This window comes from Pelobates fuscus, chromosome 6, assembly GCF_036172605.1.
Source record: "Pelobates fuscus isolate aPelFus1 chromosome 6, aPelFus1.pri, whole genome shotgun sequence".
In the NCBI taxonomy this organism is placed as follows: domain Eukaryota; kingdom Metazoa; phylum Chordata; class Amphibia; order Anura; family Pelobatidae; genus Pelobates; species Pelobates fuscus.
Genome location: NC_086322.1, coordinates 297579733 through 297651821, shown reverse-complemented (window position 1 = coordinate 297651821; position 72089 = coordinate 297579733). Strand labels below are relative to the sequence as shown.

General features: G+C 45.5%; 1 protein-coding gene across 1 annotated transcript; it reads left to right on the top strand.

Annotated features, from left to right (window-relative positions):
- Positions 1–12616: 12616 nt before the first annotated feature.
- On the top strand, positions 12617–51842 carry SLC17A9 (solute carrier family 17 member 9). The gene is made up of 14 exons (XM_063459582.1): positions 12617–12687; positions 13713–13880; positions 14894–15091; positions 30242–30381; positions 31143–31242; positions 33946–34076; positions 34850–34946; positions 35097–35193; positions 36811–36898; positions 37241–37275; positions 37437–37552; positions 40662–40717; positions 40810–40839; positions 50850–51842. The coding sequence occupies exons 2-14, from the start codon at positions 13762–13764 to the stop codon at positions 51005–51007; spliced, it is 1365 nt and encodes a 454-aa protein (XP_063315652.1). The 5' UTR covers positions 12617–12687; positions 13713–13761; the 3' UTR covers positions 51008–51842.
- Positions 51843–72089: the final 20247 nt, after the last annotated feature.

The following is a 72089-nucleotide window of genomic DNA, read 5'->3' as shown; positions in this document are numbered from 1 at the left end:
AAACTTCGCATTCATTTAGTGGGAGGAGAACATTCATCTTTTGGGGAGGGGGTTACATTTGTCTTGTTTAATGTGTGTTTTTGGTTTTTTTTTTTTTCAAATTTGTATTTTATTATTTTTCATGAGCAAAAATGATTCCGGATACAGAATAAAGAATAGGAGGTTGAGGTATTTATACAAAATTTCTATCCATATACTGGTAGACACAGTACAGCATGTTAAAATTATATATGGAGCATTCTATTTAACACATCTATGACGTTCATGACAATACATCAAACATTTTCTTTTGAAACTGAGATTTGTCACATCTGTGATTTTGAGTCACCAATGTGAGGCAGTCATTGGGTGTCTCTGTCTACCTTCTATTCCTATATGCGTATGGATGGTATGAACCATGTTGGGGTACCAGAGTCTGTGATGATGGGGGATGTTAACTCGAGTAGGGGAGAACCGTGGGTTGGGTAGGGAGGGTGGGGGGGAGGTGCGTGGTTGTTACCTATGCTCGTTAGAAAGAGCTTTGTCCCAGTGTTAACTTACATCGTGAGGGTAGAGTGGTATCAGGGAGCTGTCTAGTCAGTGTTCATGTGCTGTCCTTCAGTGGTTGTCTCTTCGCTGACTTCCCTTCAATCATTTTTCCCCATGTCTCCCAAGTGGTGTCAAATTTTTGAACGTGAATCGAGGATGTAATTGGTAATCTTTCATACAAACGGAATTGCTCTATCTTGTCCTCTAACTGGGCTAGGGAGGGACAGACTCAGGATTTCCAGTTGAGTGCCAAGAGGTTTCTAGATGCCAGTAGGACTAGTGCCAGAATTTGTTTGTGGCCTGGATCTATCCCTGCTGGGAATAACAACAGTAGGCAAATAGATGCCGTCAGGGTGAATTGTGGGATGCCTAGGTTGTCTAAGATAGACCTTGCAGTGGTCCAGAGAGGCTGAATATCCCTACAGGACCACCATAGGTGCAGTAGTGAGCCTGTGGCTGAGTGGCATCTCCAACATATCGGGTCTGTCATGGGGAACAGATGTTGTAGTCTTTGTGGGGTCGTGCACCACCTGTACAGGAGTTTTCTGTGGGCTTCCACATGGGAGAAGCACCGCGTCCATTTGGACAACCCGTTCAGAGCTTTAAGCCACTCCTCGTCTGACAGTGTTATCCCACAATCCTTTTCCCATTGGGTTTTATGTAGGGACGGTTTGTTTGGTATGAGTTCTTGCCAAGCTGTATAACACATGGAAAGGGTTTTGGGTTTAGTAGGGGCCGACCAGCATCTGTCTAGTAGCAGGCGTGGGGTGGGCAAGGGTGGATCTCGGGAGTCCTGAGGAGGTGTCGCGTGTGCTTGTAGCACACTTTTAATTTGTAAGTAAGAGAAGGTGGCTCGATTTGGAAGTCGCCACTGCGTCTGTAGGATTGGGAAGGTTGTCACCTCTTTGTTTGTCATTAGTTGGGATATTTTTGTGAGCCCTGCATCGCGCCAGTCTTGTAGCGGTATGTTTGGCACTACCGTTCTGAGGGCAGTGATAGGTGATTTGGGGTGAAAGTAGGTGTTGTGCCCTATTGCTTTCATGAATTCGTCCCATATCGTTATTGTAAGCTGGGTAGTTGGGAAGAGGTTCTGCCGCCTCTGTCGCAGAGTTTTGGGGGTCCACAAATAGTCAAGTAGGGATTGATTGCTAAACTGTTCCCTTTCCATGTCTACCCATTGTATCGTGTTGGGTGGTGTATGTAAGAGGACACCTGAGGATAAAATTGCAGCCTTGTAGTACTGGTTGATATTTGGTAGCCCAACCCCTCCTAAGCGAGTGGCTGTCTGTAGCAGTGATATGGACACTCTGGGTTTTTTGCCTCCCCAAATGAACGCACTACATAGTTTTTGTAATGTTTTGCAGTAACTGGGCTGAACTCTGAGGGGGAGCATCCGAATGATATAGAGGATGCGGGGTAAAATCATCATTTTGTAGGCGTTGATTTTCCCCAGCCAAGAAATCATGGTGCGTTTCCATTTGTTCATTTCTGTCTTACAGAGTGCCAGCAGTGGGGTGTAGTTCGATGTTATTGTGGTCGGGATGGAGGGTGCTACCTTAATCCCTAGGTACGTGATGGATGCATGCCTCCAGTCAAATTTGTATGTGGAGCGAAGGGTATCAGTTAGGGTGTTCGGTAGGTTGATAGGTAGGGCTTGTGTTTTGTCTTGGTTCAATTTATAGTAGGAGACTTTTCCGAATTGGTTTATGAGAGTCAGCATATGAGGTAGAGAGCGAATGGGGTCTGTCAGTGCTATAAAGATGTCGTCTGCGAAGAGAGCCAAACTATATGTCTTGCTTCCTATAGGGATGCCTCGTATGTCGGGGTGTAGTCTAAGTTTACATGCCAGGGGTTCTAGGGCCAGGATGTATAGCAGGGGGGATAGGGGGCAACCCTGTCGTGTTCCATTTGTGATATGGAAGGGGCTGGACAGGAAACCTCCGTGGGAGACTCTGGCTGCCGGTTTGTGGTACAGCGCCATGATACTCCTAATAGTAGAGGTAGGGAAGTTAAACTTGTGCAGAGTCTTGACCATGTATGCAAAGTTTATCGGTCAAAGGCCTTTTCCGCGTCAAGGGCAAGAAAGAGGCCTTTCGAGTTTCTTGAGTCTAGTGAGGAAAGCATATTTAGGATTTTCCTGGTGTTGTCAGAGCCTTGGCGGCCTTTTATGAACCCGGATTGGTCATTGTGCACTAATTTGTGGAGTAATGGGGCTAGCCGGTTGCTGATAAGCTTGGCATATATTTTGGCATCTCCGTTAAGCAGGGAGATAGGCCTAAAGTTCTTGCACTGTGTGGGGGGTTTGCCGGGTTTGGGAAGGGTGGATATGTGGGCCAGCAGCAGCTCGTCAGGCAGGGCACCAACGGATGCACAGTGGTTAAGGAGCGTTAGGAGATGTGGTGCAAGAATGGTTGAGAATTTCTGGTAGTAAGCGTTTGAGAAGCCATCTGGGCCGGGGGATTTGTGAGCAGGGAGTTGTGAGATTACAGTTGCGAGCTCGTCTGTGGAGAATGGTTGTTGCAGTATATCTAGGTCTCCGTCTTTTAGCGTCGGTAGGTCGAGGCCTTGTAGAAAGCCGTCGATGTCGCTAGGGGTCGGTAGATACATATTGGGGTCGTTTTTGAGGTTATATAGCTCACTATAATAATTTGCAAAGAGATCAACAATATTTTGTGGGTTTAGTATCTTGTTCCCTTGCTTATCTATTAGGAAGGCAATTCTGGAGGCGACACTTCTCTCCTTTAGTTGTGAAGCCAATTTGGCACCAGCTCTATTCCCATTGGCAAAAAAGTTATGCTTTGCCTTGCGCAATAGGTGTGATGTTTTGGCCATTTCTATGTTACGTAATTGGTTTCGGAGGTCTGACAGTTTTTTATAGGTGGTCGTGCTTGGGTCGCGTTTATTGGAGTGTGTCAGTGTGGCGATTTCCGTTACTAGGGAGTTATAGCGTGCTAGCCTTAGTTTCTTAGCTCTACTGGCATGCTTTATAAAGCAACCCCGTATGACCGCTTTATGTGCCAGCCATACTTGTTCTATTGAGGTAGTATGTGTAGTGTTTTCAGCAAAATAGTGTTGGAGATCAGCGGTGATCTGCGACACTATGGATGGATCGGCTAGAAGGGACTTGTTGAGTCTCCATGTGCCAGTCCCTTTGTTGGGAAATGCTTCTTTAATACTGAGGGTAATCGGGGCATGGTCGGACCAAGTTATCGTACCAATAGTGGCTTCTGCTATGTTAGGCATTGAGGTAGCTGCAATTAGAAAGCGATCTATGCGGGAGTAGCTGTTGTGTGCAGCTGTGTGGCAGGTGTAGTCCACCTCTGTGGGGTGGAGGATGCGCCATGGATCTATCATACGGTGCGAAGCTAGTGTATTGCAAATACGGGGTTTGCTGCATTTTTTTAGCTCCTAAGGATTTAGAGTCGTAGTGGAGATCGTATATGGGACAGCAGATCGGTATACGCACATGGGAAGGGGTGGGGGTAACTGGGTGAAAACTATATACAGTGTTCCGTGTGTCACCGCGGGGTGACATCAAGGTACTTGAAGTAACGGACATTTACGGCTACTAGGGAGCCTTGGGGGTGGCCCGTTAAGGGCAGGGTGTCGAGATCTACAACACGGAAGATCTACAACAGTACAAATGTATAACATAGCGAGTCCGGGTGGCATTACCCCCGGTCGCGGCATTAACAATGAATTGTATTGTATAACCGACATTGTTAAATCAAAATATAGAGAATTAAGCAAATGATACAAAATCATAAAACCTGTGCTTCTAGTCCATGCGGTTGACACCAATTTTGATTTGAACCAACAGTCCTTTCAGGTCGGGGAGGTTCCGCGGTTAGAGGGTGTGTGGGAAGTCTTCATTGGGTGTTCCCAGCCTTTGGTTAGCGATTTAGGTGCAGCGGTGGTCTGCAGGGGCCTCTTAGGGCTGTCGGTTTGTAGTGGAATGTCACATTCCTGGAGGATTCTCTTTCCCTCTTCTGGGTTGAGTATTGGTTTATCCACGCCATTCCGCTTGATCAAAAGCTTCGTGGGGAAGCCCCATTTGTAGGGGACGTTCGCTGCCCGCAGCGCTGCAGTAATGGGCGCGAAAGTGCGGCGCGCTACCATGGTGGTCGATGAGAGGTCTGTGAATAGCTTAACATCACTGTAGGGCGCCGGCCAGTGGCTCGTGGTTCTGGCTGCCTGCATAATGCGGTCCTTGACAGGGTAGAAGTGGACCCTGGTAATGGTGTCTCGTGGCGTGTCAGGTGGGAGATGTCTGGGCTTAGGGAGACGGTGCGTCCTGTCCAGGAGCAGTTCTGATTCTGTTAGTGAAGGGATAAGTACTCTAAAGAGATCTTGTACGTATTTGGTTAAACTTGTCTGTGTCACAGATTCTGGGATACCTCTAATGCGTACATTATTCCTCCGACTTCTGTCTTCCTGGTCAGCAACTTTCTCTTCCAGTGTCTTGATCTTTTGTGACAAGGAGGTATAGGCTGCTGCCATGGAGTTATGCGCGTCTGTTAGTTCCTCTGTGCGCTCTTCCAGGCGTGCAGTCCTCTCCCCTATGCTGTTGATGTCAGATCTGATGTCTGCTGCTATTTGGTGTAAGTCCGTTTTAAAGGAGGTTTTTAATTCATGCATGATCGCCCTGATGGATGAGTTTGTCGCTGGGCTGTCTGGTCTGTACCTGTAGTCACCAGTATCAGAGTAATTGGTTTTTTTCCTCCATTAAAAATTATTTTCTTAGTTTGGATGATACTTGCTTGAGGGTTTTTTTTTTTTGTGTTTTGTTTCTGGGTAATGTGTCCAGGTTTTTTATTTTTTGTTTTATTTTATCACATTGTGTAAGACCTATGTTGCCTTATTTTTCTTCTCTTCATTCGAGCAGTCAGTTTAATTAGCTTTCAGGGCTGACACTCTTGTATCTCACAACTAGCTGACCTCAGCCAACAATCACGTTAGAGCAGTTAAATACCCATTACTGATCTGACACTGAGCACAGCGAGAGCCATGAGGTCAAGTAGTCCTTACATTTATACAACACTGCATTGTGAAATTATTACAGTAAAAGAAAACGCGTTAACACTGTCATTGTTAACCCCTTAATGACACAACTTCTGGAAAAAAGGGAATCATGACGGAATATATCCGTCTGTCCTTAAGGGGTTAAAGGACACTTCTGTCGCCAGACATTGTTCTACGTCTGAATATGTAGCTCTTACAAGTGGCTTACTGATAGTTTGGCACACAACACCATTCTATAGAGCAGTGGTTTTCAAACCAGTCCAGGATATAGGGATTACCCAGTTGTGTCTAAGGTATTTTTAAGAAAAGAAAAAACACTTTGACACAACTTGGTAATCCCTAAATACTGTACTGGCAGGTGTGCATTGAGGACCGGTTTGGAAACCACAGCTATAGAGGCATAAAGTGATATATGGGAGGTTATTTTTTTGCTGGGAAAGTAAAGCATGTGGAAGTAGAGCATGAACATATTGTCTTCCTTCACATTAGGTTTCACGAGATACACTTCACGTATTATGGCTTTATCAACAAGGAATCGCAAACTGAAATAAATGAAAATTATGCACAAATTGCACTGCTTCCCTTTCAGATTACAACTTGTCCAATCATCTCATTCTGGTCTTTGCAGACTGATCATAGATGGAAAAGCAAGCCTTGCTTTATTTACTATATAAATCCATAGACAGAAGCAGGGCTCGCCCTGTTTATACACTATATAAATCCATAGATAGATAGAAGCAGGGCTCGCTCTGTTTATACACTATATAAATCCATAGATAGATAGAAGCAGAGCCCGCTTTGTTTATACACTATATAAATCCATAGACAGAAGCAGGGCTCGCTCTGTTTATACACTATATAAATCCATAGATAGATAGAAGCAGGGCTCGCTCTGTTTATACACTATATAAATCCATAGATAGATAGAAGCAAGGCTCGCTCTGTTTATACACTATATAAATCCATAGATTTATAGAAGCAGGACTCGCTCTGTTTATACACTATATAAATCCATAGATAGATAGAAGCAGGACTCGCTCTGTTTATACACTATATAAATCCATAGATAGATAGAAGCCGGGCTCGCTCTGTTTATACACTATATAAATCCATAGATAGACAGAAGCAGGGCTCGCTCTGTGTATACACTATATAAATCCATAGATAGAGAGAAGCAGGGCTCGCTCTGTGTATACACTATATAAATCCATAGATAGATAGAAGCAGGGCTCGCTCTGTTTATACACTATATAAATCCATAGATAGATAGAAGCAGGGCTTCCTCTGTTTATACACTATATAAATCCATAGATAGAGAGAAGCAGGGCTCGCTCTGTTTATACACTATATAAATCCATAGATAGATAGAAGCAGGACTCGCTCTGTTTATACACTATATAAATCCATAGATAGAGAGAAGCAGGGCTCGCTCTGTTTATACACTATATAAATCCATAGATAGAGAGAAGCAGGGCTCGCTCTGTTTATACACTATATAAATCCATAGATAGATAGAAGCAGGGCTTCCTCTGTTTATACACTATATAAATCCATAGATAGAGAGAAGCAGGGCTCGCTCTGTGTATACACTATATAAATCCATAGATAGAAGCAGGGCTTGCTCTGTTTATACACTATATAAATCCATGGATAGATAGAAGCAGGGCTCGGTCTGTTTATACACTATATAAATCCATAGATAGAGAGAAGCAGGGCTCGCTCTGTGTATACACTATATAAATCCATAGATAGATAGAAGCAGGGCTCGCTCTGTGTATACACTATATAAATCCATAGATAGATAGAAGCAGGGCTCGCTCTGTATATACACTATATAAATCCATAGATAGATAGAAGCAGGGCTCGCTCTGTTTATACACTATATAAATCCATAGATAGATAGAAGCAGGGCTTCCTCTGTTTATACACTATATAAATCCATAGATAGATAGAAGAAGGGCTCGCTCTGTTTATACACTATATAAATCCATAGATAGATAGAAGCAGGGCTCGCTCTGTTTATACACTATATAAATCCATAGATAGAAGCAGGGCTCGCTCTGTTTATACACTATATAAATCCATAGATAGAAGCAGGGCTCGCTCTGTTTATACACTATATAAATCCATAGATATAGAGAAGCAGGGCTCGCTCTGTTTATACACTATATAAATCCATAGATAGAGAGAAGCAGGGCTCGCTCTGTGTTTACACTATATAAATCCATAGATAGAGAGAAGCAGGACGTTATAGTCATTTTGTTTTGCAATTTCTATATAATGCACTAAATATAATTAATTAAAAACATTTACAATTTTAATTTTCCTGAAAAATGTTTCTGACCTATTTGAGTCCCATTGATGTGCTGGCTCTGCGTTCCATGTAGAATTGTTTGAATAGTTTTATTAATTGGTTGTGAACAGTTGTGTCTGACTCCTGTAACCGGTTGAGTTCTCCTTGTTTAATCGTGGAGCTGATGAAATGCTCAGTATCCCTAAATTAACACCTCTGCATACATCCTGGTTTCAGATGTGCCCGGTCAGGAACAACTTGCAGGTCCGGTTTGTGAAAAGCCCGTGGGCTATTGACGGAGCAATCGTCACAATGCCCTTGATTGGTGCTATTATTATGGGGCTTTATAGAACTGTATTGCTTGGCAACGCCTGCACGCCTTTTCAATTTTGGAATAACAGTTTGTTTTCCAAGACATGGGCTCTGAACCCCCACCATTCATGGAAAGGTTAGTATTGTTTGAAGAAGAATAGAACGAAGATAATGTTACATATAATGATACTGTGTGTATATGGGTACATATAATGATACTGTGTGTATATGGGTACATATAATGATACTGTGTGTATATGGGTACATATAATGATACTGTGTGTATATGGGTATATATAATGATACTGTGTGTATATGGGTACATATAATGATACTGTGTGTATATGGGTACATATAATGATACTGTGTGTATATGGGTACATATAATGATACTGTGTGTATATGGGTATATATAATTATACTGTGTGTATATGGGTACATATAATGATACTGTGTGTATATGGGTACATATAATGATACTGTGTGTATATGGGTATATATAATGATACTGTGTGTATATGGGTACATATAATGATACTGTGTGTATATGGGTATATATAATGATACTGTGTGTATATGGGTATATATAATGATACTGTGTGTATATGGGTACATATAATGATACTGTGTGTATATGGGTACATATAATGATACTGTGTGTATATGGGTACATATAATGATACTGTGTGTATATGGGTATATATAATTATACTGTGTGTATATGGGTACATATAATGATACTGTGTGTATATGGTTACATATAATGATACTGTGTGTATATGGGTATATATAATGATACAGTGTGTATATGGGTACATATAATGATACTGTGTGTATATGGGTATATATAATTATACTGTGTGTATATGGGTACATATAATGATACTGTGTGTATATGGGTACATATAATGATACTGTGTGTATATGGGTATATATAATGATACTGTGTGTATATGGGTACATATAATGATACTGTGTGTATATGGGTACATATAATGATACTGTGTGTATATGGGTATATATAATGATACTGTGTGTATACTGTGTGTATATGGGTATATATAATGATACTGTGTGTATATGGGTATATATAATGATACTGTGTGTATATGGGTATATATAATGATACTGTGTGTATATGGGTACATATAATTATACTGTGTGTATATGGGTATATATAATGATACTGTGTGTATATGGGTACATATAATGATACTGTGTGTATATGGGTACATATAATGATACTGTGTGTATACGGGTATATATAATGATACTGTGTGTATACTGTGTGTATATGGGTATATATAATGATACTGTGTGTATATGGGTATATATAATGATACTGTGTGTATATGGGTATATATAATGATACTGTGTGTATATGGGTACATATAATTATACTGTGTGTATATGGGTATATATAATTATACTGTGTGTATATGGGTATATATAATGATACTGTGTGTATATGGATACATATAATGATACTGTGTGTATATGGGTATATATAATGATACTGTGTGTATATGGGTACATATAATTATACTGTGTGTATATGGGTATATATAATGATACTGTGTGTATATGGGTACATATAATGATACTGTGTGTATATGGGTATATATAATGATACTGTGTGTATATGGGTACATATAATGATACTGTGTGTATATGGGTACTTCTAATGATACTGTGTGTATATGGGTATATATAATGATAATGTGTGTATATGGGTACATATAATGATACTGTGTGTATATGGGTACATATAATTATACTGTGTGTATATGGGTACATATAATTATACTGTGTGTATATGGGTACATATAATGATACTGTGTGTATATGGGTATATATAATTATACTGTGTGTATATGGGTACATATAATTATACTGTGTGTATATGGGTATTATTACCCCAGGCAGGGTATTGGCCCATTATTAACCCAGGCAGGGAATTCACTCATTATTACCCCTGGCAGGGAATTCGCTCATTATTACCCCAGGCAGGGAATTCGCTCATTATTACCCTTGGCAGGGTCAGTGTCTACCCATTATTACCCCTGGCAGGGTCAGTGTCTACCCATTATTACCCCTGGCAGGGTCAAGGTCGGGCCATTTTTACCTCAGGCACGGTATTAGTCCATTATTACCCCAGGCAGGGTATTAGCCCATTATTAACCCAGGCAGGGAATTCACTCATTATTACCCCAGGCAGGGAATTCGCTCATTATTACCCCAGGCAGGGAATTCGCTCATTATTACCCTTGGCAGGGTCAGTGTCTACCCATTATTACCCCTGGCAGGGTCAGTGTCTACCCATTATTACCCCTGGCAGGGTCAAGGTCGGGCCATTTTTACCTCAGGCATGGTATTAGTCCATTATTACCCCAGGCAGGGAATTCACTCATTATTACCCCAGGCAGGGTATTAGCCCAGTATTAACCCAGGCAGGGAATTCGCTCATTATTACCCCAGGCAGGGTCAGTGTCTACCCATTATTATCCCAGGCAGGGTCAGTGTCTACCCATTATCACCCCTGGCAGGGTCAGTGTCTACCCATTATTACCCCAGGCAGGGTCAGTGTCTACCCATTATTACCCCAGGCAGGGTCAGTGTCTACCCATTATTACCCCAGGCAAGGTCAAGGTAGGGCCATTTTTACCTCAGGCATGGTATTAGCCCATTATTAGCACAGGCAGGGTATCGGCCCTTTATTAACCCTTGCAGGGTCCGTTTTAGCCCATTATTACCCCAGGCAGGGTATTCGCCCATTATTACCCCAGGCCGGGTATTAGTCCATTATTAAACCAGGCAGAAAATTTGCCTATTACCCCAGGCTGAGTATTGACTCATTATTACCCCAGGCAGGGAATTAGCCCATTATTACCCCAGGCAGGGTATTTGCTCATTATTACCCAGGCAGGGTATTTGCTCATTATTACTCAGGCAGAGTATTAGCCAATTACCTCAGGCAGGGTATTAGCCCATTATTAACTCAGGCAGGATATTCGCCCATTTTTACCCCAGACAGGATATTTGCCCATTATTACCCAAGCAGGATATTAGCCCATTACCCTAGGCAGGGAATTGGCTAATTACCCCAGGCAGAGTACTGGCTCATTATAGGCAAGTTAATCCCACTGTAAAGCGCTACGGAATTTGTTGGCGCTATATAAATAATAACATCATAATAACATCATCATAATAATAATTACCCCAGTCAGTGTCAGACTATTATTAACTCTTGCAGGGTCAGCCTCCTTATTACCCCAGGCAGGATACCAACCCATTATTAACCATTGCAGGGTCAGAGTCACCCCATTATTATCCCTTGCAGGGTCAGTGCCAGCCCATTATTAACCCGTGCAGGGTCAGTGTCACCCCATTATTAACCCGTGCAGGGTCAGTGAGCCCATTATTAACCATTGCAGGGTCAGAGTCACCCCATTATTAACCCTTGCAGGGTCAGTGCCAGCCCATTATTAACCCTTGCAGGGTCAGTGCCACCCCATTATTAACCCGTGCAGGGTCAGTGCCAGCCCATTATTAACCCTTGCAGGGTCAGTGCCAGCCCATTATTAACCCGTGCAGGGTCAGTGCCAGCCCATTATTAACCCTTGCAGGGTCAGTGCCAGCCCATTATTAACCCTTGCAGAGTCAGTGTCAGCCCATTATTAACCCTTCCAGGGTCAGTGCCAGCCCATTATTAACCCTTGCAGGGTCAGCCCATTATTAACCTTTGCAGGGTCAGTGTCAGCCCATTATTAACCCTTGTAGGGTCAGTGCCAGCCCATTAATAACCCTTGCAGGGTCAGTGCCAGCCCATTATTAACCCTTGCAGGGTCAGTGCCACCCCATTAATAACCCTTGCAGGGTCAGTGCCAGCCCATTATTAACCCTTGCAGGGTCAGTGCCACCCCATTAATAACCCTTGCAGGGTCAGAGTCACCCCATTATTAACCCGTGCAGGGTCAGTGCCAGCCCATTATTAACCCTTGCAGGGTCAGTGCCACCCCATTAATAACCCTTGCAGGGTCAGATTCACCCCATTATTAACCCGTGCAGGGTCAGTGCCAGCCCATTATTAACCCTTGCAGGGTCAGTGCCAGCCCATTATTAACCCTTGCAGAGTCAGTGTCAGCCCATTATTAACCCTTCCAGGGTCAGTGCCAGCCCATTATTAACCCTTGCAGAGTCAGCCCATTATTAACCCTTCCAGGGTCAGTGCCAGCCCATTATTAACCCTTGCAGGGTCAGCCCATTATTAACCTTTGCAGGGTCAGTGTCAGCCCATTATTAACCCTTGTAGGGTCTCTGAGCTTACTATTAACCCTTGCAGGTTCAGCCCATTACTAACCCTTGCAGGGTATGTGAGCTCATTATTAACCCTTGCAGGTTGAGGCAGGAAGAGGAAATTCCAGTGAGTGACACGTGGAGAGGTTTGTCTGTAATGTAAAAAGCTCCCTCCCTGCCTGGCTCACTCACAGTATGACACTGAGTGAGAGCGGGGACACCGAGCTACTGACCGGGTGAGTGATACTGAGGAGGCAGTCTGAGAGTGGGGGCGACTGTCTGAGAGTGGTGGGACTGGTGGAGAGACACTGTCTGAAACAAGAGGGACTGGCGTTAGAGAGTCTGCCTGAGAGTTGGGGAGACTGACGAGACAGAATCCCTCTGAGAATTGTGGGTCTGGGGGGGAGAGAGTTGCTCTGACAACTGGGGGGAGAGAGTCAGTCTTGTAGTGGGAAGGCTGGGGGGGGGGATGAGTCTGTCTGAGAATGGGGATCTTGGGGGGGGGGGGAGAGATAATGTCAGAGAGTGGGGAGGACTGGGGGGAGAGAGTCCCTCTTAGAGTTGTGGGTCTAGTGGGAGAGAGCCTGAGAGTTGTGGGTCTAGTGGGAGAGAGTCTGAGAGTTCGGGGGGCTGGGGGAGAGCGTCTGAGAGTTCGGGGGGCTGGGGGAGGGCGTCTGAGAGTTCGGGGGGCTGGGGGAGAGCGTCTGAGAGTTCGGGGGCTGGGGGAGAGCGTCTGAGAGTTCGGGGGGCTGGGGGAGAGCGTCTGAGAGTTCGGGGGGCTGGGGGAGAGCGTCTGAGAGTTCGGGGGGCTGGGGGAGAGCGTCTGAGAGTTGGGGGTGGCGGGGGTAGAGAGTCTGAGAGTTGGGGGGGGGGCGGGGGTAGAGAGTCTGAGAGTTGGGGGGGGCGGGGGTAGAGAGTCTGAGAGTTGGGGGGGCTGGGGGAGAGAGTCTGAGAGTTGGGGGGCTGGGGGAGAGCGTCTGAGAGCTGGGGGGGGGGGCGGGGGGAGGGAGTCTGAGAGTTGGGGGGCTAGGGGAGAGCGTCTGAGAGTTGGGGGGGCCGGGGGAGAGAGAGTCTGAGAGTTGGGGGGGCCGGGGGAGAGAGCGTCTGAGAGTTGGGGGGGGCGGGGGGGGGGAGAGCGTCTGAGAGTTGGGGGGGCTGGGGGAGAGAGTCTGAGAGTTGGGAGGGTGTAGGGGGAGAGAGTCTCTTTGAGCGAGTTAGTGCTGGAGGAAAGGAGAGATGCACTAAACAAACTGTGTGGCAGGATGGTGCCAGGGTCCAGGCTGTGGTAGCCCCCTCCTCTGACAAGGTTGATGGCCTCTAAAGGCGGTAAAGATGGGTACTACAGGAATGACCTGGAGAAATCCTCACTCAAGTCCCCCCAGTCTGTGGATCGTGTAAAGAGAAATAGTGGAGACCCCTACTGGTCCAGGTTTGTAAAAGACACTAATTGTAAATCTTTCTGATCCACAGAGCTTGCACACATTTTCATTCCACAGATGATGGGCATTAGGATGGGTGATACCTGCTTATGCTATTTATTTCCATCTAAAATATACCGACTGGTACTAGGTTGGCATTCCCAATCTCCCAATTTTGGTTCGAGTAACCCTTCAATAATATAATTGTTTATAATCGGGTGCCCAGTGGCTAATCGACACATGATTCTGATCCGTGTCTCACCGTATACTAGCTGAGCACCATGGGAAATGCAGTAAAGCAGGTGACAGGTTAACCATCACTGGTTGTATTAAATACATTAATAATCAGGTCTATTGCGGTATATCCTACATTATTTGGGTGTCATTACTCGCCTGCACCACTTTCCATAGACTTGCGCAGAACAAATTGAAGTGCACGAATTTCTGAATCAATGGAAAACGGAAGAAACAAGTACGAGCTGAAATGAATCGAAACAAATTGTTTTGGATCTGTTTGTTTTGATAATTACCATATTAGGGACTTGCCTACCAAACAACCGAGAGCAAAATTAAGAAGAGTGCTTTCTTTGTGAACAATGTTTGTACTCGTCCACTTTATCCCTCTGTCTGGGGTTTTCCTCTTTCTTGCCCCTCTCTCCTGTCATTGCCCCAGGGCTGGTCCTTTCTGTATGAGAATCGGTGAGATTCCTGCCATGGTTCTGCTTTGAACTTTATCCCTTTGACCTGACTAACTTATAGTGCTAGGAAAGCAAAGTTGTGCCCCTCTTCCTTGCCCTATCCCTCCCCACTCTCCCCTCCATGGTGCTGAGGGGGATAAAACACCTTTATCACTTACTGATTCCAGTGTAAATGTCACTAGGCGCTGGTTCCTGGATTAGTGAGTAAGATTTCCTGTGTAATACTGGGTTTGAACTGATTATTGAAATAGGGCAGTAATGTTCGTAGTTCAGCCCTGGAGGCATGATCCGGGTTACCCTGTATAATGGGTGTTTTCTCTCCCCAGGATGGAGTCCCGGATGTGGACGGGGACTCTGCTGGTGGGGACATGTCTCCTGTACTGTGCCCGTTCAACCATGCCCATCTGTGCTGCCACCATGAGCGAGTCCTTCGGCTGGAGCAAGCAGCAATCTGGGATCATACTGAGCAGCTTCTTCTGGGGGTACTGCATGACGCAAGTTCTGGGAGGACATCTTAGTGATAAGTGAGTATCTGTCCGCCATGTTCATCGGAAATTCAGAAGATTTATCATTTGTGTCTCATTGGAAGGTTACAAGTGGCTGACTGTGAGAACTCGTATTATTTCATTTTTAGCTGTTTGTATGACAGAGGGGGCACAACAATAAGCTCTGTCTGTGTGTGTATATATTCCTAAACTAGTTAATCTTTTCTTCATGAATAACATAGAAACATAGAATGTGACGGCAGATAAGAACCATTCAACCCATCTCGTCTGCCCAATTTTCTAAATATTTTCATTAGTCCCTGGCCTTATCTTATAGTTAGGATAGCCTTATGCCTATCCCACGCATGCTTAAACTCCCTCACTGTGTTAACCTCTACCACTTCAGCTGGAAGGCTATTCCATGCATCCACTACCCTCTCAGTAAAGTAATACTTCCTGTTATTATTTTTAAACCTTTGTCCCTCTAATTTAACCCCTTAAATCCGGAGGACGTACTATTACGCCCTGCAGGAACCGGCTCTAAACGCCGGCGGGCGTAATAGTACGTCCTCGCCATAATGGCCGCCCACGTGGCCGGCGCTAATCGCCCGCTGCAGATCGCGGTCGGGGGGGATGCCTGGCCCCCCAGGCAACCCCCCCTGTGGCCGGTGACCGCGATCTGCAGTCTCTGATCGCAGTGACAGGCTGTCACTGCGACCAGTATTAAGCATGTGTCAGCCGATTTCAAATCGGCTGACACATGCGGCCGGCGGCTTTCCCCTTCTGCAGATCGCGGTCGGGGGACTTACCTGGCCCCCCAGGCAGTCCCCCTGGGGTCAGTGACCGCGATCTGCTAGGTCTGAGATCGCAGTGACAGGCTGTCACTGCGATCTCAGAGCGCTCTGATCGCAGTGACAGCCTGTCACTGCGATCAGTGTTACATGTGTCAGCCTATTGGCTGACACATGTAACTGGCACAGTGATCCCCCTGCAGATTGGAAGGGGGGAGTGCTTGTACCACCCAGGCACTCCCCCCTGTGGTCAATTACCCAATCTGCAGGAGGTGATCACAGTGACAGGCAGTCACTGTGATCACTGATCCTGTGTGTCAGCCAGTGATGTGACATCACTGGCTGACACTGTCTCTGCCCCCTGTCCTGTAAAAAAAATAAAATATTAGTTAAAAAAATAAATAAAAAAGATGACAGTTACAAATAAAATATACTTAGATCATATATATTATATATATATGATCTAAGTATATATATATATATATACACATACACACACATTTACACATACACGACGTGTATTTAAATATTAATATATATATATATATTAATATCAAATTACACGTAGACTGATACTGATTAAATATATATATAATTATTGTTATATATATATTTATAAATAATATAAAAAAAATAAATATGTAAATACGTAAAAAAATAAAATAAAATAAATAATTAAAAATAAAATATTAAAAAATATATAGATGTGTTTTATTTCGTTCTAACTGTATTGTGATATTAATATATATATATTTATATCAAAATACACGTAGAACGAAATAATATATATATCTATATACATAAATATATACGTATATATCACTATATATATACCTATATATAAATAAAAATATTAAAAAAAAAATATATATATATATACGTATATATACACATATGTATATATATACATATATTAATTCTACACATATATTTATGTAATAATTTTACATAATTAGGTATCCTAATTAATTACAATTAGCGGGACCTGCCTGACCACCCATGCCGAAAGTATAGGGAATTTAATTTGCTAGCACTATATTTAACCCTATAACTTTCCAAGACACCATAAAACCTGTACATGGGGGGTACTGTTTTACTCGGGAGACTTCGCTGAACACAAATATTAGTGTTTCAAAACAGTAAAATGTATTACAACCATGATATCGCCAGTAAAAGTGACGTTTTTTGCATTTTTCACGCACAAACAGCACTTACAGGGACGATATTATTGCTGCAATACTTTTTACTGTTTTGAAACACAAATATTTGTGTTCAGCGAAGTCTCCTGAGTACAACAGTACCCCTCATGTACAGGTTTTATGGTGTTTTCAAAAATTACAGCGTCAAATATAATGCTTGTGTTTAATTTTTTTCACATTAAAATTCGCCAGATTGCTTACGTTGCCTTTATGACCCTATGGTAGCCCAAGAATGAAAATTACCCCTATGATGGCATACCATTTGCAATAGTAGACAACCAAAGGTATTGCAAATGGGGTATGTCCAGTCTTTTTTAGTAGCCACTTAGTCACAAACACTGGCCAAAATTGGCGTTTTTTGCATTTTTCACACACAAACAAATACGAACGCTAACTTTGGCCAGTGTTTGTGACCAAATGGCTACTAAAAAAGACTGGACATCGCTTATTTGCAATACCTTGGGTCGTCTACTATTGCAAATGGTATGCCATTATGGGTGTAAATTTATTTCCTGGGCTACTATACAGTCTCAAAGGCAACGTAACCAATCTGGCGAATTTCAATTTCAAATGTAACACGCTATATTTGACCCTGTAACTTCCCAAAACACCATAAAACCTGTACATAGGGGGTACTGTTTTACACGTGAGACTTTGCTGAATACAAATATGTGTATTTTATTGCAGTAAAAGCAAACAGTATTATGACATTAACAGTTAAAATGTCATGTAGAACGAAAAAAATAAAAAAAAATCTTATTTTCTCCCATTTTTTTCATATTAAATTATGTTTCATAGCTAAATATTTGATATTAAATGAAAGCCCTGTTTCCCCTGAATAAAATGATATATAATAAGGGGGGGTGCATTTAATATGAAAGAGGTGAATTACGGTTGGACAGACATATAGCGCAAATGCCAGGTTTTGTTTACGTTTTGTTTCGTTCACAACTTGTACATTTGGCTGCGGTGTTAAGGGGTTAAGACTATGTCCTCTTGTTGTGGTAGTTTTTCTTCTTTTAAATATAGTCTCCTCCTTTACTGTGTTGATTCCCTTTATGTATTTAAATGTTTCTATCATATCCCCCCTGTCTCGTCTTTCCTCCAAGCTATACAGGTTAAGATCCTTTAACCTTTCCTGGTAAGTTTTATCCTGCAATCCATGAACCAGTTTAGTAGCCCTTCTCTGAACTCTTTCTAAGGTATCAATATCCTTCTGGAGATACAGTCTCCAGTACTGCGTACAATACTCCAAGTGAGGTCTCACCAGTGTTCTGTACAATGGCATGAGCACTTCCCTCTTTCTACTGCTAATACCTCTCCCTATACAACCAAGCATTCTGCTAGCATTTCCTGCTGCTCTATTACATTGGCTGCCTACCTTTTTTTTTTTTTTTTAATTCTTTATTTTTGGTGCAGATTTGCATGTAACGTACATACATATTTTTTTGTTTCGGTCTACAACATGAGTAAACAACAAAGGTAACATCATATGTTTGTGGCTTATGTCTGGTGAGTGTGCTGCACATTTTTAGAAGTGTGTCGGACTGTCGGGTTGTAGTGAGTTGGTCAATGTATGGATTAATAAACCCCCTCTATGCGTGGTGCCGCGGAGTTTGTGTGCCAGTGAATTTTGCGGTGTCTAGGCCGCTCGCGTGTTGTATAGAAGGGAGAGGTGTTGGTGTCTCTGTGGTGTCGGCCCCACTAGGTGGCGGATCCGTGGTTCCAGGTGACATCCCGGCTTCGTCTCCAGTGAGTGGGCTATCTCTATGAGGTAGCACTGGTGTTGTAAGTCCTATCGTGTGGCCCTTATCTGTGTGTTTGGTCCCTTGTCCCCTTGTTTTTTCTCCTTGGCACGTCGAAACTATGGGGGGGGGGGGGGAGAGTTCCTGAGCATAGTGTGAGCGCTGTGTGTGTCTTTTGGGTGTTCCAGCAAAGCAGATTGACTGTGCGTTGGTGTGTGTAAAAGTAGGCAAATTAAGCGGAACTTGTAGTGTTACAATTGCAAAACTTTGTGGTTAAGAAAGTCACGTATTGGGGGGGCGGGGCCTGACCGCGGAACTGTGAAGACGCTTATCTCAGCAGCTCCCGCTAAACTTGGCACCTAAAGCTGAATTTCACTGCCACACCGGCACACAATCGTGATTATAAGGCCACCATTCAAGAGTGGATATCGGAGTGAGGAGAACGATACCTCTCAAGCGAAGAACCGAGCTAAACTCACGGTGAGGCCTACAAGCATGGCAGGCGCAGGGGAGACGGCCGCTCCCCAGCTGCAACACCACGCCGGGTATCTGGCGGCGGGCTCTCGCTTCCCCCCCTCTGGACCGGCGGGGGTCATCTCGGTCCACCAGCTAATGGTAAGCACTCACCTCTGGGACACTTATAAGAGCAACTCCGACCAAGCGACCCCACGAGGCCAAGCCAAGATGGCTGCCGGCAGTGCCGCGAATCCACCGGCACAGACAGCCGAAGAATGGACAGTGGCCTTCCAGGCTAAATTTGAGGCGGTATGCCAGAAATTTTGGGAGAGATTGGGAGAGAGGAACCCATCACCTGCCCGGAAACTAGCTACATTGGCAAAGCGACAACACACACCCTCTCACACGCGGCTGAAGCACCCGATTATGGCAAATACACCACGGGAGCAATTAACCGGCAACATGACAAAGCGGAGGGAGAGACAGAGGGGCATTAACCGCCCGAAGCAGACAAGCAGAGCCAAAGCAATGGCGGCAACGCCACCTAAGAGGACAGCACCCCGAGACACTGCCTCCCTGCACATGCAGCGCAAACGGAGGATCATCCGCCGTAAACGGATACCTCCACGACCCTCTAATTACCCAAGGCGAGGGAAGGACCGAATGACACAGCATGGCGCTACTACAGCTAAGCCAGTGAAAAGGGGGAACAGCTACCGAGCCAGGGTGCACAGATCAGCCACAACCCTCTGCCTATCTACTCCATGCGCCAAACAAAAGCAGCAGCCCAAAGGATTTCTCGGTGAGATGCTGATGCTGACACTTACCTCTCAGGACACTGCCCCAGTCCCTGCCTCGAAGGAATATTGCACACAATACCAACGGATTGGCATTGCAGGCATAGGTTGAACCCAGACAGCAAAGCAGACTTTCCCACACTGTAATACTACAGTGTCGGGGACGGCTCCTGTATCACTACTTGTTAAGTTTACACTGTTAACTGTTTAGAACAATTGCCTTTTAACCTACGTCTTAAACCTGCTTTGAGACATTTACTTTGATTTGTTTCAATTGTAAAAGTTTGCAATGTGATGTGGTATGTGTTCTAAGCTCTCTGCCTATTCTAACTAAGCTATCTGGGCATACAAATATGCCTGGCGTTCTGCTGCCCCCTGGTGGATAACCTTAATTGAGCTTACAGTAATCTAATATCGATAATGAACCTAATCTAAGTTTGACCGTCAAAATACAGCTAACTATTTTGTATTTCACATGTATACCTAACACCATTGACGTTTTAGCCCTGTTGAACGACAGTTATCTTGCTACATTTTATTTACCTTCACGCTAACGACACAACTGTTTTAACCAAGCTTGTTATAATTATAAAAATGTGCAGTCTCTCATGCCACTGTTATACCAATGTATATCTTACAAGACGCTGTTGTGGCGTTTGTTGATTCCTTGTACTCACCTGCACAGCAAAAATAAAGAATAAAAAAAAAAAAAAAAAAAAAAAGAAAGTCACGTATTGCCGAAGGAAGGGAAGGACCCGGCCTGCTGTGCGAGCTACCGCCCCATCTCCCTTTTAAATGCAGACCTAAAGCTTTATGCTAAAGTCATGGCACTGCGCCTTGCCCAGGCATTGCCCGAGCTGGTCCACCCAGACCAGGTGGGTTTTGTGCCGGGCAGGGAAGCCCGAGACAACACTATCCGGGCCCTTAACATCATTCACTCGGCCAGGGAGGAGGTCTGGTCCTCCTCTCCACAGACGCGGAAAAGGCCTTTGACCGAGTGGACTGGGCCTATCTCGAGGCAACGCTGCAACACATGGGATTCGGACCCAATATCAGAACCTGGATAGCTGCATTATATACGACCCCAACAGCCAGAATCCGAGTTAACGGTGCCCTCTCTGCCTCGTTTCCCATACGAAATGGCACACGGCAGGGATGCCCCCTGTCCCCCCTTCTGTTCGCCCTCTCCCTGGAACCATTCCTGGAGGCGGTCAGAGCGGATGGGGGTATAACGGGGCATAAGATGGGGGGAGTGGAACACCGGGTCGCAGCATATGCTGACGACATGCTTTTCTTTCTGCAGCAACCCCTGATCTCCATCCCGAACCTCCTGAGCCTCTTCCGTGAGTTCGGGAGGGTCTCGAACCTGAGACTCAACACGGAGAAATCGGAGGCAATCAATATCTCAGTCCCCACCGGCGAAGAAACACACTTACGCTCCCAATTCGGATTCAAATGGTGTGACACTAAGCTGAAATACCTTGGTATCTGGCTAACCAAAGAACTTGCACACCTATATCAGGCAAACTTTGCTCCCATCCTGGCCTCCCTACAGGCCGATATGCAACGTTGGACGGACCTCTACATCTCGTGGTTTGGTCGCATAAACGCGATTAAAATGAACATCCTACCTCGCTTACTCTATCTTTTCCAGACGATCCCAATCTCCCTGCCACGGGAATTCTTCCGCTCTATCTCTGCAGCGATACGGGGATTCGTGTGGAGAAGAGGGGCTCCAAGGATAAGTAAACACCAACTGGAACAGCCTAAACAGCGTGGGGAGGGTAGGGCTCCCCTCGATACTGGGGTACTACCGAGCTGCCCACCTGCTGAGGGTCACCGACTGGCACGCTCACACGACGGAAAAGCTCTGGGTGGGAGCCGAGGTGACCCAGGTAGGGGGGAAAATCCCCTCGCAACTGTGGAGGACGGGAACCCCGTTCAGTGCCCTCAAGACGGGTAACCCCCTGATCGATGCAACCCTGAAGACTTGGTGCGCCCTGAGATACCCACAACAGCTGACCACCCACACCAGCCCGCTAACACCCCTTACTTACAACCCAGACATTGGGGGAGGTCTAACACCGGCGGACCTGAAAAAATTCACTCAGTCGAACTGGGTCTACATGCGCCAATGGTGCGGCAGTGACACCCTCAAAGCCCTGACAGACCTGCTCCCGGACACTACCCCGACGATCCTTGATCGGTTCCGATACCTACAGGTCAAATCATACCACTCCACATCAGCAGCCAAGCGACAATTCCATCGGGATCTCACACCCTTTGAGAAATACTGCACGGCCGGTCGTCACCTAGAACGGGGAATCTCTACGCTATACGCAATGCTTATGGAAGGAGACAACAGACCACCGCCGAAATTCATCGCCAGATGGGAGAGAGAGACCGGGGAAACCCTGACCGCCCAAGAATGGGATCAAATAATTCAGCTCACTCATAAAAGCTCAATTAGCTTAAAGTACCAGGAGATGAGCTACAAACTGCTGACAACCTGGTACAGGACCCCGGATGTGCTGCACCGCATGAAACCGGACATCGAGGAGACCTGCTGGCGATGTGGAGAAGAGAGAGGCACTATGCTTCATATTTGGTGGTCATGCTCAGCCATCACCCCCTTTTGGGAGATGGTTAACACCAACATCCGGGAAATATCGGACCCGGAGCTCCCGCTCCAACCACTCCCCATGTTGCTACACCACACGACCATGTCACTCAAAACGTACAAGAAATCCCTGACAAAACACCTGCTGACAGCGGCAAAGTCCCTGATACCCACTCTATGGAAAAAGGCCACCGCCCCCACCTTCCAACAATGGGTGGATAGGGTGGGAGAAATACGCAACATGGAAGCAATGACGGCCTCCCTCCAAGGCCGCACAGAGAAATGCAACCTGACGTGGACCCCCTGGCTTCTGTTCATAACTGCAGACAGGACAACCCCCTGAGACCTCAGCACATACCTTAGCCCTCATCCGCCCCGCACCCCCACACTCCCCCACCCATCTCTTTCTCAACTATTCCCTCCCCCCCTCGCTTCACCCCCTACTCTCCCCCCCCCCCTCCCCTTCCCCCCTCGGAACCGAGACAGACACGACTGAACCATACCCAGAACTGGACTGGAACACGCATAGCGTGATGGATTATACACAGACAAAGAAACAACCGGTAGACGGAACCCCACGCGGACGGGATGAGACACCGCCAGCCCCCAAGTCGCTGTACGATACTCCATAGCTCATGACCAGACTCACAGCAGGCGCCGCGATAGACCTGTGTACACGGGTACCACCGAACAGTCACGCCACACATAGGCAACATCCAGACATGATAGACACACTTAAAAATGCGACTAGACGATCCCAACAGCAGTACCTAGGACTGAGGGAACGGCACACATAGCGACCGAGCAGCAGTGAATGGACAAGACTTAGCGGCCCAGGTAGCACACCTGTACCCGAAACGGAAGTGCACGAGGCGGGCTGGGCCGGAACAGGCCCCACCCCACGCACGACTGTAGCTTACAGCCCGCCCGCCCGACCCACCTACGCCCTCACACCTGCCACATACACCTTAGCTGATAAATGCACCAGGACCACAATCAAATAATAAATGAATAATTGCACAACTAATATGAGTTACTACGACATGCCGATACAAACACGGAATACTACATTGGTCCTCCAACCTCAGACAACCTCATGTAACCAACAAAAACCTACTGTGTAACTTCAAACGCACATGTATCTGTCAAGCATAGCTATTGCGTGTTCTGTAACCCTTTTGTAACCCCCATCCTATACCCTTTTTCTTTACTGTACCCCCCACTTGATCTAAAAAATGAAAAACCGTTAAATAAAGAATGTCAAAAAAAAAAAAAATGGGATGGCCAGGAGTATTATTATTTGGTTCAGGTCTTCGGCCTCCTGCTTCTTCCGGAGTCGTGTGAAGACGTGTCCGAGTCAGTGTCCATTCGGGGTTGCGTATCTAGCGGCTCGTGTGTAGGGTTAGGCTGCAAGTCCAGCGCTGCCAAGAGTGCGGGAGCATCTGCAGGGTCAGTGGCCTTGTAGAATTTTCCGTTTTTGGTGACCCATAGTATTTGCGGTGTTTGCGGTGAGGGGTTGCATGGCTTTTCGCCACTGTAGTGTGGCTCTACTAAGGTCTTGGAAGAAGGACATTTTACAGTTCTCAAAGTGATACGGCGTCTTTCCTTTTATCGCCGCTAGCAGGCTTAACTTGTTGGACATCGTTTGATAATAATCCTGAGGTTATGTCACGTGGTGCAGTTTCAGGGGCCCTAGGGGATTTGTCTATTCTGTATGCCCCATCAAAGGAGAAGTACTTGGCTTCTCTTGCTGGCAGTAGCGATGTTGTCAGTCTTCTCATGAAGTGTGGCAATTCTGCCAGGGGTATGAACTCTGCTACTCCCCTCACCTTTATGTTCTTTCTCCTGCCCCTGTCGTCTAGTATGTGCACTTGTTTATTGGTTTCAGCTTGTTTTCTGCAATTGCTGTACCTTATTACTGAGTGCTTTAAGGCCTTTTTGTAGATCCATTACATTTCTTTCTGCAGTCTGTGTGCGCGTTTTGACGGCCTGTACCTCCGTTTTAAGAACCGCCAGATCCGCCTCCCACATTGTCCTGAGGTTGTTTTGGAGGTCGGTGAGCATATTTTGAAGTTCCCTTTTTGTTGCTGGAGCTTCTGTCTCCTGTGGGTGTAGTGTCCCTGTGGTTTCCGGTATCGGGCTCTGGAGTGGGGTCCCGCCGTCAGCCTTTGAGAGTGAAGGCTCTCGGGTGAGTAAGGCCTCCCGTGCCGCCGGTGCCATCGTGGGCGCCGTTTGTTGCAGCATCAGGCCTATGTCGTGCTGGGTCCTGGTGGTAGTCGCAAAGTTTTTTTGGTTTCTCTTGCCCATATCACCTGTCGGCAGAGGGAAGAAGTCTGTTTCGTCCCAGTCCAGTAGGCCTCCGTAGGCTGCTGAGGTGGGTCTGGTAGCGCGGCAGGCCTTGGAGCCTCGGGTCTGGTATTTTTTGCCCGGGGTGTATAAAAAAGGCATCGGAGGAGTCAGGGCGGCTTGCTGCAGTGATATCTGCCCTCCTTTCAGTTGGTTTTGCCAAGATGCCGGAGATATTGGGTGGATTAAATTTTCAACGCTCGGAGCTGTGAAAATGGCGTCTATTCGGATGCTCTGCTAGGCTCCGCCCCCCGTCTGCCTACCTTTAAGTCATCAGAAATAATAACCCCTAAATCCCTTTCCTTAGATGTTGAGGTTAGGACTCTATCGAATATTCTGTACTCTGCCTTTGGGTTTTTACGTCCAAGATGAATTATCTTGCACTTATCCACATTAAATGTCAGTTGCCACAACTCTGACCATTTTTCTAGTTTACCTAAATCATTTGCCATTTGACTTATCCCTCCTGGAACATCAACCCTGTTGCATATCTTAGTATCATCAGCAAAAAGACATACCTTACCATCAGTTCCTTCTGCAATATCACTAATAAAAATATTAAAGAGAATGGGTCCAAGTACAGATCCCTGAGGTACCCCACTGGTGACAAGCCCATGCTTCGAATATACTCCATTGTCTACAACCCTCTGTTGCCTGTCACTCAGTCACTGCCTAACCCAGGCTTCCCCAAACTCCGTCCCTCCAGATATTACTGAACTAAAACTCCCATGATTCTCAGCCTATCTATTTCATTCATTGAATCATGGGAGTTGCAGTTCAGCAACATCTGAAGGGACGGAGTTTGGGGAAGCCTGGCCTTACCCATTCAACAATATTGGAATCCAAACTAAAAGATTGTAGTTTATTGATAAGCCTTATATGTGCAACAGTGTCAAAAGCCTTACTGAAATCTAGGTAAGCAATGTCTACTGCACCACCCTGATCTATTATTTCAGTTACCCAATCAAAAAAATCAATAAGATTAGTTTGGCATGATCTCCCTGAAGTAAACCCATGTTGTCTCTGATCTTGAAATCCATGTGTTTTTAGATGTTCAACAATCCTATCCTTTAACATGGTTTCCATCACTTTCCCCACTACTGAAGTAAGGCTTACTGGCCTATAGTTGCCCAACTCCTCCTTTCTACCTTTCCTGTGAATGGGAATAATTGCTTGTATTTTTGCAGTGCACGGCTTAACAAACAGGCTTATGCTGCCACAACAGCAGACGCAAGTGAAGGAAAGTGTACAGAGTAAACATTATTGTGGCACATTTTTAATTAGTAAAGTCAAACTGTCTAGAACATTGGCTTAAACTAGGCGGGTAAATACGAGAGGTACGTTAGACATAGTGATTAATAACTAGTGAGAGACAATATGATACAACTAAGGCTTATTTGTGGAAACAGAACAAGTACGATGTGCTATGTGTGCAAGTCATGGCGTGATATGGAAGTGGCTGTTCCTCTGCCCTCACCCCTGTAAGTTATGGAAGTGACTGTTCCTCTGCCCTCACCCCTGTAATGCGTGGCATTGGCTGTTCCTCTGCCCTCACCCCTGTAATGCGTGGCATTGGTTGTTCCTCTGCCCTCGCCCCTGTAATATATTGTTATGCTATTTGGTAGAGTATGATTTCTAATATTCAGATAACAAGATGAATGCTGGTAGACTTGCCTGGACATTACGTAACACTTAGCTTCACTTAATAAAGGTCAAACTAGCCTTTTTTTTTATTGACCCTGAGAAGGTAACATAAGAAATCCTTATCTACAGTTTCATTCGTGAGATATATTTGTAGAGACTTAGAACGTGGCTGATGATTTAATAAATCTCCAGTTGGACTTTACAATCTGAGATCCCCAAACTCACAGAACTTCGAAAGGGAAGGAACAATGCATTGTGTGCATGTAAACATTCAGGTTAATGTTTGCTAGCTAGCAATCCGGCCAGAGTCTGAGGTCTCACAGAAAACTTCCATATTAAAATCATTAGATACAAACCATGCATGATTTACTTATGTTGCCTAAAATATGTGATTGCTACAGTAATGTGTAAACTATATCCTTGATTGATAAAGGGGTAAAAGGAATTTCTATACACTGAACAAAATTATAAACACAACACTTGTTTTTGCCCCCATTGTTCATGAGCTGAACTCAAAGACCTATTTCTCTCAAATATTGTTCACAAATCTGTCTAAATCTGTGTTAGTGAGCACTTCTCCTTTACCGAGATAATCCATTCACCTCACAGGTGTGGCATATCAAGATGCTTTTTAGACAGCATGATTATTGCACAGGTGTGCCTTAGGCTGCCCACAATAAAAGGCCACTCTAAAATGTGCAGTTATATCACACAGCACAATGCCACAGATGTCACAAGTTTTGAGGGAGCATGCAATTGGCATGCTGACTGCATGAATGTCAACCAGAGCTGTTGCCCGTGAATTGAATGTTCATTTCTCTACCATAAGCTGTCTCCAAAGGCGTTTCAGAGAATTTTGCAGTGCATCCAACCGGCCTAACAACCGCAGACCACGTGTAATCACACCAGCCCAGGACCTCCACATCCAGCATCTTCACCTCCAAGATCGTCTGAGACCAGCCACCCGGACAACTGCTGCAAAAATCGGTTTGCTTAACCAAAGAATTTCTGCACAAACTGTTAGAGTCCGTCTCAGGGAAGCTCATCGGGGTCTCGACCTGATTGCAGTTCATCGTCGTAACCGACTTGAGTGGGCAAATGCTCACATTCGATGGCATCTGGCACTTTGGATAGGTGTTCTCTTCACGGATGAATCCCGGTTTTCACGGTACAGGGCAGATGGCAGACAGTGTGTATGGCGTTGTGTGGGTGAGCGGTTTGCTGATGTCAGTGTTGTGGATCGAGTGGCCTGTGGTGGCGGTGAGTTTATGGTATGGGCAGGCGTATGTTATGGACAATGAACACAGGTGCATTTTATTGATGGCATTTTGAATGCACAGAGATACCGTGACGAGATCCTGATGCCCATTGTTGTGCTATTCAACCACGGCCATCATCTCATATTGCAGCATGATAATGCACGGCCCCATGTTACAAGGATCTGTACAAAATTCCTGGCAGCTGAAAACATCCCAGTTCTTGCATGTCCAGCATACTCACCGGACATGTCACCTCCCCCCAATTCCCCCTCAATACAGTAAAACTGCACATTTTAGAGTGGCCTTTTATTGTGGCCAGCCTAAGACACACCTGTGCAATAATCATGCTGTCTAATCAGTATCTTGATATGCCACACCTGTGAGGTGGATGGATTATCTCGGCAAAGGAGAAGTGCTCACTATCACAGATTTAGACAGATTTGTGAACAATATTTGAGAGAAATAGGCCTTTTGTGTACATAGAAAAAGTCTTAGATCTTTGAGTTCAGCTCATGAAAAATGGGGGCAAAACAAAAGTGTTGCGTTTATAATTTTGTTCTATGTGTGTGTATGTGTATACACACACACACTAATGTTGTTTGATTTTGGTATAGATGAATATATTTATTAATTATTTATACAGGTTAGATGAATAAATTATATATACATATTATATCAAGTTATATATAAAAACCAAACCTGGCTTTGGTTAAAGAATACACGTAATCAAAGACAATATTTTTAAAATAATTTTAACTGACACCAGTATAGGTGAATTAAAGGTTAATTCATTTATTCAACCAGGTAATCTATGAACTGTTTGAGGTCTTCATACCTGGGGAAAAAGTGCCATCTATTGGTCAGAGTCCCCAGGGGCCAAATGAATCATTATATAGTAAGATTCGCCAATAACCAATCAAAAGCCAGATTTTAAACCCAGGTACAGCTCATTTACAAACAATGGGCAGGAACTGGTAAGGGAGAAATAATGGTTAAATAGGTAGAAAAATTCACATTAAAACGTTGATCATTTTAATGTGAAACAATAAAGAAGTGAAGATTTTAACTACAAGTCCGTGAGTGCAGCTACATTTGTTGCTTTTTACTTAGATACGTTGAGCCCTGGCTGGCACCCGGCATTTATTGAAGTGTTACAGCTTGAGTGCAGGGATACCCTCTGTTTTATATATGTATACGGGTTTAGAACTGCTGGCTGAGTCTATATTGGGTGGCCAATGCTCTTTGGGCCACCCCATATACATGTGCCTTCAAGGGTTAGGTCGCGCAACCAGACCCCTGTGTTGCTGCAGCCAGACCTGGGAGGAAGTAAAAACTTGCAACTACTTCCTCCCAGCTCGCACACAGAGCACGCCGCGCGGAGAGGGCGGGGCAGGCAGAGCGGACTGTAAGAGCAGCAGGACCCCAACTCCCACCGACACAGCCAGCCAAAAGTTAGGCTATATGTGTTTTTGCGTATCTGTGTTTGTGTGTGTACCTGTATGTCTGTGAGTCTGTATGTGTCAGTGTATCTGCGTGTGTGTGTGTGTGTGTGTATCTCAGGGCTCAACAAATCCCAAGCTCCAGGTAGCCATGGCAACTAGGAATTTTGTCCTGGCGCCTGGAATATGTCGGCCCAGAGCGGCAAGGGAGAATGCAGGTGGCCGACCATGGGAAAACTGAGGCGGCTGGCCGGCCGACCGAAAGACCGACCATGGGGGAGCTGAGGAAAAACAGAGGTGGCCGACCAGCCATGGGAGAGCAGAGGCTGGTCTTGAGGCAGAGCAGAGATGGGCCGGCGGCTTGTAGATGAAGAGGTGTAATGTTGATCCTTAGGCTTGCCAAGTAAATTGATTGACTTGTTGCTTTGTAATGCAATAAGGTATAGCAAATTGATTATAATTGTGCTGTTTTGTTAAGTGGTTATATCACAGCTTAAAACAAAGAACTACAGGGTCCGTGAAGGCTGTGTGTGTGTGTGAATATCACCAGGTATTATTGTATCTATATTCCATACATATAAAACCTTAAATTACCCAACAGCATGGAAGTGGCTGCTCCTCTCCCCTCACCCCTTCTGATGCACATGCAGGTGACTGTGTTGAAATGCCCTGTAGCATATGTGAGTTCGGTCGTTCTTTCACGGTTTCATACGTGCGCGATTGGCGATATTGAGTGGTAAACTACTTAACGTGGCATTTGTGGAATACTGCGACTGTCCCCTGTATGGAATGTTAATTACAGAATTTAAACCTTTTTTCCCGTGACAAACCATAAAGTGTCATTCCCTTCTTTAGTAAATACAGTGTAACTCCATTCCTACTTTCATTCTTAGGCTTGGAGGAGAGAGAGTCATCCTTCTATCAGCTGTGACATGGGGGCTCATTACGACAATCACCCCGCTCGCTGTCTACGTGACATCACATCCCCTCGTCCTCATCAGCTTTCTACGCTTCCTCATGGGACTTTTTCAAGGTAGGTACTCCGTGCCGGGTGTAGAACCGTTTATCAGTCATCCAATCATTGGTCTCCCAATGTGTTGTACAGTGAGAACTGCATTTTAAATGTTATTACATAATGTTTTATAATATATCAAATAAACCAACTATAAATATTTTAATACACATATAAAAGACATGAAAATTTATTAAAAATAGGTACCATATAGTGTAATACATAAAACAAAAATAGAATAAAGTGCAATGCAAAGTCCTGGACAAAAATATCTAAATCTGGCAACTGGATTGAATTAAAATATTAGACACCAAACAGGCTAATTAATATTCATACATTATATGTGTATCAGAGTATATATAGCGCAACCCCATTATTCCCAGTTGCTTTATTTGATTTATATTTGAGTGAATCACACTTACTATTAGCTTTTATTTACCAAGTGTGTGTGTGTGTATATATAATTATTTTGATTTTCTATATTTTCTATAATATACTTATCACGTATACTGTATAGCTGCCCGCACCATCTATCATGCTTGATTACTGTATGCCCTAGCGCTTAGAGCGCAGCTTAGCTTGTGGATATATATGACTAGCGTTACATGTGCCACAAGTCCGTGTCTAATGGTGAACTGTGCGTGTGTGCTTCGTAAGTGAGCATGCGTGGTTAAACCTCATATGAGTGTTAATAGCTAGTAAGTGTGATAAGTATCTCTGGCTAGTGAGGTGGTGAGTGTAGTGTGGTTGGTGAGTACTTACTCTCTTTGTCTCCTCACTAGGTGTTCATTTCCCCGCTCTGGCCAGTCTCTTCTCGCAGCGCGTGCGTGAAAGTGAGCGTGCCTTCACCTGCAGTGTAGTAGGATGCGGCTCTCAGTTTGGGTAGGTAGCTGGAGTGACTTGGGGAATGTTATGCTGGGATGGAGATAAAAGGCTGAAGGTGGGAATCAGGAAGGTAATGTTGCTTTGGAGATAATGAGGAGAGGTAATGGTGGGCATGGGCTGGCTGGTGGGGTCTGGTTGGGTGTAGACTGGAGGCCTGGCTGGGGGTAGGCTGGCAGCCTGGCTGATGGGGTCTGGCTGGGGGTGGTCTGGAGGCCTGGCTGGTGGGGCGGTGCCTTCTGGCTGGGGAAGAGTAGGTGGAAGCCTGCTGGGAAAGGGATGCTGGACTTTTGGGATATAGTGCTTAACTGAGAGAGGCGAAGTCTGGTTGGGTGGTGAGGCCTGTTATGGACTGAAGCTGGTGGGGTTGGTGGCAGGTAGGTGATGCCATGCCAAGGGAGAGATTTGTACGAAATAGTACTAGGATAATTCTTTGAGGAATGTGGAAAAATAAAAGACCCAGCCAAGTGTATGCAAAATAAACTATAAAAATATTTTAATATTAGTTGATAAATTAGGCTCCTGTTTTTCAATTGATATCACTGTCCCCCCCCCACCCTCTCTAGTTCATTACAAAGGGTCACTGTTAGTCCAGTCGTACAGGACTGGTGATATCAAATTATATTTAGTGCTAGTCCAGTCATACAGGAACGGTGACATCATATATTTATCCCTAGATCCCTAGTCCAGTCGTAGAGGTCCGGTGACATCAGATTATATTTACCGCTAGTCCAATCGTACAGGACTGTTGACATCAGATTATATTTACCACTAGTCCAGTCGTACATGACTGGTGACATCGGGTTATATTTACTGCTAGTCCAGTCGTACAGGACTGGTGACATCAGATCATATTTACCGCTAGTCCAGTCGTACAGGTCCGGTGACATCAGATCATATTTACCGCTAGTCCAGTCGTACAGGACGAGTGACTACAGATTATATTTACTGCTAGTCCAGTCATACAGGACCGGTGACATCATATATTTATCCCTAGAACCCTAGTCCAGTCGTAGAGGTCCAGTGACATCAGATTATATTTACCGCTAGTCCAATCGTACAGTACCGTTGACATCAGATTATATTTACCACTAATGCAGTCGTACAGGACTGGTGACATGAGATTGTATTTACCGCTAGTTCAGTCGTACAGGACCAGTGACATCAGATTGTATTTACCGATATTCCAGTCGTACAGGATCGGTAACATGAGATTGTATTTACCGCTAGTCCAGTCGTACAGGTCTGGTGACATGAGATTGTATTTACCGCTAGTCCAGCCGTACAGGATCGGTGACATCAGATTATATTTACCGCTAGTCCAGTCGTACAGGTCTGGTGACATTACATTATGTTAACCTTTTTCTTCCCATCCTTGTACAGAGACAGAAAGTCTGGAGAATCTTTAACTTTTATTGTCTCCATCCAAGGTGGGTTTCGATCTGACCAGTGATCTGTTTAAATAGTTACCCTACAGACTCTCTGTTGGATGTCAGATTTTGGAGAACATAAATGATCCAACACTGTGAAACTAGATCTATTCACACTCCGATATATAGATCTATCTATCTATATTTATATATATAGTTACCTAATTTTAAGACCTGCTAAGGGACAGATGATTGTTGCTATGTCCTGATATGTAAAACCATAGAATTCAAAGCAGGTGTACTTCCCTTTTTCCCATTACTGTATTATTCATTTAAAATAATCCTATTACAATAGAAATCATTTGTTCAGTAGAAACAAACTGGAAATAGATTTCCAACAGCCAGTTTAATTGGATCCTTGGTGGGGCGAGTTGTGAACTTGTGGAATTGGCCTGGGGGAGGGATTATGCCCGGTTGGGAGAGAACTGATGGGATTGGCCTGGGGGAGGGATGATGCCTGGCTGGGGGAGAAATCATGGGATTGGCCTAGGGGAGGGATTATGCCCAGCTGGGGGAGAAATCATGGGATTGGCCTGGGGGAGGGATTATGCCCAGCTGGGGGAGAAATCATGGGATTGGCCTGGGGGAGGGATTATGCCTGGCTGGGGGAGAAATCATGGGATTGGCCTGGGGGAGAGATTATGCCTGGCTGGGGGAGAAATCATGGGATTGGCCTGGGGGAGGGATTATGCCTGGCTGGAGGAGAAATCATGGGATTGGCCTGGGGGAGGGATTATGCCTGGCTGGGGGAGAAATCATGGGATTGGCCTAGGGGAGGGATTATGCCCAGCTGGGGGAGAAATCATGGGATTGGCCTGGGGGAGGGATTATGCCTGGCTGGGGGAGAAATCATGGGATTGGCCTGGGGGAGGGATTATGCCTGGCTGGGGGAGAAATCCTGGGATTGTCCTGGGGGAGGGATGATGCCTGGCTGGGGGAGAAGTCATGGGATTGGCCTGGGGGAAGGATGATGCCTGGCTGGGGGAGAATTTATGGGATTGGCCTGGGGGAAGGATGATGCATGGCTGGGGGAGAAGTCATGGGATTGGCCCAGGGGAGGGATGATCCCTGGCTGGGGGAGAAGTCATGAGATTGACCTGGGAGAAGGATGATGCCTGGCTGGGGGAGAAGTCATGGGATTGGCCCAGGGGAGGGAATGTTGCCTGGCTGGGGGAGAATTTATGGGATTGGCCTGTGGGAAGGATGATGCCTGGCTAGGGGAGCAGTCAAGGGAGTGGCTGGGATTTTCACTTATGTGGATTGTCTATTACAGTACGCTTGTGATGGGAGGTGCTGGCTCGCTTCTCCTCGAGTGGTACGGCTGGGAAACCGTCTTTTACTTTGCTGGCTTTCTCACTGTGCTGTGGGGATATTGCGTGTGTGCCTACCTGCTGAAAAAAAAAGGTAAGTCCTGCCATACCCTGTAACCGCTCTCCAAGCTTTTAATTTGTTAAACTCTCCAGATCCATGCGGTGGCCATCTGTAGGACCTCTCCTACTGGGTAAGCCAGAGGTCAGTAGCGCATGGTTGCAGGATTTTTCTGATGCCCTGTGGGTGTGGCTAGATTTACCCCTCCCCTTTCTCCTCTAGGCTGGTTAACGTTTGTGGACCAGATAATACCAAGTCATCCTAAGGTGCATCTGACTATATGTAGAGAAAGAAAAGTTATTGACCCCTCCCCCCAGCCGTATCTTTGTCCCGATCTCTCTCTCACCAGTTATTCTTATATCTGTCTCTCTCCACTTGTAATCCGTTACCCCACCCTTGTCCTTTCCTACCCCCTACCTGCCACCTTGGGAAGCATTCTGTGTGAGGATTGGCTCAGGCTGTGTGACTTGTTGGATGCCTGAGCTGAGGTAGGTTGGTAGAGCTTGGTGAGTGGCTCCATGGGACTACGTGGATGTCTTGGTGAAGATATACGATCTCCTTGCTCCTTGAAATGCTTTCCATTGATGGATAACAGCGGGGCAGAATTAGCTATAAGCTGACCTTAGGAGGCTGCCCAGGGGTTAGACAGGGTTCCTTGAACCATGTGAAGAATAATGGTGGGGACCCAAACCGATAACTTTCCTCGGGTCCCGTGGGATCTCAGTCCTTTGGTTGTTACGGTCTGGTGAGCCCCGACTTAGTGTTATACTCATTACTGATAGTATCCTCTCCTCGTGTTTCTGGGACAGAGAAAGGTCTGACGTTTGAAGATTTGGAAAAAAGTTTTTCACCTTCTGCCGTGACGCACGTGAACTGGAAGCAGTTTTTTAAGAAGGCTCCTGTATGGTGAGTTTTGGTGGTATTGGGTACAAGCATGGCCATAGTGGTTTACATTAGTGGGCAGAGGGGCACATTGTTTGATATTGCACCAACACAACCCAAAAACGTTGACAAAAGACTGTAAATCCCACCTAATGTTCCCTTTTGCCATTGCAGGGCTGTGATCATTGCCCAGATAAGCGTGGCCAGCACGGCATTCACTCTTTTCTCCTGGTTGCCCACATTCTTCAAGGAACGATTCCCAGATGCCAAGGTAAGGTGCTTTTACATGGTCATACTGTGCCACCTACTGGCAAACTGTTAATATTACAGAATTGTACTGCAGACAACCGCACAGGTACACAGAGTAAAGAGATATACAAGATTGTTTACTAACGTGTGTAAAGTAGACAAACTGCAAGTTGGCATTGGTTTCAGTTTGGTTATCTTAACTCTAAATTTTAAGTTAACTTTGAATTCCTAACCATTTACACTGTACTGATTTGCCTTGAATATGTTAAACATCTTACAGAACTATCCTGATACATTGATATATTGCAGTATATAGTTCAGCTGCTTAGCAAATGATGCTGGTCATTCTAACTTTACAATCACTAAACATCAGCTGTGCTTCTGTGAAAAATGCATTAAATATAGTTTACTGATTGAAATACTTAGTGGAAATTAACCCCTGCTCTTTATCTATTCCTCTCTTTGTATTCTAACGACCCCTGCGCTCTATCTATTCCTCTCTCTGTATTCTAGCTGCCCCTGCTCTCTATCTATTCCTCTCTATTCTAACTGCCCCTGCTCTCTATCTATCCCTCTCTCTGTATTCTAGCTGCCCCTGCTCTCTATCTATTCCTCTCTCTGTATTCTAGCTGCCCCTGCTCTCTATCTATTCCTCTCTCTGTATTCTAGCTGCCCCTGCTCTCTATCTATTCCTCTCTCTGTATTCTAACTACCCCTGCTCTCTATCTATTCCTCTCTCTGTATTCTAACTACCCCTGCTCTCTATCTATTCCTCTCTCTGTATTCTAACTACCCCTGCTCTCTATCTATTCCTCTCTCTGTATTCTAACTGCCCCTGCTCTCTATCTATTCCTCTCTCTGTATTCTAACCGCCCCTGCTCTCTATCTATTCCTCTCTCTGTATTTTAACTACCCCTGCGCTCTATCTATTCCTCTCTCTGTATTCTAACTGCCCCTGCTCTCTATCTATTCCTCTCTATTCTAACTGCCCCTGCGCTCTATCTGTTCCTCTCTCTGTATTCTAGCTGCCCCTGCTCTCTATTCCTCTCTGTATTCTAGCTGCACCTGCTCTCTATTCCTCTCTGTATTCTAGCTGCACCTGCTCTCTATTCCTCTCTGTATTCTTGCTGCCCCTGCTCTCTATCTATTCCTCTCACTGTATTCTAACTGCCCCTGCTCTCTCCCTGTTCCTCTTGCTGTATTCTAACTGCCCTAGCTCTGTATCGATTCCTCTCTTTGTATTCTAGCTGCCCCTTCTCTCTATCTGTTCCTCTCTCTATGTTCTAACTTCCCCTGCTCTCTATCTATTCCTCTCTCTGTATTCTAGCTGGTCCCACATTCTCTCCCTGTTCCTCTCTCTGTATTCTAGCAGCCCCTGCTCTCTCCCTGTTCCTCTCTCTGTGTTCTAGCTGTTCCTGCGCGCAATGTTTTCTAACTTCCTCCCCCTCTCTCTGTATTCTAGCTGCCCCTGCTCTCTATCTGTTCCTCTCTATATTCCAACTGCCCTACTTTCTTTCTGTTTCTCTTTCTGTTATCTAACTGCCCCTGCTCTCTTTCTGAAACTGTCTCTGTGTTCGAACTGCTCTCTGTCCTTTTCTCATGCTGAGTCTTGAAGTGCATATTTGTATTTTCCCTCCAGGGCTGGGTGTTTAATGTTGTTCCGTGGGTTGTTGCTATCCCTGCAGCGGTTTTCAGTGGATTCCTGTCGGATTATCTTATTTCAAAGGGTAAGGCAGCGATCCGAGAGGAGTATGTTATAGATTGTCTACTAGTGAATCTAGTCCTGGTGTGTTATCATTTAAACTCTGCATGTGAAGCCTCGTAGCACGAGGGCTCTGTGCATGTTCAATGCAAAATGATTAGATGGTCCCAGGTTGAGCAGGTCGGGCTAATAGAAAATGTGGCTGTCTACAGTTCTGCCACTTAAAATCTTTATTACTTTTTTTTTTCTCAAATTCTGAGACACATCTTCTCCCCCTCCCTCCCACAAACCCACAAATTATAGATACTTCATGAAAAGTACCTAAAATTTCTGTAATGTTATAAACCATGTATTTTCTGTCTTTCAGGCTATAAAACTGTCTGGGTTCGGAAGGTCATGCAGGTAAGACCAATGAATATAACGGTCTGAGGGCCATGGGGTGAGGAAGGTATTTAGCCGCATGCGCACATATCATGGTTGATTAAACCTTATTTGCCAGATGTCGATGTCCAAGGGAAAGATCCCGTTATCTCACCCAATGTGATTGTTGTTTTACTTCCCAGATGTTCGGAATGGGAGTCTCCAGCCTCTTCGTGTTAGGTCTCGGGCAGACAGATGCCTATTGGCAAGCCATCTTGTTTGCCTCATTGGCAGTGGGACTGCAGACCTTTAACCACAGGTAGGTAAACACACTGCCCATCCCCATCTTCACACTATTGGACAATGGGTGCACACAGTCTTCTTGAAAGTGTTTGGGTCACAGACCAGTATTAAAGCAGCACTATCGGAACTGGTGTTGGGGTGGAAGGGGACATGTAAAGGCAAGTTTACTTACCTGAACCTGTCCCTCCCGGGCACGACCATCTTGATCCTGCGGGGTCCTCTTTGGTGCCGATATCACTGCTGTATTGTCTCTTATGCCAATTCCCTGCAAAGAAAGTCAAGCAGAGGACAAATACTGAGTTAAAGTAGTCCCACATTCTCTGTATATTTCTTGACTGGGTTGTAATTTTTAGTGAAAGTCCAACACAGTCATAATGAGTGTATTATTGGTATTTATAAAGCGTCAACTTATTCCACAACGCTTTACAATATTCTAAAAGAGTGAAAAAAAAAGAGACAATTACAGAACGTTACAGGAGCGTTAGGTAGGTGAGGACCATGCTCAAACGAGCTTACAGTCTAGAGGAGGTGGGGTAGTCACAATAGGAAGGGCATCAAGCAGGTCGTAAACTAGCAGAAATGTAGGTGATAGTGGAGTGTGGTCCTTTAGGAGAGAGCAAGTGATTGGTTTGTGAAATAGATGTTACTCTGGGAGGAGAGAGTTTCTGAAGAGATTGGTTTTGAGGGACTTCTTAAACAATTGAAGACTAGGAGAGAGTCTGACAGGGGTAGGCAGGCTATTCCAAAGGAAGGAGCCATCTGCGAGAAGTCCTGCAAGTGCGAGTTAGCAGTAAGGGTGCGAGTAGCGGGCAGGAGGAGGTCACAGGCAGAGCAAAGAGATCGAGAATGGCCTTGCCTACGAATTAGTGAAGTAATATAACAGGGACTAGAGTTGTTTAGCTCTTTATAGGTATGGGTTAGTATATTGAATTGACTCCTATAGGATACAGGAAGCCAGTGTAAGGACTGACAGAGGAGTGAGGTGTGAAATCAGTCTGGCGGCAGCATTCATTACAGACTGTAGCGGGCAGTACGGCTCCTGGGGAGACCAACTAGGAGAGGATTACAGTACTCAATGTAAGAGATTACCAGAGCATAAACAAGCTCCTTAGCGCCATTTTGCATAACAAAGGGGCGGATGCGGGCGATGTTTTTGAGGTGGAATCATCAGGTTTTAGCAACAGACTGGATCCGAGGTGCAAAGGTGAGGCCAGGATCAAAGAGCACACCAATACGGCGAGCTTGCAAGGACGGGGTGAGGCAGGTACCATCAACCTGCAAGGAAAATGAAAGAGGAGGATCAGTATTACGAGGAGGAAATATTAGAAGCTCAGTTTTAGAGAGAGCGAGTTTTAGAAAGTGGCAGGACATCCAATCAGAGATGCATGAAAGGAAACAGGTGATACGTTTGTAGGACAGCTGGGGGAGAGATCAGGGGAGGAGAGATATATCGGGGTACAGGTGGTAGCGGGATCCAAAAGATTTAATAAGTTTGCCAAGAGAGGCAGTATAAATAGAGAACAGAAGGGGACCAAGAACAGATCCCTGGGGGACTCCAACCGAGACAGGACGAGAGGAGGAGGTGTCATTGCAAAAGGAGACACTGAACGAACGTTGGGCGAGATAGGAGAGCCACGAGAGGACAGAGTCACAGAGGCCGAGGGATTGAAGAGTTTCGAGAAGTATGACATGATAAACCGTGACCAAGGCGGCAGAGCGGTCAAAAAGAATTAGTCTAAATTAGAGACCTTTGAAATATTATGAAATAGTCAGTGAGGAGTTTGGGGGGGTGACATTGCCGGTTTAAAACAGATTGCATTAAATTATTCTGACCTGGTGGTGGCGCCAGAGGACAGCTTTGAAGTACACACAATGAGAAGTGCAGGGATTACTGGGTTAAATGCTTTGGATATGCACCCTCTAGTGGTAGAAGAGGATAACCAAAATAATGTGAATTCTTTATCTGTGCAGTCTGATACGGAGTATTCTCTCTGTATTGTAAGAACTACAGCTCATTGCAGTGATTATGGTGCAGAGAATCTATTGGGAGTGGTCATCCATACTTTTGTCAGACGTTTTGAGAGGATTTACATAAACCCTGCCACACTGCATTAGGTGTCCAACTTAGCATATCATTAGGTTAGTATTTGGACAGTTAACGCAGACACTGACAGGTGTACAAGAGGGGCCAAGCATTAAGCTCTGACGAAGCCCTTGTTTTTATTAACCCCTTAAGGACCAAACTTCTGGAATAAAAGGGAATCATGACATGTCACACATGTCATGTGTCCTTAAGGGGTTAAACTACTCTAATAATGAGACATAAGCTGGGAAGGCGGCCCATAATGACTGCAGCGAGCTGCGATTGGTCATCGTTAACGAAGCATGGCACGTAATAGGGAATAATGCTCTCCCATAGGATCTCACATAAAAATCGAATAACCTCACTCACCGTTTTTCACTAAATCAGGAGTTAGATGAGAATTGTAAATCAAATTGGAGACATTCTGCTGAGCCGTCCCCCTCTCGGGTTATGGAAAGACTCTAAATGCATTTGTGGAAATCTAAGGGATGTAAACATGCGAGGTATACTAAAAAACACACAAGTAATATTATGGCGCTGAAACAATTGATAGTAATAAACGTATGTAATAAGCAGCACTATATACAGTGAAAAAGCTCAATCACTATATACAACCAAATTAGTTATAGAATAAGTGAAGACAAATACTAATACCATTTAACTTTTTACAATAACGGGGGCCTTAAGAATTCCTGTAATGTATCTTTAATCAGTAGCACGGCTTTATCCTGCTCATTCAGAGACAAACAGATCGTTCTATTCTCAATTCTTAAAGTTACCCAAAGCGCAGTGAAACATCACTGACTCAGCATCACGCAGTCTACTCGTCCTGTGTCCACTCTTTCTTTTCTTCAATGAGCCTTTTATTACTTTTCAATTTACTTGTGTGTTTTAGAGAGAGCAGCAGCACGAACCCGGTTGACGTAGTAATATAACCCGATGTTATAAAGTAGTAAAACAAGTTAATGACAAATTTATGGTCACTTGCTGTTGTTTAAATTGATGTCATTACAAATTTCACTGTTTCTTTGTCTCCCTCTAGTGGTGTAACTGTGAACGTACAGGATCTAGCCCCGTCCTGTGCTGGTTTACTTTTTGGTAAGGAACTGACTATTTTCTCATTGCAAGAAGTTGGATGGGATGTGGTTATAGTGTATACGGTGGTAACAGCTTGTTTCTTGTTCATCCAGGTGTGGCTAATACTGGTGGAGCTCTGCTTGGTAAGTTCACAGTGGCACACGCATGGTTTTTGCAAGTTGTTGGACTGAATATCTCCAACATCTTCTCACATTTTCTCTGTCTGTCTCTTTGTATTCTCTTTAAGTTTCCTGCTACTCTTGAAGGAGACCCCATCCTCTCTGCCACACGTGGTCACCTGACCATGACGTGAAGCCTTCTGATTTGGCTATTACGAAATGCAATGGTAATGGGCGTTATGGGTTTGGGTCCTTGTCGTCCTCCTCCTGTCCCACGGATTCATAATTAAGGAAATGAATAACAAAATATATTAAATGGGCGCCAGCAATAATAAATTACACTTCACTGACTGTTCTATGGTTTTTGGTAACCGATCAGACTTATAAAATAAAAAAAAAAACTGATCAGAAATTTGGTGCACAGTGTACTATTACAACAAGTCTAGGGTGGCTTGCAAAATACCTGACTCGTTATTAGTAATGCATGCCGACTATTTGCCTGATTGGCTGCTGACAGCGATGCATTCAGGTCAGGCACGCCTGATTGGCTGACAGCAATGAATTCAGGGCAGACACTCCTGATTGGCTAACTGCAATGAATTGAGGACAGACACTCCCGATTGGCTAACAGCGACGCACTCAGGGCAGACACTCCTGATTGGCTAACAGCGACGCACTCAGGGCAGACACTCCTGATTAGCTAACAGCGACGCACTCAGGATAGACACTCCTGATTGGCTGAACAGAACAACCAAACGCACAATGAAAAAACATTGTGAATTCACTTTGCGAAGCATTTTTACAGCCAGTCAGGATTAATAGCGCTTCTGATCTAAGATGACTTAAACGCCCCAGTAAGTGTTACTCTGCTGTTTCCTGGGGTAAATAGAGCAGGCTTGGTAGGTAAAAGGCTCACTTACCTTCACAGCACTTCTCCGTTGCGGCGGAAGTCCCATCATGCCTCTAGCAAAGAAATTCTGTATGTGCAGTCTGTCTCGCCATGCCTTACAGACTCATGCGCGGTGTGTACAGCATTACTTAAGTTAATTTATTGAAATATTTGGCTGGTAAAGCATCCAGCTTAAAATATAAAGAACAAAACAACATTCTAGGAACATTTTAGCTCAGCCAATAAGTAATTTTTATCTATCTGGTTTAACTAAAAGTGACGGTTCGACTTTAAGTTGGACTGTCTCCTCCCCATCTTTCTACTCAATAGGTAAGTAAAAACATATTGATTTGTATAATACACAATGCAATGAAGGCACAGCCTGGCATGTGATGTAAATTAGGAAACCCATGATACTGTGCACAAGTGCCTCTGAATCTGCTTGCAGGTTTATGGCAGGAACACTGTATCTTGGCGAGGGGTAATCCGACACATACAGTCAGAGCATTAAAGGTAAGTAGCACTGAGGGAATGTCTGGCAAGACATTCAGAACCAAATGTATCTAATCAAGGATCACTTCTCTAAAAGAAGATACATGTAATTAATCTATGCAAATGATGAAATCGGAGGACTTTTATATGACAAACCTTTAACAATCTTTTTAGCGACATGAATATTTATATATCTAGTGTTGGTCTGATATATTCTTCAAATGTTGTGGAGTAATATAAATAGTTAAATATTTCCAAAAGTAGTTAGACTCTCCGAAACAGACATACTGTGTGCTTTTTAAAAATGTAGAACAATAATTGATTTTTATATTTTGTGGATAAAAAGGCAGGAAAAGGGGGGGGCGTGGTTTGCAGCCGGCCGAGCTGGACGTGTTCGGCTAGAGCTCCGCTGTAACCACGGTGCCAATCGCTAACATTTGCACGGACAGACTTTAAACATATATATTCCGGTAAGGGAGCTAAGATGGACAAGAAGGCCCCAAGGAGGCAGACCAAGAAGGGGACCGACTCGGCTACTACAGTCTCCGAGTTATTTGCGGCCTCCCGAGCTATGCGCCTGAGCTCACAAGATGGCGGCCGGGACGGCCAAAATACGCCGCGATCACCTTCGAGCCCAGGCGGCAACGTGGCAATGGGGGGAGCAGAACCCGAGGCCAGCCAGATACTTGCTAAACTGGCTGAAGTGCGGACTTACCTGGCTGCCGAAATGGTCCGCAACACCGCTGAGGTCAAAGCGGAAATTCAGGCCTTGGGTGCTCGGACGACGACGCTGGAACACAGGATGGAATCCACTGTGATCGCCCACAACGAAGCAGCTGCCCAAATCAATAGCCTGAAAACCCAGCTTCATGCGGCTACATCGGCGATTGAGGATTTAGGTAACAGATCGCGGCGCAATAACGTTCGCCTTCGCGGCCTACCTGAACAAGATGGAGAGGGCTCCCTCGCCGACACTGTGTTGGCTATATTCCGCCCGCTTCTCCCTGATATACCGGACCACCTATGGCATATCGAAAGGGCACACCGAGCTCTCCGGGCCAGGAGAGCCGATGACAGACGGCCTCGGGATGTAATTGTGAAATTTCTCTCTTTCCAAACTAAAGAGGCCGTAATGAGGTGTGGAAGGGGCCGCCCGATAACGCACAACGGAGTGGAGGTAGCCTTGTTCCAAGATCTCACCCCTGCTACCTTACAGCGTCGGCGGGAATGGCGCCCACTTACCGAAATATTGCAGAAACACTCCATTAGGTACGCCTGGGGCCATCCCTTCCGCTTACTGGCTTTCAAAGACGGCCGCACTAGAGTTCTCGCTCCTGATGGCGACCCGACTGCCTTCTTAACAGGCTTGGGGATCGATATCCCTCTTGGCTTTACGGTTCCGGTGGCAGCGACGGAGGTCCTTGCACCTCTTCCACGCGACTGGCTTTCGGCGGGCGAATGAGGAGGTCGGAGTCCTGGCGGCGGCGGGAGCCCTGCTGTACGTGTCCCAGAGTGGTGAGCGGATCCGGGAGGGTTCTTGCAAGTTGGGAGGGTGGCCCTTTTTTGATAATGTTTTTGTAATGTTTTGCTACCCCCCCCCCCCCTTTTTTTCCTTTTTTAAACTTTTTTTTTTCTTATTTTGGGGGGGGTTCCCATGGTCCGACCGTTGTCCCCTCTGCGGGTGGGTTCTGTTTCTGGGGTGGGCTAGGGCTGTGAGGTTTCCCATCATCTCCCCACCCCACTAACTAACTAACTCACGAAAACGCTTTCCCCCGGCCCTCTCGCTCTCTTGACATGCAGTAGTGGGCTGCGAATGCTTAATTTTTTTGGACTCGAGCCGGCCCGTTTTTACCCCCCTTGCGGACTCAGCAGGACTCATAGCGGCAAACTGTTCCCCTTATTTATTCATTCATTGTTCATTACTCATTACTCATTGTTCATTGTTTCCCTGATACCTACATGTTCCATTGTTCCAACCCGGGCGAGGGGGCGGCGGGTGGCGGGTGACGTGCCCGGTTGATTGCTGGGGCCCTTACTAGCCCCTGCCCTATGTTAAAGTGTGTCTATTCCCCGTTATGGTTGCTGCCTCTGGGAATGCTAGCGTTTAAGATGGGGGATGTGTTTTGGCGGCCCATTTGTTGCCTAGGTCGCATCTATGCCTCACGGTACTCATGGGAAGCAATCTATGAGTTTTACTGACTTTACATTGTGTGCAGCATTATTTTTGTTTCTCTCCGTCCGTCCCTCCCCCCCCCCCCCCCCCCCCCCTCGTCTGGGTGGGCGGGTGGGTACAACACAACACTTCTCACTCGCCCTCTTAATCCGGCCCGCTGACTATATACTGAGGGTCACCAATGGGTACTGTTGCCACTGGGTCTGGAGCTCTATCCTGGGCCTGGGCCGCCTGAATATATCCATTTCCCACGTGCAGTATTATTATTTTCGGTTATTTTTAGCTGCACTTGAGCGTATCCGCTCCCCTGCCTGTTTAAGGGGGATTATGTTTCGAAGTATACATATTCGCCCCGCGGGGCGCCCCCAGATAAGACCTCCAGTTACTAATTAGGGAGAGGGGTCGATTCAACGGAGATATGCCTAATACCCATACTCTCTCACTCTCTCCCCCCCCCCCCTAGGGATGACAATGGGTGATGCTGGGGTTTGTTCTGGGGTAGAGGAGCTCCGCTCCCCCTGGATTGTTTAAATAAAGTGTTTGTCCACAATATATTAATTTGGGCACCTTATGGTGCCTACTACAGTTGGTCTATGCTTGGGCTACTCTGGGGCATTTTTTGTGCTCTGGGGTCACCTCAGTATACACCCCAAGTTGTCCTGGCAATGGGTAAGCCCAGGCGAAAGTTCTCTCGCTTGTTCTTCTTTCTTATACCTTCTCCTTTCTATGCTTCTACGCTTTCTTCCCTCTCCCTCCCCCCCTTCCCTCTCGCCCTCCCTTACGCCCTCAAGGGGGACGCAGGTACCCGTACATGCTACATGCCACGCGGACACAGTGGGCGAGACCCATACTGCCGCTCTATGTTTTTGATAACCTCATCGCAATATACGCAGGGACCCCTGGGGGACCCGGCACGTAAAATACGCATTACCCTTTCCCTATCGCGATGCCATTGAAATTAATATCTTTGAATGTCAAGGGCCTCAATGCTCCGAACAAGCGTCGCCTTATGTTCAGAGATCTTAAGCGGTTAAACACGGACATTGCATTCCTGCAGGAGACACATATTCCAGCGTCAGCGAAATTCGCACTAAAAGATCATGTGTTCCGGACTGTCCACGAGGCCAGGGCACTGAACAAACGTAGTGGTGTAGCGGTACTTATACACCACAGGTGCCCTTTTAAAGTGGGGAAAGTTGAGGCGGACCCAAAAGGCCGCTTTGTACTGGTGTCAGGAACTTTATACTCCCATACGACTCACTTTCTGAATATCTACGCCCCTAATGACCCCTCTACTGAATTCTGGGATGCTATGGCCCAGTTGGTACAGGATCTACCACACGGAATGGTGATTGTGGGTGGCGACCTTAATGCCGCCCCGTGCCCGGCCGCAGACCGGAGCCGGGGCTGCGGCCTCCCGCGATCACACGGAAGAGGGAGACAAGATAAGATTCTCCAGTCCTTTATCCTCCGGACGGGCCTCTTAGACATCTGGAGGGCACATCATCCTGCAGACCGCGACTTCACTTTCTATTCAACACCCCACGACACCTATTCTAGGATCGATATGTTTTTAGTGAACTCTCACTCGGCGTCAAAGGTTACGGGCGCCACGATCGGCTCTATCACCTGGTCCGACCACGCCGAGGTCACACTGACCTTGGACAACTTATGCGTAGCGTCCCCATGGTCCTGGAAGTTAAATACTTCTTTGCTACAAGATCTGGCAGTGGTGGACGTAGTTCGGAAGGAAATGTCAGAATATTTTACTAGGGAAACAGAGTCAGGCCTCCGCCCGGCCACGGTGTGGGCCGCCCACAAGGCGGTTATCCGCGGTATCTTGATTCGCGAAGCCACACTGAAGAAAAAGCGCAAATCGCAACTAATATCATCTCTCTTAGAAGCGTTGGGACGGGCCGAGGAAAAACACAAGGCTGCCCCGTCGCCTACTACACTAACGGGCGTACAAGACCTGCGGGCTTCGGTCCGCGAGGCACTCTTGGACGACACGGCCAGGGCTATAATGTGGTCCAAGAGGACCTATTATGAAAAATCTAATAAGATGGACACACTGCTAGCCAGAACTCTTCGCCCGAGACAGGGCCACTCGCATATAACGAGTATTAAAAACAGTTCGGGTGGGAACTGTACAGATCCCACCGACATAGCTCAGGTCTTTACAAGCTACTTTTCCAATCTCTACAACCATTCGAACGACGACGAGGCGACACGTCAACGTGACACCAAGGAAACTAAGCAATTCTTGTCTCGATTGACTCTTCCACGATTAGGGAGGGAGGACTCCGCGATCCTCGGCACGCGGATCACGGCCGAAGAAATTGACGCGGCAATAACCGCTCTGAAGGGTAACAAAGCTCCGGGCCCGGATGGCTTCGAAGGTAGCTACTATAAAATCTTTCGTGACGAACTTACACCCCACTTAGAGACCTTATTTAATGACCTTATGGAGGGCGGCACTCCGGACAGGGACATGTCTCTGGCCGACATGGTGTTGCTACCCAAGCCTGGCAAAGATGACTCAGTTCCGGAGAACTTTCGCCCAATCTCATTAATCAATCACGACTCAAAAATCCTGGCTAAGATCCTGGCTACCCGATTGAACCCTTTCCTCACAAAGCTAATCCATCCAGACCAGGTGGGATTTATTCCTAGTAGGCAATTATTCGAAAATACTAGACGTAACATTGACCTCATTTGGAGACAGGTAGATAAAGAGATCCCAACGCTGCTCTTGTCGCTAGACGCGGAAAAGGCCTTTGACAGAGTCAAATGGCCTTACCTATTTGAAGTCCTTCGGCACTTTGGCCTTCCGGCCACCTACCTGACTGCAATTGGGGCAATGTATACCGACGTGCAGGCGCGGGTTCGGATAGCAGGGTCAAAAACTATACCATTTAGTTTAAGCAATGGAACGAGGCAGGGCTGCCCGTTGTCCCCACTGCTGTTCGCTCTGTCGTTGGAGCCCCTTTTGCAAACAATACGTGACACTCAGGAAATTAAAGGAATTCAGATCGGAGGCCAGCGATACGTGGTCTCCGGCTTTGCGGACGACGTCTTGCTGACCTTGACTGAACCAGGGGCTTCGATGGCGGCTCTGATGGAGGTGTTGGACTCCTATGGCAGGCTTGCCGGCTATAAGGTGAATCTCACCAAATCAAGCGCTCTCCCGATCCATATGCGCGACTCTGACGTGGAACACCTAAGGGAGACATATAAGATTCCTATAGCCAGAGACAATATCAAGTACCTAGGGGTTCGGCTGACAGCGGACCCGACCCACCTACACCAACAGAATTATACACCCTTAATCCGCACCTTAATAGCGGATATGGACAGGTGGCAGGATAAACCGATCTCTTGGATAGGTAGGATCCACACGGTGAAGATGAACGTGCTCCCACGGATCCTTTTCCTATTTCAAGCTCTGCCGCTCAAACTGACTAGGTCCGACCTGGGCTCGCTCCAGCAAGCCATAGGGAAGTTTGTTTGGCAAAACAAGAAACACAGAGTATCTCGAAATATTCTATACAGGGCAAGATCTAGAGGCGGACTAGGCCTACCGAACCTATACTACTATTACTTGGCAGCCCAGCTTACGCAAATAGCGTTATGGCACTCTCCTCCGAACGAAAGGAGGTGGGTGGATTTGGAATCATCCCTCATGGGACCCGACATCCCCCAATTCTTTATGTGGGTCCCCAAGGCCAACAGACCACTCCCACACATCCACTGCCCGGCCATTGCGAACTCTATAAAACTCTGGGATGCTACATCGCTTAAATACGGGTTCTCCACGCAGTCCTCCCCGTTAACTCCTTACCTACGAAATACGGCCTTTAGCCCAGGGCTGACGGCTGGGGACTTTAGGGGCATAGAAAGCACGGGACTCAAACGTCTATGTCATCTATACGAAGATGGCTCGATAATTCAGTTTGAGGAACTAAAGACTAGGGCGACTTTACGCCCCTCTGACTTCTTCCGGTATCTGCAGCTTAGAGACTTCGCTCAAACACCAGCGATCCGGGCTATAGCATTAACACCGCCTACATACTTCGAGAACATGTGCCTGAAGGAGCAATTCCCGAAAGGCCTTATCACTGCCTTATACGCTCACTTAAGTACCTCCACATCGGAGTGGGGAGCACTCACCTACGTAGCACAGTGGGAGGCCGATCTGGGCGAAGAGCTTGAAGGGGTGGACTGGCAGGATATCTGGGAGGCCGCTGCGGCTTCGTCGGTATGTGTCTCCATGCAGGAACAAGCCTACAAGACTATGTTTAGGTGGTACACCACTCCGGTTAAACTTCATAGGATGCGTAGAACCCCCACAGACTTATGCTGGAAAGGTTGTGGCAATAAAGGAACCTACATGCATATGTGGTGGGAATGCCCGATGATTCAGCAATTCTGGAAACAGATAGCAGAGGTACTGAAGACTATTTTCGATAGAGAAATCACCCTGGACCCTTGGGTCTTCCTTCTGGCCAGGCCTATGGAAGGCTGGTCCAGAACGGAACAGCTACTAATTCATAAAATTAATTTGGCAGCTAGACGAGCCCTAGCACAACTGTGGCTACAAAATACTACCCCCCCACTAAACATGGTCCTACACAAGATTAAAGATACATTCCTAATGGACAAACTGACGGCCAAGGTCAGAGGCACACATGCGAAGTTTGAGAGGGTTTGGGCTCCATGGATAGATAGCGGGATGGGCGGTTGAGAGGGCGGGAGTGGGTTTATCCCCCACCGCCCCACCCCCCCCGACGGGTCTGCACCGGTAGATACTCCTGACTTTTCTCTCCTGTACAGAAGTATGGGGACCCGACCCGGAAATTAGCAAGCTATAAGATACCCCACCAATGTCACTCGCCTTTCCGCCATCAAAACTGGGTCCATCCAATGCCCCCGGGTACTGATACTTAAATGTCCAAAAGAGCTGACGGGTCCCGGCACCCCCTTTTCCCTTCCCATCCCCCCCCTAAAACCCTTTCCTGATCCCCCCTACCACCCCCCCCCCCTTCCTCTTTCTATCTTTCTGTCGCTACATTTCCACTATTGACTCCATATGGTCCCTATATCCCCCACTATCTGACGGCACAATCCTCACACTACCTCCACGGAGCTATTACTGCCGGAGCTTAAAATGGTTAAACCGCACCTTTACTGAGGCTGCCTTTCCCTTGAGGTGGGAGTGGGGAAACATACTTCAATACCACAAAGCTCAACAGATGCCGTCATCACGTCCTCCTGGTTACTTCGTATCAGGCGTTTGGACCAACCGAGTCTATTTCTTTTCTCTTTTCTCGTTTTACAATTAAAAATTTTTTAAGGTGGAACACCTTGAACCTGGGTGGCACGTCGGGGCGGAAACACAATCTGACTTACCTAACGCAATAGGTTATGCTATGTTAATAATATACTCGTTTGCAAACTATATGTCTTTATGCCCGCCTTATCGTGCTCCTAATGGTCTCTATTGAAATTGTTACTGATGTATGTTATGTTGTAACCTTATAATAAATAAAGAATTTAAAAAAAAAAAAAAAGGCAGGAAAGGAACCTCCCTCCCCCCTCCAAAAAGCAACAATTGCTGTCTATGTTCCAAAAAGCTCCAATAATTGATGGATATAGTGGTGTTCATTGGCCTGTGGGGCCTGTTCTTGGCTTCTTTATTAAGCCCTTTTGGAGCAATCTGGGGCACTCTGCAACCTGTGGCAGCCGCACTGATAGTTTGTGAAGTACACAATCTCTGTAGAAAGCGCAAATCGAGCTGACATGCACAAAAATGATAGGAACCGCAGTGCGAAAATGTGAGTAATTTCTTCATAAGTAAGCTTAGAGATTATTGGTTAGTGATTGCTGTTCGCTTAGTCATTGTTGGTTAGTGGTTGCTGTTCGGTTAGTGATTGCTGGTTAGTGGTTGCTCTTAGGTTAGTGATTTGTTGGTTAGTGGTTGCTTTAATGTTAGTGATGGTTAGTGACTATTCTTAGGCTGCTGGTTTAGATGGCTGGAGAGATACTGGCAGCAGAACTGTCATTGTGAGTTTTTTCAAATGTTTATTAATACATTTGTCATTTTGAATAATGTATTTTTCAATGTTAGAGGATTAAACATAAAAAATCAGATTTTGTGGGGAACTAATTAAATAAATTGCTGAAAATCGTGTATTGAAAACACCTAAAAGGTTTTCTTTAGTGCGATCTTATCACTGAATTCAAACTTTATTCAGCCAACAATCCTTTAAAAGGATATTTAACCCCTTGAATCCTGGGTAAGCATGTTTGTCTCGATGTGCGGATTAAAGAATAGTATGAATGATAACAGCTGTGACATCATGGGGGAGCAAGCTGGCACCGCCCACCCCCCTTGTATCGGCTTATTCATACCCGTTTTATATTTTCTTTAATGAGAAATGACTGTTGTATATAACTCTGCACCCTCTCTGTCCCTCGCAGGCGTGATTTGGGTTTACCTGTCTGGATACTTCATGGAGACCACCGGTTCCTGGGATCCCATGTTCCTTCTAGTGGTGGTGGTGAATGTCATCGGTTTATTGGTTTTCACGGAATTTGCCAAATCAGAGCGAATGGACACTGAAGTGGTTCAGGTCTAGATGGAGAAGGACAGGAGGGCGATATCCCTGGCTTTAACCCTGCCACGGCGTGCCAGCTCGCCACCTACAAAACTTTCAGTAAAAGACAATATATTAACCCTTTGGTGACTGTGTATTCAGTGGATATCTGAGCCATTTTAAATTCACTATTTTGTCAGTAGCTACCGGAAGACTATCACAACTGTGGGAAAAACTACAGAGGAGCCAGCAGAGTGTCTTACTGTAAAAGTGCCAATTTTATTTATGTGAAGATTTTATTTATTTTACATCCATGTTTAATATGTGGCTATAGTATATTATTCACAAAGTCGAATAGTGATTTACATAATGAACTATGTATAGCAGATTGTATGTGTGTGTAATATAGAATGTAATATACACAAACCTCACTGTACAAAATCTGTAACATTTCTAATATTATACAGTCTGTCCGTCCACTAGATTATACAGTCTGTCCGTCCAGTACATTACAGAGTCAGTAATACATACTGTAATATACCCCACACCCACTATACTATACAGTCTGTAATATACCCCTCTCGTCCAGTGCAATATAGTAATATCCATACTGTAATATACCCACGCCCACTATATTATACAGTCAGTAATACATACTGTAATATACCCACGCCCACTATATTATACAGTCAGTAATGTACCTACTGTAATGTACCCCACGCCCACTATATTATACAGTCAGTAATACATACTGTAATATACCCCACACCCACTATACTATACAGTCTGTAATATACCCCTCTCGTCCAGTGCATAGTAATATCCATACTGTAATATACCCCACGCCCACTATATTATACAGTCAGTAATGTACCTACTGTAATATACCCCTCTCGTCCAGTGCAATATAGTAATATCCATACTGTAATATACCCACGCCCACTATATTATACAGTCAGTAATACATACTGTAATATACCCCACACCCACTATACTATACAGTCTGTAATATACCCCTCTCGTCCAGTGCATAGTAATATCCATACTGTAATATACCCACGCCCACTATATTATACAGTCAGTAATGTACCTACTGTAATGTACCCCACGCCCACTATATTATACAGTCAGTAATGTACCTACTGTAATGTACCCCATGCCCACTATATTATACAGTCTGTAAAATACCCCTCTCGTCCAGTGCATAGTAATATCCATACTGTAATATACCCCACGCCCACTATATTATACAGTCAGTAATGTACCTACTGTAATGTACCCCACGCCCACTATATTATACAGTCAGTAATGTACAAACTGTAATATACCCCACACCCACTATACTATACAGTCTGTAATATACCCCTCTCGTCCAGTGCATAGTAATATCCATACTGTAATATACCCACGCCCACTATATTATACAGTCAGTAATGTACCTACTGTAATGTACCCCACGCCCACTATATTATACAGTCAGTAATGTACCTACTGTAATGTACCCCATGCCCACTATATTATACAGTCAGTAATGTACCTACTGTAATGTACCCCACGCCCACTATATTATACAGTCAGTAATATCCATACTGTAATATACCCACGCCCACTATATTATACAGTCAGTAATGTACAAACTGTAATGTACCCCACGCCCACTATATTATACAGTCAGTAATACATACTGTAATATACCCACGCCCACTATATTATACAGTCAGTAATGTACAAACTGTAATATACCCACGCCCACTATATTATACAGTCAGTAATATCCATACTGTAATATACCCACGCCCACTATATTATACAGTCAGTAATGTACAAACTGTAATGTACCCCACGCCCACTATATTATACAGTCAGTAATACATACTGTAATATACCCACGCCCACTATATTATACAGTCAGTAATGTACAAACTGTAATATACCCACGCCCACTATATTATACAGTCAGTAATACATACTGTAATATACCCCACACCCACTATACTATACAGTCTGTAATATACCCCTCTCGTCCAGTGCATAGTAATATCCATACTGTAATATACCCACGCCCACTATATTATACAGTCAGTAATGTACCTACTGTAATGTACCCCACGCCCACTATATTATACAGTCAGTAATGTACCTACTGTAATGTACCCCACGCCCACTATATTATACAGTCAGTAATGTACCTACTGTAATGTACCCCACGCCCACTATATTATACAGTCAGTAATATCCATACTGTAATATACCCACGCCCACTATATTATACAGTCAGTAATGTACAAACTGTAATATACCCCACGCCCACTATATTATACAGTCAGTAATGTACCTACTGTAATATACCCCACGCCCACTATATTATACAGTCAGTAATGTACCTACTGTAATGTACCCCACGCCCACTATATTATACAGTCAGTAATGTACCTACTGTAATGTACCCCACGCCCACTATATTATACAGTCAGTAATGTACCTACTGTAATATACCCCACACCCACTATATTATACAGTCAGTATTGTACCTACTGTAATATACCCACGCCCACTATATTATACAGTCAGTAATGTACAAACTGTAATATACCCCACACCCACTATATTATACAGTCAGTAATGTACCTACTGTAATATACCCCATGCCCACTATATTATACAGTCAGTAATGTACCTACTGTAATATACCCCACGCCCACTATATTATACAATCAGTAATGTACCTACTGTAATGTACCCCACACCCACTATATTATACAGTCAGTAATGTACCTACTGTAATGTACCCCACGCCCACTATATTATACAGTCAGTAATGTACCTACTGTAATATACCCCACACCCACTATATTATACAGTCAGTATTGTACCTACTGTAATATACCCACGCCCACTATATTATACAGTCTGTAATGTACCTACTGTAATGTACCCCACGCCCACTATATTATACAGTCAGTAATGTACAAACTGTAATATACCCCACGCCCACTATATTATACAGTCAGTAATGTACCTACTGTAATATACCCCACGCCCACTATATTATACAGTCAGTAATGTACAAACTGTAATGTACCCCATGCCCACTATATTATACAGTCTGTAATGTACCTACTGTAATGTACCCCATGCCCACTATATTATACAGTCTGTAATGTACCTACTGTAATATACCCCACGCCCACTATATTATACAGTCAGTAATGTACAAACTGTAATATACCCCACGCCCACTATATTATACAGTCAGTAATGTACCTACTGTAATGTACCCCACGCCCACTATATTATACAGTCAGTAATGTACAAACTGTAATATACCCCATGCCCACTATATTATACAGTCTGTAATGTACCTACTGTAATGTACCCCATGCCCACTATATTATACAGTCTGTAATGTACCTACTGTAATATACCCCACGCCCACTATATTATACAGTCAGTAATGTACAAACTGTAATATACCCCACGCCCACTATATTATACAGTCAGTAATGTACCTACTGTAATGTACCCCACGCCCACTATATTATACAGTCAGTAATGTACAAACTGTAATATACCCCACGCCCACTATATTATACAGTCAGTAATGTACAAACTGTAATATACCCCACGCTCACTATATTATACAGTCAGTAATGTACAAACTGTAATATACCCCACACCCACTATATTATACAGTCAGTAATGTACAAACTGTAATATACCCCACGCCCACTATATTATACAGTCAGTAATGTACCTACTGTAATATACCCCACGCCCACTATATTATACAGTCAGTAATGTACAAACTGTAATATACCCACGCCCACTATATTATACAGTCAGTAATGTACCTACTGTAATGTACCCCATGCCCACTATATTATACAGTCTGTAATGTACCTACTGTAATATACCCCACACCCACTATATTATACAGTCAGTAATGTACAAACTGTAATATACCCCACGCCCACTATATTATACAGTCAGTAATGTACCTACTGTAATGTACCCCACGCCCACTATATTATACAGTCAGTAATGTACAAACTGTAATATACCCCACGCCCACTATATTATACAGTCAGTAATGTACAAACTGTAATATACCCCACGCTCACTATATTATACAGTCAGTAATGTACAAACTGTAATATACCCCACGCCCACTATATTATACAGTCAGTAATGTACAAACTGTAATATACCTACGTCCAGTACATTATATGGGTGTACAATTTGTAATAGACAGTGTCTGTAATACATTTGGATGTTCCTCTTGCTATGTAATTATGTATGCAACACTTGTTAGGTATTTAATACAAAACTCCTCAAACACCACATATTTAACCCCTTCAGGACGAGTCAATAGTGCACGTTCTGATCAAAACAAAACGTAAACAAAAACTGGAATTTGCTATATGTCTGTTCACCTGTAGTTCCCCTCTTTCATATTATATGCACCCACACTTATTATATATCATTTTGTTCAGGAGAAACAGGGCTTTAATTTATCATTAACTATTCATATATGGAACGTAATTTATTATGAATAAAATTAAAAAAAATGTGAGAAAATAAGATTTTTTTTTTTACATTTGCATTTCCGTCTGACATTTTAATTGTGAATGTCATAATACTGTTAGGTTTTACTGCAAATTAATGCACATATTTGTAATCAGCGATGTCTCACGAGTACAACAGTACCCCCCATTAACAGGTTTTATGGTGTTTTGGAAAGTTACAGGGTCAAATACAGAACATTCCATCTTCAAATTGAGATTTTCCAGATTAGTAATGTTACCTTTGAGACGGTGTGGTAGCCCAGGAATGAGAATTACCCCCATAATGGCATAGCATTCGAAAAAGTAGACAAGCCAAGGTATTGAAAGTGGGGTATGTCCAGTCATTTTTAGTAGCCACTTAGTCACAAACACTGGCCAAAGTTAGCGTTCATATTTGTTTTTGTGTGAAAAAAGCAAAAAACGAATATTTGGCCAGTGTTTGTGACTAAGTGGCTACTAAGAAAGACTGGACATACCCCACTTGCAATACCTCGGGTTGTCTACTTTTGCAAATGGTATGCCATAATGGGGGTAATTCTCATGCCTGGGCTACCATACGCTCTGAAAGGCAACATAACCAATCTGGCAAATTTCAATGTGAAAAAAATGAAATGCAAGCCTTATATGTGACTCTCTAACTTTCCAAAACACCATGAAACCTGTACATGGGGGTACTGTTATTCTCGGGAGACTTCACTAAACACAAATATTAGTGTTTTAAAACAGTAAAACATAGTACAACAATAATATAGACCAGTGCAGTTCGTTTGTAAAAAATGCGAAAAACGTCTCTTTTACTTAAAATATCATCGTTGTAATACAATTTACCAGTTTGAAACACTAATATTTGAGTTCAGCGAAGTCTCCCGAGTAAAACAGTACCCCCTATGTACAGGTTTTATGGTGTCTTGGAGAGTTACAGGGTCAAATATAGTGCTTGCGAAATAAATTCGCTGCACTTTCTCCCTGTGTTGTCAGGCATGTCAATCAAATTTTAATTAATCAAATCACATAATTATGTTAAAAGATAATTTAAATATACACGTAGAATTTTAATATATATGTATTTATAGGTATTTAAATTCTACGTGTATACTAATGTAATCTTTTATGTAATTATATGTATTTATCTATATACGGTATATATTTGCGGTTAATTGTATTTTATATATAGATAGATATATATATAGAATGTCATTCTAAGTGTATTTTGTTACCGATATATATATATTAATAACAAAATACAGTTAGAATGAAATTACATATGCATATATAATTTATATTCAATTTTGTTTTATTTATTTATTTTATTATTTAATTTATTTATTATTTTAATTATACATATTTATATAATATATATGTACATCTATTATATATATATAATATATATATACATATATATATATGTAACGTCATTCTAAGTGTATTTTAATATTAATATATATACTTATATTAATATTAAAATACACTTTGTATGACGTTACATATATATAATATGTATATCTATTATATATATAATAGATATACATATTATATATATATATATATATATATATATATATATAAATATATTTAATTTATGTTTACACTTGTTTAATTTTTTTTTTTTTTTACTTTCCTACCAGCAGGGGGACTGTCTGATATTTTAGACAGTCCCCCTGCTGGCAGATCCATAGCCAGCTATAGGGGGCCATGTGATCGCTCTTTGAGAGCGATCACATGGCCCCCGGGGCCTCATTTGCCGGAGGGGGTCTGCCTGGGCTGTCAGGCAGCCCCCCCAGAAGAGGATCGCGGCGGAGGTGAGTACAACTCATCTCCAGGGGCTCAAAGCCGTTACGGCGTTCCATGCCGCCGCAACGGCTTTAAAGCCCTTTTAATGCGGGACGGCATGTAACGGCGTTAAGGGGTTAATGTTTGTGTACAGAACAGATGTACTCAGCACTTTACAGGCTACATTGCTGTAGAGGTAAGTGCAGTAGGTATACAGTGTATGTATATTTTATTTATACAGCGCTAACAGGTGTACTCAGCACTTTACAGGTTACATTACAGTAGAGGGAGGTACAGTTAGTGCAGTAGGTATACAGTGTATGTATATATTATTTATATAGCGCCAACAGGTGTACTCATTACTTTACAGGTTACATTACAGTAGAGGGAGGTACAGTAAGTGCAGTAGGGATACAGTGTATGTATATTATATTTATATAGCACTACGAACAGGTGTACTCAGCACTTTACAGGTTACATTACAGTAGAGGGAGGTACAGTAAGTGCAGTAGGTATACAGTGTATGTATATTTTATTTATATAGCACTAACAGGCGTACTCAGCACTTTACAGGTTACATTACAGTAGAGGGAGGTACAGTAAGTGCAGTAGGTATACAGTGTATGTATATTTTATTTATATAGCACTAACAGGTGTAATCATCACTTTACAGGTTACATTACAGTAGAGGGAGGTACAGTAAGTGCAGTAGGTATACAGTGTATGTATATTTTATTTATATAGTGCCAACAGGTGTACTCAGCACTTTACAGGTTACATTACAGTAGACGGAGGTGCAGTAGGTATACAGTGTATGTATATTTTATTTATATAGTGCCAACAGGTGTACTCAGCACTATACAGGTTACATTACAGTAGAGGGAGGTACAGTAAGTGCAGTAGGTATACAGTGTATGTATATTGCATTTATATAGCACTAACAGGTTTACTCAGCACTATACAGGTTACATTACAGTAGAGGTAGGTACAGTAAGTGCAGTAGGTATACAGTGTATGTATATTTTATTTATATAGTGCTTACAGGTGTACTCAGCACTTTACAGGTTACATTACAGTAGACGGAGGTGCAGTAGGTATACAGTGTATGTATATTTTATTTATATAGTGCCAACAGGTGTACTCAGCACTATACAGGTTACATTACAGTAGAGGGAGGTACAGTAAGTGCAGTAGATATACAGTGTATGTATATTTTATTTATGTAGCGCTAACAGGTTTACTCAGCACTATACAGGTTACATTACAGTAGAGGGAGGTACAGTAAGTGCAGTAGGTATACAGTGTATGTATAATTTATTTATATAGCGCTTACAGGTGTACTCAGCACTTTACAGGTTACATTACAGTAGACGGAGGTGCAGTAGGTATACAGTGTATGTATATATTATTTACAGTAAAGGTACAGTAAGTGCAGTAATGATATTTTATATTTCTAAAACTTGTTTAATGGGAAGAAAATACAGACAAGGAGCTATGTGTAAAATGGACTAAGCTGAGCTTGGTGTGAACAGGGCTGATACACAGGGTATTGGTGTATATTCTCTTCACCCCATGAATTGCCAGTAAAATGTCTTGTGAAGTACAGAAAGGACAATCTTGATTGAATGGTAGCTTTCCCCTCCAACTCCCACCAAGATGTTGGCCATATGGCTTGGCTCCTGTCTGCCGTATTGAGGTATTAGTGGCATGGCGGATAAGCTAATGGCACAATCCCAGAGGCCTTTGCTCCATGCCAAGTGGACAGATGGCACAGTCCATTCACTCAGACAGCCTCTTCCTGACACCTGGACCCAAAGCCGGGCACGGTCTGCTTCACACAGGGCTGGCCGGACACTGGCTTCTAACATAGTAACTCGTAGTCAACCTTTTACACATCCCTGCCACCACAACAAGGTTATACTGTTTGTCGTAGGATCCTGCCCATCGCCTAATAAATTCAACACTCATTATCCTAACCCACGTGTTTCTCCGAAATGGTCACTCAGCGCTGTAACCTTCGTCAGACTCAAATATCCGGATCCTGAGATATTCCTTCAAATCGGCAAATAACAAGTGGTCTTTACCATCGCTGGAAACAGCGGATCCGCTCAGCCAATCAATATCAAACTTGGATTAAACATTGTTAGTTCAGAAGGGTTCGTTATGGCACTATTTTAACTTCTCCCTCAGAATTATAACTAATTCAGAGTGAATTTCAAATTTAAGTCCAAAATAGCTCAATTTGAACAATTCTCCAATCCATCTTTGCTTCTGGTTCAGGTAATTCGGTTTAAAACTTGAAATTCACTTTGAATTCCCCACAATTCTCAGTTTAGTAAATAAACGTGAGAGACCCATAACCTTATATAAGGTGCAGAAAACCTGCTCCCTGTATAACAGAGAGCGTCTGTATGGTCATTAGCCACTGAGTCTCCACATTCAGACCGGTTTACATAGGGGAAAGCCAACACGTGTTTGACTCACAATGAGTCCTGTAACAACGATAAACGACAAATTCTTCTGTCTACTACCATGCCAGCAGTATTGTGGGAGTAAGGGAGCTGCATTTATTTCTCCTCTATGGTGAGGGAATATGAGGCCATTTTTTAGAAGGAGTATCTTTATCTGTTGGCTTACATTGTTCCCATTTTCTTTTTTCTAAGAACTGGCTGCACATTCTATTTAATGCAGACAGGAGCCTCTGTGGGAGTAGGAGGACAAGCGGTCTCCAGGTAACTGGCAACCAAGGCTCATAGCTCCATTCTCCATCTGGAAAATCTCTCACGTACTCGTCTCTAATACACAGATCTCTCATGCACACGCCTCTAATACACAGATCTCTCATGCACACGCCTCTAATACACAGATCTCTCACGTACATGTCATGCTGATGAGGTACCAGAGACAAGTTATGTCCAACCAGCTCTCCAGGTAGGGAGGCTGGGTGGAAAATATTTATTTATGAAAAGCCCATATACACTGATCAGCCACAACATTAAAACCACGTGCCTAATATCATGTATGTCCCCCTCGTGCTACCAAAGCAGCTCTGATGCATTGAGGCATGGACTCCACAAGACCTCTGAACGTGTCCTGTGGTATCTGGCACCAAGACATTAGCAGTAGATCTTAAGTCATGCAAGTTGCGAGGTGAGACCTCCATGGATCGGATTTATTGGTCCAGCACATCCCACATATTGAATTGAGATCTGGGGAATTTGGAGATCACGTCAACACGTTGAACTCTTTGTTATGTTCCTCAAACGATTCATGAACAATTCTTGCAGTGTGGCAGTGGGTGCATTATCCTGCTGAAAGCGGTCACTGCTATCAGGGAACACCATTGCCATGAAGGGGTGTACGTGGTCTGCAACAATCTCTAGGTAGGTGGTACGTGTCACAGTAACATTCACATAAATACCAGGACCCGAAATTTCACAGTCGAGCATTGCAGAGCATAACAATGCCTCCGCCGGCCTGCCTTCTTCCCATAGTGCACCTTGCTGCCATCTCTTTTCCTGATAAATGACGCACACGCACTAAGCCATCCACTTTTATCTGAAAGAAAGCGTTATTCATCGGAACGGGCAACCTGCAGGCCCATATACAGCAAACTGCAATGCACTGTGTGTTTTGACACCTTTATATCACGTCCAGCATTCGGTTTTTATCAATTTGAGCTACAGTAATTGTTTTCTGTGATGTTCTGACCCAGTCTTCTAGCCATCGCTATTTGGCCTTTGTCAACGTCATGACATGCGCACAGTCGTTATTCGGCTTGTGGCATTTTCTTCCCCATAACCCACCAATAAACACAGACACCAATTTTCTGTTGGAAAATAAAAGTCCACAGCTTTATTTAAATTTTTCCATAAACAAGATAACAAATTGGGGTCATTGCCAAATAAATTAATTTACCCCCACCCCCATCCGTACAGCATTAACCCAGACAATGACCCCATACCATAAACAATATATAACAATATAAATATCACATAAATATATAACACACGGCCTACCAAAGAGGCCCCATAATTGTAACTTTATTAACTGTAGGGGTGTACCGAGACACCCCTACACCACCAGGTTCGGAGCCACCGATGAGCTCGAACCAACAGACCACTTCCAACTCTGGCCTAATTCAACTTAAGCTTAGCCTAGCCACTTGCTAATCCACTTCCATCCCAATTACCCTAGCCCTATCCCGCCGCTGTGACAAAACGGGACCTGCTAAAAACCTAGGGAGGGTGGGAGGGACAATTAACAGGTAAGTGCGGATTCTGAATTAAAATGGCCGTTTGCTAAAATGGCCGCTTAATATACTCGCACTTTTCCACACCCTTTTGCATGCTCCACCCTAAACCCCACCCCCGAATCTATAGCTCCACCTGCCTACTCCTTGGCTCTGTCAAGGCCCATTCCCCTGACTGCGCTGATCCATGGGCTTCATGACATGCGCACAGTCGTTATTCGGCTTGTGGCATTTTCTTCCCCATAACCCACCAATAAACACAGACACCAATTTTCTGTTGGAAAATAAAAGTCCACAGCTTTATTTAAATTTTTCCATAAACAAGATAACAAATTGGGGTCATTGCCAAATAAATTAATTTACCCCCACCCCCATCCGTACAGCATTAACCCAGACAATGACCCCATACCATAAACAATATATAACAATATAAATATCACATAAATATATAACACACGGCCTACCAAAGAGGCCCCATAATTGTAACTTTATTAACTGTAGGGGTGTACCGAGACACCCCTACACCACCAGGTTCGGAGCCACCGATGAGCTCGAACCAACAGACCACTTCCAACTCTGGCCTAATTCAACTTAAGCTTAGCCTAGCCACTTGCTAATCCACTTCCATCCCAATTACCCTAGCCCTATCCCGCCACAGCCCGAGACTTGATCCCTTAATGTCTCGAGCGCCCCCCACCACACAGAAATAGGGCCCGGGAGATCCCTTCCTGAAAGCCGAGGTTTAGCAAGTCACAACCTACCTCCGAAAGGTGCACCCCATCCTTACGATAATACCCCGGTAACATACCCTCTAGCTCCCAATGCCTTACCGGGACCCCGCCTGACCTCCTAACGAAAACTGACATGGCCTTATTAACCTTCCCCCGGCATCTCGACACCGCCGCTGTGTCCCTGGCGTGTCTCCAATTAAATCTAGGCACCATCTCAGACCACACTATAACCACCCCCGGCACCCGCTCCCGGATGCGATCCAAATCCCGTTTCATTCTCCTAATTAGCTCCCTCTGAGGGATAAGCCCCAAATCGTTACCCCCACCATGTATCAGTATTACGTCCGGAGAATTGCCTTCCAACAATTTACCAAAAATCACTCCACTAATGCTCTGCCAGCTGAAACCACGAAAACCAAACCATTGTAACTGTACAGTGTCCTGAAGAAAGCCCAGTTGTGCTCCATTCCTCCGAACTGCGGCCCTCTTCTGCGCCCAATAAACGTAGGAGTGACCCACCAACCATACAACCCGACCTGTAAAGAAACACAAGTTATAAACTAGCAGAGCATCGACACCACAACTCAAACCCAACCAGACACCCTTTTCAAACCAACTTATCTGTTCGCACATAAGTCCTAAAGCGCGCGGACTCCCACCGACCTATCTGTTTAATCCGGTCATCCCCGAGTCCGAGCCGTGCTGCTTCCGTTGCAGCCCCTATGCGAAATGAATGAGTCCCAAATTGCATGGGATGCAAACCCAGTTGTTGCAGCCCCATGCGGAATACCCTGACAAATTGGAAGCGCGACAGCGCAAGACCATCCTCGTGAACGAGGAAGCACCCAGAGCTTTGAGGGCGCACGCCCAAGTATTTGTGCCCACACGCTACTGGGCAGACTGCCGACCCTGGCAACGCAAACAAACTTATCGTCTTACCTCGCCCAAAGACGTCCGTCTTGGAGTGCCTCAGGCGTATCTCGACCTTGTCCTGTCCCAGCCACACATCCTCGAACCTGATCCCAGTCACCCCGGACTTATTAGAACTGACCAGTTCGCCGATGCGGAACGCCCCAAAAAACGCCCAAACAAAAGCTACGGTAAACAAGAGCGCTTCAAAAGCAGATGTGCAAACGTCATGCAGCCTGTCAACCAGGCCTTGTAGAATGTTAAACGACACAGGCCGTCTCGAGTCTACAGACCTACGTCCTTTACGAAAGCCTTTCAACACCTGCTTCACCAAAAAAGTTTTTGTAATATCCTCCTTACCCGTGAATTTAAACCAAAATGCCAGTGCTGACATGTAACGGTCCACCTTCGCGGGAGAAGCCCCTCCCGCGAATAACCGACACAACAACCACAAAAGCGTGTCCAACCTACCTGCCGGCGAATTCGCCCCTCCAGACTGCCCCATCATCTCCTCCCATTCATACCATACCTTGGTGTACGCAGTCCACGTTCCGGGCGCCAGGGAACTTCTTATAAAGCCCCCAAGCAAGACGTCCCGAGCCGCCACATCTCCGCCGGGCATGACTGACCTGTCTCCTGAGCACCCGGCGCCGCTGCCCGAAAACGTTCCCACTGCGAACGAGATAAGGCGTCAGCGATAACATTCAACAATCCCGGGACGTGTTTCGCCCTAAACACAATATTCCAAGACATGCACAGCAGCACCAAACGCCTCAACAACCGTACCACAGGCAGCGAAGAAGCCGAGATATTATTAATTGCCTGCACCACCGCCATGTTATCAGAATGAAAGATCACCTTCCTGTTCGCGAGCTCTTCGCCCCATAAAGATACCGCCACTACCACGGGAAAGAGTTCAGGGAAGGCCAGGTTCCTGATCAAGGCGTTTTCCTTCCACGCCTCTGGCCACTCTTCCGCGCACCATCTCCCAGCCAAGTAGGCCCCGAAACCTACGCTCCCGGAAGCGTCCGTATATAAGCCTATCGCTTCTGAAGATGTCGCCTCTTCCCTAAAATATACCCGACCATTGAACTCCTGTAAGAAACACAACCAAACATCCAGATCCGCCTTCATTGCCGCGGAGACTCTGATATAATGACCTGGCAATCGCGCCCCGCAGGTTGCTCGAGCCATCTGCCTGCAAAAAACCCTCCCCATAGGGATCACTTTACAAGCAAAGTTCAAGCTCCCCAGCAGGGACTGCAACTGCCTCAAGGTCACCTTCTTCGACCCCCTGACTACCCCCACCCGCTGGCGGAGCGCTGTCAGTTTATCCAAAGGCAACCTACATTCACCCTTCACCGAATCTATTTCCAGCCCTAGGAAGCTCAAGCATACCGTCGGGCCTACCGTCTTCTCCGCCGCCAACGGGATCCCAAAGACCCGTGCCACCCATTGCAACACCCCTAGTATTTGCCCACAACGATCGGACCCTGCCGGACCTACACACAAAAAGTCGTCCAGATAGTGCACTACTGCACCCCCAGCCGACTCCAGACGCACCACCCATTCAAAGAAAGAGCTGAACTTTTCAAAGTACGAGCAAGAAATAGAGCAGCCCATGGGCAAACACAGATCCACGAAAAAACCCTCATCAAAGAAACAACCCAGTAAGTGGTGACATGTCGGGTGAATAGGAAGCAACCTGAAAGCCGCCTCCACGTCCACCTTCGCCATCAACGCTCCCGGCCCCGCTCTCCGTACCAACTCCACCGCATGATCGAATGACGCGTATGACACAGAGCACAGGGCCGCGTCAATGTCGTCGTTAACGGACGCCCCTTTTGGGTAAGACAAATGGTGTATCAACCGAAATTTGCCTGGTTCCTTCTTGGAGACCACCCCCAACGGAGACACCCTCAAATTCGGCAAAGGTGGGACCGCATAGGGTCCCGCCATCCTGCCAAGCCGTACCTCCGCCATCAATTTGTCCCGCACCACCCCTGGGTGATCCCGAACGGAACGTAAATTCAAACATAAAGTCCCTGACCCTGTCCCTTTAAACGGTATCTTAAACCCCTCCGTGAATCCTTCCCTCAGAAATTCCGCGTCAGCCCGATTAGCGTAGCGCTTTAGCCATGGCAGCATCTCGCCTACCCTCACCGGAGTTGCCCCCAGTGGCAGCGGCAGGAGCCGTGGCGCCACTGGGACCTCCCCCGCTAGTCGATTTGCCTCTCTTGAAGCACCTATTGACTCCATGTGTACCGCCGCAACCGGAACACTCGTGTTTGAATCTGCACGACGAGCCCCATTTACATTGGCCCTCGTTGAAAAGCCAGCAGAAACCCTTCTTTTGTCCGGCCGGCGCCGCTCCTCCAGGTGCTGCACCGGCCGCCCCGTGAAAGGGCGCAGCCTTCTGCGCCATCATGAGCCGCATCCACAGGGGGAGATCCATCTGATCCCATCTCATGTTCGGGTTCGCTGCTAAACGTTGGCGGAACTGCTCATCGTATTTCCACCAAGCAATCCCACCATACGTCCGGTAAGCGTCCCCTATCCCGTCCAAATAGCAAAAAAGTTGTGAACAGCGATCGGGAAACTTTTCCCCGATGACGCTGGCCAGTATGCAAAAAGCCCGCAACCAGTTCGCAAACGTCTTCGGTATCTTCCGATACCTACGCTTCTTCTCTTCCTCCTCCTTCTTCGCATCCTTTTTATCCTCATCCTTTAGATCGAGGAACTCCTCCAGAGGAAGGAGAGAAAAAACCTCTACGAACTCACCCTTCCAAATCCTGTCCTTCACCTCAGACTTCAGGTGACATCCCAAGGGGCCCGCGAAAGAGACATGTACATTCTGCCGCGCCGCGTCAGAAACCTCCCCTCCTCCCACCGAACTTAAGCCTGTCTTGTCGCCTGGTTCGGGCGTGCTCCGTCCGGAGACACCACTCACCGCCCCCTTTGCCTGCCCCGGCGTCCCGGAACCTACTTCCGGAACCCATACCTTCGAAAATTGCGGTGAAGCCCCCTCCCCACCGCCCCATGAGTCTAATAATGATTTTAGGCAAGTTAACATGGAATCAGAATGTGATATGACAGGCAACTCACCGCCAGATCCTCCGGCCGCGGAAGGCCGCGGGGTCGTTTTCCTTCCCTCCGCCGCGTGCGGCTCCGGGGTGTCCCTTTGACGCCGACTCCTTTCCGCCAGATCCCTCCGCGGGACCGCAGGTGTACCGCTCCGCGACCTGTAGGGAGAAGAACACCTGGGTAGTCTGTTCGAGTGCCCCCCTACCCGCCCTTCCTCCATACGTTCCCTATCGTCACCCCTGCGCCTCTCTCGCCTAGTAGCCAGGCCCTCTGGGCCGTACGAACTGTCTGGCCGTCCTTGAGCGCTCCCGTCGGAGGACCCAGACTCGCAGCGCCGTTCCCCTCTCCTCCTGGCCCTGTAGACTGATCCTTGCCTACTGCACCCGTCAGTAGACGGGCTCCTTTCCCTGACACACCCTGCCCGGACTTGCCTGGCGCTAGTCCTGCGCCGTCTCTTGTCTTCCATAGGCCTAGGGTTGTCTCTGTAATCATGCCGTCCCCGGGAGCAACATTTATGGCCCTCCCGTACACTCCTAGCCCCGCTGTCAGAGTGCGTGTCGTACCCCTGGGACATTCCCTCACTGTCCGCTCCTCCGTCCACTGGGGAATCGCTGCGCTGGCCCTGACAAACAGAAGCCCCTTCCGTTGTCGCCCTGAGTCGGTCCTGCGGCCCTAGCTGGGTGACCTGTCCTGCTGTCCCCCCGCTGCCTTGCCTGGGCCCTGTCTCGCCCGCTTGATCAGGTCTCCCTCCGCTGGGATCCCTTGCTGTCCTCTGAGGTGGTGTCAGCCCGTCCTTCCCAATCCCCAGCGCCTTTCCTTGCCGCCCGGTATTTAAACCAGCGGCAGACTCACCGGGATGTGTCTGGGCTCTATCCACACCTCCGATATCCTCTGCGGTCCCGGTCTCCTCGGAGGCCGTCGCTACTTTCGCCGCCTTGCCGCCCGCCGTCCTGCGAGCAGCGCTCCTCGTGGTAGGCCGCGACACCGTGCCAGGCCTACTCTCCGCCCTTGCCTTACCGGCACCACGTCGCACCGACGGGGCCGGCGGCGTTTGCGTTGGCTCCGACTGGCCAGCCTCCTTAACTGATGATCCGCTCGCCTCTCTGGAAGGACTCCGTCTCCGACGCGCTGCGGGCATCACGCCCGGGCTCAGCCGCTGGGGCGGTCTCGCCCTCCGCACCGATCGCCTTTCCACAGCCGCTGGGGGGTTACCGCTGGTCCCAGGAGCCGCCAGTTGCTGCTGTAGCCAAGCCATCCCCCTGTCTCTCACTGCTGCTCTCACACCGTCCAAGATCTCTTCAAGCGAAGCCATCTGAAAGACAGAAGAAAAGAAACCCCACAACCTGCCAAAAACAATTAACAGGTAAGTGCGGATTCTGAATTAAAATGGCCGTTTGCTAAAATGGCCGCTTAATATACTCGCACTTTTCCACACCCTTTTGCATGCTCCACCCTAAACCCCACCCCCGAATCTATAGCTCCACCTGCCTACTCCTTGGCTCTGTCAAGGCCCATTCCCCTGACTGCGCTGATCCATGGGCTTCACTCAGATCTTATGCCTGTTCACTTGCTGCATAATATATCCCACCCCTCGACAGGTGCCATTTTAATGATATCATCAATATTATTCACTTCACCCCAAAATAATCACACCGGAAAATCCAGAAATCCAACAGAAACCGTCTTTATTCATAAAAAAAAACACTACGTAGCCTGGGAGGGTGTTGCCATGCTGTGCGTGTGTGGATTAAAACTATCCTCGATTAATACGATTAATATGTTCAATCTTTTAGGTAACAGATTTAAAAAAACGATCAAACAAAACAAGACCAAACTGTGGTTGAGTACAGCGCCAACATACTGTGTAGTACTGTACAATGATTGCAAGCTCCTAGGGGGCAGTTAGGACAGCTATCACACAGCTTCCCTCACTTTCTGGTAGCTCGTTTATAATGCAGATTGGAATCCCTCGGCCAGAGTGCTGGCAATCTACAATCTCTCCTGGTTTTGCGTTTGATAAGAGAGAATGCTTGACAGATACTTCATTCTCCAACTTACAAGAGGCCCCGTCCTGCCACACATTTGATTTGCATGTTTGACAAAAGGGGTCTCTTTATTATGTTTAATTGAAAAGCCGTGCGGACACAGAGCATGAATATTCAGTAGCGTGCGTTTGGTGGCGTTCCAGCAGACGCGATGTGCTGCAATTTCACAGCTAGGAGGCCTGTCAGCCCCAGAATGACAGCAGGAAAAGCTATTAATTGAAATAGCTTCATTAATTAGTAATTAACAGCGGAGTAATGACTGTGTCACTCGTCGTATTTCAACGAATGCCCTTCATGTGTTTTAGGGCCTTTAATTAAAGAATATGCATTTTAATTAAAAAACCAAGGCTGGCCTGTGGCCTTTACGAAGACTCGGGGAAGTTTGGATGGGTGATGGATTAAAAGGACATTACCTGGGCCCCACTGACACTTTGTAATCAACCTTCACAACTCCTTTACAAAGAGTTATTTTTGCGATTTTCCACCCGTTTCTGCTATCTCCATGTCGGACATAATTTCAAGGAACATTTTAGGTAAAATATGCTAGTTATACCTTAATACGAGGCGTTCACATGGGGTGAGCCCCGGTCTCTAGGTCCAGGTACCCTCTGTGCGCCAGGTTTTATCGCTCTTGGAGTTTGTTTATTATCTGGCTGGAGATAACGGTCATGAAACCTGGACGCGTCCTAATACAACAGAAACGCGTCTTGTTTAACATTGTTAGATAGAACCGGCGATTAATTTTAACCATATCGTGAAAAATATTAAATGAAAAAAATCAGTTAAGTTTGCCTTCTTTTAAATAAAAACAAGTGTTCTTTATCACTATATGATATAACTGACTTAATGCACGTGTTGCACAGGATATCCGGTTAATTGAAAACAGGGCATTTCGATTTACATGATTGGGTATCTCATCAATAAACTGGATCCCGTGGATTACATCATATTTACTCATTATAAGAGACCACGGTGGCATCCCTCTTCTCTTCACAGTCTATTATCCTCAGTAAAACTTCAACTTTTATATAAAGAAGTCATTTAATTAACTTGCGAGGTGCTCGTTATTGTCACCTTCATGCTAAGCAGCAGTGAGTGAGCGAATTGCCATAGCCTCCATGCACGGGGTTAGTTTAAGGCAGTGCGAGGTCTACATTATCAATACTACAAAACTCTTAAAGGGACACTATAGTCACCAGAACAACTACAGCTTATTGAATTTGTTCTGGTGAGTAGAATCATTACCTTCAGGCTTTTTGCTGTAAACACTGTCTTTTCAGAAAAAATGCAGTATTTACATTACAGCCTAGTGATAACTTCACTGGCCACTCCTCAGATGGCTGTTAGAGATCCTTCCTGGGTCATGGCTGCCTAAAATGCATCCAAACATTCAGTGTCTCCACCCTCTGCATGCAGACACTGAACTTTCCTCATAGAGATTAATTGATTCAACTCATCTCTATGAGGAGATGCTGATTGGCCAGGGCTGTGCTTGAATTGTGCTGGCTCTGCCCCTGATCTGCCCCCTTGTCAGTCTCAGCCAATTCTATGGGGAAGCATTGTAATTGGATCAGGCCACCACTTCTGATGATGTCAGAGGTCAGAGGAAGTTTACAGGCAGAGGCAGCAGCTTCAGACTTGAATACAAGAAAAGAATAAGATACAGGTTGGCCTAGTCGTGACAACATCGCAAGGCTTATTATAATCAGACATTTGCATACAGTGCCATGATATACAATACAGTTGCACTTTTTTTTATAGTGTAAAGAAACAGGCTTCACTATAGATTGTAGTGTAAGATTTAGAGAATTACAGGCTAGCGACCTTACATTAGTAAAAGATGAAGTAGGTTACTGTGTGAGAGTGCATAGGTATATTGCCTGGCATGTCAATGGGCAATTAAGAGCTGTCAGCATTAAAACTGACACCATTAGTTGTGGGAGACCTTGCTTAAGGAAATAGGAGGTAAGGTAACGCTTTAAGTGGAACAGGCTTAGTGTCTCACTGGTAACACATGTTCTAGCTTAGGGTACTGACAAGTTGCTTATATTAGTGTGCCAGGTATATAAAAGCAGCTCCACTGTTGCTGGTTATGCATCAAACTCTAACGGTAATAAAATAAACAGGTGCAGTAAATCAAGTTTATACGTGTTCGCCAGGGTCGTCTTTGTCGGTGTCATCACCAGAGCTGGCCAGCCGGCAGTCCGGATCCTCGCATCTGCTCATCCGACGCCCAGTCTGTGGGGAGGTTTGTGATCGCTTTTCCGTGGGCTTGTTTCATGTGGGTTAGTGTCCTTCGATAGGGTGTAAAGCTGTACCTCGCTTAGGCTCCACGTGGTGCCTTGCCATCTTGCTCCGCCAGGGTCCTTTTGAATGCTGGTTGCGGCTAAGTATCCCCGCTGTCTTCTTGATGTGGGAGTGAGGCCCCTCCGGGCCCCGGTTGCGGCTGTGATGCGCTGTCGGCGCCTGATATGCTGGGTGGCCCTCTCGTTTCTGCAGGCCGCAAGCCGAGCCCGGGCCCTCCGAGTGCATCTCACCAGCTTGTGTGTCGGTGGGTCGTGTGTGGGGGTTCCCCCGGTTTGTCGGGGCCCCGGCAGGCATTGACGGGTGTGCGGTTTGCTGCCCTGAAGTCTAGGCATGGTCCCCACTCTCCTCCGCTGCTTCTCACTGGGAGGCAGCCTGGCGGTGCCCTTCAGGGTCGGTGTAGGCATAGGTAAGTTGGAGGGCAGGCGAGGGTCCTTTGTGGCTGTTCGGGCTTGTGTTATTGTGGCCCACAACCTTGCCCAAAAATGGTTGAAGGCTGCTGTTATGCGGTCTTCCTGGTATGCCTCGTGTGCCTGTCGCTCGGGTCGAAGTTTAGTGGGTGTAGGCCCAGAAGCGGTGTCGGCAGCCTCCATCTTGGGCGCTGGGTGCGGGATGCGCATAGTCGCGGAGGCTTGTGGGGTCCTGTGGCCCCGTGGAGTGCGGACCGGGATGACCCCCGCCGGTCCATAGGGGGGGGAACGTGGGCCCGGTAGCGATTCTGCCAAGTGTGAAAGCGGCGGGAGAGCGGCCGTCCCTCCCGCGCCTCTCGTGTGGGTAGGCCGCATGTTGGCGCCGAGCAGGGCATCATCGTTTGAGGTGTCCTTCTGTAGGGCTCGGTGTCCTCTGCTTGTGGTCAGCATCCCGAAGCCCGATCTGGGTGCCTATTGTGGTAAAATCTGCGTTTATCGTTTTTTGGCCCGGGAGCTGTTGCTTCTTGCGTCCACTCGCTTCAGCGGTCAGGCCCCGCCCCCCGACTTGAATACAAGTAAGATTGTACTATCTTTAGGGAGGCCAAGGGGGCTAGATAGTGGTTCCTGACCCTATAATGCTCCTTTTTAATAGAAAATATGGAAGATTGTCATTAAGGAAGATATTTGCGAACTCGCCAGTTGCTATAGAATTCCAATTTCCTGTGACCTGTGATTTAATGAAAGCAGTAACACATAGTTACATAGATGAAAAGAGACTTGCGTCCATCAAGTTCAGCTTTCCTCACATATGTTTTTGCTGTTGATCCAAAAGAAGGCAAAAAACCCAGTCTGAAGCGCTTCCAATTTTGCAACAAACTAGGAAAAAATTCCTTCTTAACCCCAAAATGGCAGTCAGATGTCTCCTTGAATCAAGCAGCTATTACCCCACTAATTAGAAATTATATCCCTGTATGTTATGTTTTTGCAAGTATTTATCCAATTGCAGTTTATTTTTTTTTTTTAAATTCTTTATTTTTGCACACGATGGGTAAGG

Excerpts from the sequence above, each read along its gene's own strand:
- SLC17A9 (XM_063459582.1), top strand. The coding sequence starts at position 13,762 with ATGGCCTCTAAAGGCGGTAAAGATGGGTACTACAGGAATGACCTGGAG. Across the intron at positions 31,243-33,945 it reads GGATGCGGCTCTCAGTTTGG|TACGCTTGTGATGGGAGGTG; the intron begins GTAGGTAGCTGG and ends TGTCTATTACAG. Across the intron at positions 37,276-37,436 it reads GGGTTCGGAAGGTCATGCAG|ATGTTCGGAATGGGAGTCTC; the intron begins GTAAGACCAATG and ends TTTACTTCCCAG.